The sequence below is a fragment of the Schistocerca cancellata genome, chromosome 7 (genome assembly GCF_023864275.1).
Source record: "Schistocerca cancellata isolate TAMUIC-IGC-003103 chromosome 7, iqSchCanc2.1, whole genome shotgun sequence".
Classification (NCBI taxonomy): domain Eukaryota; kingdom Metazoa; phylum Arthropoda; class Insecta; order Orthoptera; family Acrididae; genus Schistocerca; species Schistocerca cancellata.
Window position 1 is genome coordinate 45,320,122 of NC_064632.1, and position 72,089 is coordinate 45,392,210.

The following is a 72,089-nucleotide window of genomic DNA, read 5'->3' on the forward strand; positions in this document are numbered from 1 at the left end:
ATGTATCCATCCGCTCTGTTCATATCGTTGGGGTGATTCAGTATTTCGATATCTTCTCTGATCTTGCGTTTTACTAAAGACGGCTGCTTACCAAATAAGCTAGTTTCGATATTTTAAACATTTTGTGGCTGTGCCCTCGGCAACCATGTATGCAATTATATAAAATGTAACAGTCAGCCAACCGGTTGGGCACAAACTTAAAAAAAAAAAAAAAAAACACATTGACCAGGTTTCGATCTATCTACTCTACCGGCCATTAAAATTGCTACACCACGAAGATGACGTGCTACAGTCGCGAAATTTGACCGACACGAAGAAGATGATGTGGTATGCAAATGATTAGCTTTTCAGAGCATTCACACAAGGTTGGCGCCGGTGGCGACACCTACAACGTGCTGACATGAGGAAAGCTTCCCACCGATTTCTCATACACAAACAGCAGTTGACCGGCGTTGGCTGGTGAAACGTTGTTGTGATGCCTCGTCTAAGGAGGAGAAATGCGTACCATCACGTTTCCGACTTTGATAAAGGTCGGATTGTAGCCTATCGCGATTGCGGTTTATCGTATCGCGACATTGCTGCTCGCGTTGGTCGAGATCCAACGACTGTTAGCAGGATAGCCAGCCGGGGTGGCCGAGCGGTTCTAGGCGCTACAGTCTGGAACCGCGCGACCGCTACGGTCGCAGCTTCGAATCCTGCCTCGGGAATGGATGTGTGTGATGTCCTTAGGTTAGTTAGGTTTAAGTAGTTCTAAGTTCCAGGGGACTGATGACCTCAGAAGTTGAGTCCCATAGTGCTCAGAGCCATTTGAACCATTTGTTAGCAGGATATGGAATCGGTGGTTTCAGGAGGGTAATGCGGAACGCCGTGCTGGATCCCAACGGCCTCGTATCACTAGCAGTCGAGATGACAGGCATCTTATCCACATGGATGTAACGGATCGTGTAGCCACGTCTCGATCCCTCAGTCAACAGATGGGGACGTTAGCAAGACAATAACCATCTGCACGAGCACTTCGACGACGTTTGCGGCAGCATGGACTAACAGCTCGGAGACCATCGCTGCGGTTACCCTTGACGCTGCATCACAGACAGGAGCGCCTGCGATGGTGTACTCAACGATGAACCTGGGTGCACGAATGGCAAAACGTCACTTTTTCGGATGAATCCAGGTTATGTTTACAGCATCATGATGGTCGCATCCGTGTTTGGTGACATCGCGGTGAACACACATTGGAAGCGTGTATTCGTCATCGCCATACTGGCGTATCACCCGGCGTGATGGTATGGGATGCCATTGGTTACACGTCTCGGTCACCTCTTGCTCGCATTGACGGCACTGCGAAAAGTGGACGTTACATTTCAGATGTGTTACGACCCTCGGCTCTACCCTTCATTCGATCCCTGCGAAACCCTACATTTCAGCAGGATAATGCACGACCGCATGTTGCAGGTCCTGTACGGGCCTTTCTGGATACAGAAAATGTTCTACTGCTGCCCTGGCCCGCACACTCTCGAGATCTATCACCAATTGAAAACGTCTTGTCAATGGTGGCCGAGCAACTGGCTCGCCACAATACGCCAGTCTCTACTATTGATGAACTGTGGTATCGTGTTGAAGCTGCATAGGCAGCTGTACATGTACACGCCATCCAAGCTCTGTTTGACTCAATGCCCTGGCGTGTCAAGGCCATAATTACGGCCAGAGGTGGTTGCTCTGAGTACTGATCTCTCAGGATCTATACACCCAAATTGCGTGAAAATGTAATCACATGTCAGTTCTAGTATAATATATTTGTCTAATGAATACCCGTTTATCATCTGCATTTCTTCTTGGTGTAGCAATTTTAATGGCCAGTAGTGTAATAACAGAAATAATCGTTTTGGCGCGCAACTTCCGATCCCAGCAGCTAATCGCGGAGGAGGACCACAATTTAGGCGGTCTTTCTCATGATACCCGTACCGAAATGCTCTGTGAGCTTAGTGAGCAGTAATGACAAAATGTGAGTCTGCACAGCTAATACACAACACTAGACCAAGAAGAAAGACATTGTAACTGAGACCGAAACGTTGGTTTCTCCAGCACACTTTTTTACAGTATGACGCTTTACCACACTCAGAAAACTTTTATGTCAAGATCGTGATGTTTTATTTTAGACAGCAACTACAAAATTTTTGTACTGTTACCAGCCACGCAAGGATCTAAAATATTAAGAGACAAAAGCCGAGTGTGCACTGTGCTGATCCCACTCGCCCATCTATCCGGCAAGCGTTGACGCCATTGGCAGGAGACGAAGGGGTGGTTCGTCGGTACCGAAAGGCCCACCATAGACTACTTACCGAGTTTACGTTTAAGAGTTGTTTGCTGTGGCGCACAAAAGAAGCAACCGACACTATCTTGTAAAAGAAACGCTCTAGCTCCAGAGGCTTGCTCGGAAGTATTTTTTTTTTTTTTAACAGATCCTCACGTGGGTCAGATTTTCATTTACATAGACCACCATGTTTTCTACAAATAAGTAACTAACGTAACATATTTCAACCTGTGAGTTTTTACTTCCCTAAATCATAATAAATTATCGAGTTCGTTCACCTTGCAAACTTCCATTCGGAGGATTTTGTATGAACATGAGCGCGCAACGGCCTGATTGGCTAACTTCAATGATAATTAAGTCAGGAACGGCGTAATGTATCGACTTTTTACCGTAAGAATTATTTCTCAGCACAACCTATCCTGCAAAAAAAAAAAAAATTCTTGGCAGATTAAAACTGTGTGCCGGACCGAGACTCGAACTCGGGTCTTTTCCCTTTCGCATACAAGGGCTCTACCAACTTAGTTACCCAAGCACGACTCACGCCCCGTCATCAGAGCTTCAATTCCGCCAGTACCTCGTCTCCTACCTCCCAAACTTCACAGAAGCTCTTCTGCGAACCTGTGACTAAGCCATGTCTCTGCAATATCCTTTCTTCCAGGAATGGTAGTTCTGCAAAGTTCGCAGAAGAGCTTCTGTGAAGTCTGGGAGGTAGGAGACGAGATACTGGCGAAATTGAAGCTGTAAGGACGGGGCGTGAGTCGTGTTTGGGTAACTCAGCTGGTAGAGCACTTGCCCGCGAAAGGCAAAGTTCCCGAGTTCGAGTATCGGTCCGGCACACAGTTTTAATCTGCCAGGAAGTTTCATATCAGCCCACACTCCACTGCAGAGTGAAAAATCTCATTCTGGATACCCTGCAACATCCTTACGAGCTTTCCAGACTGTTTCTGACTATCCTGTATAAGCACTTATTAGCCAACGAAACATCCACAATCAAGTCTTGATTCATCTAGAAAGAACATCAAAATGAATGCTGGAAACACATACAGTCGAGGAGCCGCTCGTGCTTGGAAGGGAGCAACTTAATTTCAGGTTGAAGATATAGGAGGTAACAGAGATTGAACCGGCCTAGCAGTGTGACCTTTGTTCATAGTTACAGGATTCTGTTGTGTTGGCTGCTGGCGTATGGTCAGAGTGTGCTAGTGACGCTCCTACGCCGCGCGCGCCCGTAAACACTTGCCCGGATGTCACACAACGTAGAAGTGGTGGTACGTTCCTATGGGACCAAACTGCTGGGATGATCGGTCCCTGGGATTACACACTACTTAATCTAACTTAAACTAACTTACGCTAAGGACAACACACACACACACCCATGCCCGAGGGAGGACTCGAACCTCCACGGGGGGGAGCCGCGCGAACCGTGGCAAGGCGCCTCAGACCACGCGGCTACCCCACGTGGCCACAGGCGACGTAGTGGGCCACACTAACAGCAGACCGACACCACGGGAGCAGCACTAAGGCACTAAAGCAGCTCCCTCCTGATTCACGAGTGTGGGCCAATAAAATTCAGTCTTTAATTACAGTCAATTAGGAACCTCTTTTCCCTTCTCATCCACTTCCGACATACAACCATGTGACGGGTTTAATTAATGCTCCATTTTAGCATCTCTAGGGGCAATAGAGAAAACTGTACAAAAAAAAGTTACTTTACCCCAGTAGTACTGAGGAGCAGTATGAAGGTCACTTGCTGTAGAGTGCGAAACGTTGTTACGTTTTACATCATGATGTGGTCCACCGCCAACGATTGTATTGACATAAAAAAACAATGACGATACAAGTGTCACTTATTTTGTATAGTATATATTCGCAGCCTGCTATAGTATCTCAGGTAACGTCGATAAAAAAATGTTAAAAATTACTGACGAGGAAAAACGGAACAGGTTGAAACACTGTGCGGAGACATAACCTTATGCCGCCCGAAAAGCGTTAAAGAGTGCGAATACGTTAATGTTATCACCAAGACTTTCAGATGGTCAACCCCATGAGACACATCTGAGGGACCTATAACTAATCCGAGCAGAAAGATACATAATCTGGCTTTCAGGAACTGTGCAAAAAATGGTTCAAATGGCTCTGAGCTCTATGGGACTTAACATCTATGGTCATCAGTCCCCTAGAACTTAGAACTACTTAAACCTAACTAACCTAAGGACAGCACACAACACCCAGCCATCACGAGGCAGAGAAAATCCCTAACCCCGCCGGGAATCGAACCCGGGAACCCGGGCGTGGGAAGCGAGAACGCTACCGCACGACCACGAGATGCGGGCGGAACTGTGCACCACAGTAGCTCCATTCCTTATAGAGGCAACATAGATGATGAATTTTTTTTTCCGTATCAGGGATTCCAACAGCCATATTCCAAGCTACTACTGAGGTGACTTTTAACCCTAATGGTGAAAGCATCGTCAATTAAACTTTCGTATAATGGAAATACGACATTTTGAATCCAAATTTGCAGGTATCCTCAACTTGCAGACCCCAGGTGAACCTTTTTGTCAGTTACGTTGGTACAGTGTTCAAGACTGAAGAAATAATTCTGAATGTACTTCTCACTGAAAACAAATGTTTAGTGCACTTAAAGAGGCAATATCCTCTCAAGAAAAACGTGCAGACCAGAGACATTATAATATTGTATACACATGAGTTACTGACAAAAATTGTGAACGGTGCAACTAAATTGTTTGTTTTATATAATAGTGATTGTCTGTGATATGTTTTTGTCTATAACTGTTGCACATCTTGTAGCATGATTGTAAATGATAGTTGTGGTGTAAATTGGTGTAATTGTGGTGTCATAATCTAGCTTTGTAATTAAAATACATTTGTTCACTAATGGGGTGCATCAACAAAATGAGCTTTCGGCCTCGAATGATAGTATTACGTTACTACAATGGTTCATGGTAAATTCTGAAGCAAAAAGGTCTCTATTCTTTTTTCTGCTTAAGAAAGGAAGTACGTATAAAATATCGTGTGAAGAACTGCGATAGAGTGCATAGTGTTGTATTTGTATCATTATGGAAGCTTACATAAATGAAATTAACGGAGAGGGAGAAACTGTGTGTCAGCATGCAAGCCTACATTTCTCTAAGACTACAAACGATGCCATCAAAGTTTACGTCCTTACCGAAAGGATAAATGAAAAGAAAGGAAGGTTAACGTTTTATATCTGTTACATTAGAGATAATTTTCTGTGAGGATCCCCATTGCTTTGAATGCTACATCGCGGCCCTATAACGTTGTTAGCACTAGTTGCCACAAAAACTCCCTTTTATTCAGGTTGCAACAATTTTGCGGCAGTCAGACTTCGCTTTGGTAACGATATTGAGCTAGATTCAATAATATGACAGCTATGTGATCAAATTCAATACAAATACTATTGTCGACAGAAATGCGCACTCTATGTAGACAGTTTGCAGGCTCGGTTCCTCCTAAGCCAGGAGTCGTAGAAGCCCGTACAAAAAACGATTTGCCCTTGTCAACAGGCCGGGCTTTTGCCATCATTACTTTCATTCTGTTGTCCTCGTCCTCGTCCTCACTTTTGGCTGCAGTGGATAAAACACACTTGTAGCAAAGCAAAACTTGATACGTTCTTACCACTACTTCACATTAATCTGTACTCCGAAGACAATGCTATGACCAAGAATGCTGAAGGGCGAGTCTCAACTTCATGGACAAATCGAGATCAGCCTATCCGAGAGCGTGCTGAGAAGTAATGCCTCCGAATTTTTATGGGAAAACACTTAAGGCTTTTTAAATAAAACAAACATTATTAAGGTTCTACAACCTTATTCATCATGTCTGCATATTTGCAGGCATCTGCCGCCAGAGAGCACCGAACCGTACAGTATTACTTGACAGTCTGTAACGTAATTATGTCGGTGCGTGATAGCGTGCTACAGTCAAGTTTCGAATTCGAAGAGTTCGTACACTCATGGAGTACTCTCTCCTTCAGTAAGGCAATGCCATAAAACACACCAGCCCTGCGATATCTGGAACAATCAGACGCCTTGTGTACACTGTCATTGATCATCCTCCACAATTCCCAACTTGACTGTATCCGATTTTCATCTCTTAGCCTAAATGACTTCGAGGATTTCACTTTGACAGAGACGAAGTGGTGCAAACAGAGGTGAGGTTATGGCTTCGTCAACAAGGTCCTAACATTCTAGAGGGACGATATCAACCAGCTGGGCTCTTGTTTGGAGAGATGTGTTGGTCGCCAGGGTCACGATATTGAGGAATAAATACAGTATCTAGGTTAAAGAATAAAGAAACATAATGGTAATTATGAAGAAGGGTCTTCACATAAAAAATTCGGAGGCAATACTTTTCGCCACGCCCTCGTGCATGGGTAAAATAAAAAATAAAAGTTCCTTATTAATATTACTGCTTATATATACATTAGTATTAGTGTTCCAACGAAAAGACACAACAGCGACAGAATTAAGCAAAAAAAAAAAAAAAAACTAGCTGAGACAGTTAAAGATACTGTTTGATCTAGTCGCAGGTCTACATAGGCAAAAATTCCGCTTACTTGAGAATTCTTCGTAACACTGAGTTCGCAACATGATACAGACGTTAAAGTAACCTCTGGCGTGCCACAGGGGAGTGTTATGGGACCATTGCCTTTCACAATACATATAAATGACCTAGTAGATAGTGTCGGAAGTTCCATGCGGCATTTCGCGGATGATGCTGTAGTATACAGAGAAGTTGCAGCATTAGAAAATTGTAGCGAAATGCAGGAAGATCTGCAGCGGATAGGCACTTGGTGCAGGGAGTGGCAACTGACCCTTAACATAGACAAATATAATGTATTGTGAATACATAGAAAGAAGGATCCTTTATTGTATGATTATATGATAGCGGAACAAACACTGGTAGCAGTTACTTCTGTAAAATATCTGGGAGTATGCGTGCGGAACGATTTGAAGTGGAATGATTATATGAAATTAATTGTTGGTAAGTCGGGTACCAGGTTGAGATTCATTGGGAGAGTCCTTAGAAAATGTAGTCCATCAACAAAGGAGGTGGCTTACAAAACACTCGTTCGACCTATACTTGAGTATTGCTCATCAGTGTGGGATCCGTACCAGATCGGGTTGACGGAGGAGATAGAGAAGATCCAAAGAAGAGCGGCGCGTTTCTTCACAGGGTTATTTGGTAACCGTGATAGCGTTACGGAGATGTTTAACAAACTCAAGTGGCAGACTCTGCAAGAGAGGCGCTCTGCATCGCGGTGTAGCTTGCTCGTCAGATTTCGAGAGGGTGCGTTTCTGGATGAGGTATCGAATATATTGCTTCCCCCTACTTATACCTGCCGAGGAGATCACGAATGTAAAATTAGAGAGATTCGAGCGCGCACGGAGGCTTTCAGACAGTCGTTCTTCCCGCGAACCATACGCGACTGGAACAGGAAAGGGAGGTAATGACAGTGGCACGTAAAGTGCCCTCCGCCACACACCGTTGGGTGGCTTGCGGGGTATAAATGTAGCTGTAGATGTAGATACTAGGCACTTCCCTACCATCTACAGGAAGTGAATAAATTTCTCTGGTGCCTTTGGAAAAAAATTTCTGTCTTGAAACAAGAATGGTATCGTAGTCTACAAAATTTTCTATTCTTTACTTCACCGATCTGCTGCAGTGTATCTCGTAGCTGACATGTTGTGAAACTGTGAGATAGTGCACCCAGTATCAGTTTTACCCTGTAAACATTAGTAGTTTGACATCGATATTGAAACGACTGCGGCAGCCGTCCCTGAAGTTACGGGTTTCCTCACTAGGAGAACCTTCCCGAGACCCACAGGAAATACGGACCCCGCAGCGAACTTGTGACATCACACTAGTTCTCTACCCCGACAAACATCGCGAACACTGGGCTACGCCAGGAGCCAGGTGGGACATCAGTAAATGGCTCTGAGCACTATGGGACTTAACATCTATGATCATCAGTCCCCTAGAACTTAGAACGACTTCAACCTAACTAACCTAAGGACAGCACACAACACCCAGCCATCACGAGGCAGAGAAAGTCGCTGACCACGCCGGGAATCGAACCCGAGAACCCGGGCGTGGGAAGCGAGAACGCTACCGCACGACCACGAGATGCGGGCAGGACATCAGTATCTCAAGGGAAACATACTCACTGAAGTCCTTAAAGTTAGCAAGTATTAATCGAGCGCGTGTGATAAACGTGCAGCTACAACGTATTATACTTGAAAGTTGTCTTTTTAGATTTATTTAAGTGAAAGTGGATCTGTTATGTTGACTGTGTTTTTAATGCTAAATTGTGTGTTAGATGCTAAGCTTTTGGCTTCCTGTTTTGAATGTTCTGCATACCAGTCCTTAAAGACGATAGCTTGCTTAACGCTGTTGGTGACAAAATTCAGTTGCCAGAAAGCATAGAGAAATCAAACTGCGAGAATTCTAAAACTATCATGCCCTGTCTCAAACTTATTGGTATCACAAAATCTGACTATGAAATCTGACGGAAAACTGATTACTTTGAAACTAAAGTTGGTCCCTGCGAAATTTAATGAAAGAAAGAATCTTTTTTCTAGACTATTTGGCTTATCTGGGTTACACTGGATAACACCGTGCAAAGTGCTCTCGTAGCTACAGCGCATCACGATAACAAAGCTGCCAAATCTAACTTTTGATATACTCAAAGCTGCAATGCGTTGTCTAAAAACATTGCTAACATTCTTGGTTCATAATTTTGGACAATGGTTTAAATAAATTGAAAATTAATTGACTGGACAGTGACTCTGGGTTAAATGAACTGAACAGTAATCTCATACCATTTGTCTTAATAACATTTCATGAATCGTCCATATTAGTTAAGCTTTCTCTGAAATCACGTAATAATACACTCCTGGAAATGGAAAAAAGAACACATTGACACCGGTGTGTCAGACCCACCATACTTGCTCCGGACACTGCGAGAGGGCTGTACAAGCAATGATCACACGCACGGCACAGCGGACACACCAGGAAGCGCGGTGTTGGCCGTCAAATGGCGCTAGCTGCGCAGCATTTGTGCACCGCCGCCGTCAGTGTCAGCCAGTTTGCCGTGGCATACGGAGCTCCATCGCAGTCTTTAACACTGGTAGCATGCCGCGACAGCGTGGACGTGAACCGTATGTGCAGGTGACGGACTTTGAGCGAGGGCGTATAGTCGGCATGCGGGAGGCCGGGTGGACGTACCGCCGAATTGCTCAACACGTGGGGCGTGAGGTCTCCACAGTACATCGATGTTGTCGCCAGTGGTCGGCGGAAGGTGCACGTGCCCGTCGACCTGGGACCGGACCGCAGCGACGCACGGATGCACGCCAAGACCGTAGGATCCCACGCAGTGCCGTAGGGGACCGCACCGCCACTTCCCAGCAAATTAGGGACACTGTTGCTCCTGGGGTATCGGCGAGGACCATTCGCAACCGTCTCCATGAAGCTGGGCTACGGTCCCGCACACCGTTAGGCCGTCTTCCGCTCACGCCCCAACATCGTGCAGCCCGCCTCCAGTGGTGTCGCGACAGGCGTGAATGGAGGGTCGAATGGAGACGTGTCGTCTTCAGCGATGAGAGTCGCTTCTGCCTTAGTGCCAATGATGGTCGTATGCGTGTTTGGCGCCGTGCAGGTGAGCGCCACAATCAGGACTGCATACGACCGAGGCACACAGGGCCAACACCCGGCATCATGGTGTGGGGAGCGATCTCCTACACTGGCCGTACACCACTGGTGATCGTCGAGGGGACACTGAATAGTGCACGGTACATCCAAACCGTCATCGAACCCATCGTTCTACCATTCCTAGACCGGCAAGGGAACGTGCTGTTCCAACAGGACAATGCACGTCCGCATGTATCCCGTGCCACCCAACGTGCTCTAGAAGGTGTAAGTCAACTACCCTGGCCAGCAAGATCTCCGGATCTGTCCCTCATTGAGCATGTTTGGGACTGGATGAAGCGTCGTCTCATGCGGTCTGCACGTCCAGCACGAACGCTGGTCCAACTGAGGCGCCAGGTGGAAATGGCATGGCAAGCCGTTCCACAGGACTACATCCAGCATCTCTACGATCGTCTCCATGGGAGAATAGCAGCCTGCATTGCTGCGAAAGGTGGATATACACTGTACTAGTGCCGACATTGTGCATGCTCTGTTGCCTGTGTCTATGTGCCTGTGGTTCTGTCAGTGTGATCATGTGATGTATCTGACCCCAGGAATGTGTCAATAAAGATTCCCCTTCCTGGGACAATGAATTCACGGTGTTCTTATTTCAATTTCCAGGAGTGTATAATCCAACAATTAAAAAATAAACTTCACGGGTATGACATTTCCTTTAATCCAATTCTTAAATTCATTTATCTCACAGTGCTCGATAAATCCTAAAAAGAAAAAAAGAATGAGAAGGAAAAGATTCCTGGTGCGCATGTGTGAAGAACCAAGAATGGTGCATTATCGAACCGCTGCTGGCTACAAAGCAAACTTAATAATTGCCTGCAATCCATTCTTCTCGAAGAGTAAAAAGAGTGCAGTTATACCAATGCAAAAATTCTTTTTTCGCTCCACAATAGACCTTCCAGTAAAGTATAGTATAATTCCCAAAAACTCTAGTGTTCACATCCTACACGAAAGCTCAACTGACTGTCTCCTCTCCTCTATTGCGATCAACAGATATATCTGGCTCGCATCTTTGCAGAGCAAAGATCACATCTAATTCATTTCTGTGCGGCATAGATTCTCCGTCGGGGCTTCGCTCGCATATCTTAGCAATTCAGACCTTACGAGCGCGATTCCACACATCCAAAACAAGAAAAATTCTTACGAAAATTTACCCAAATACCCTTCAAACTCGCTTGAAATAGTTAACTCGGACTCCGCAAGGTATGGCCGTTGCAACTTGTAAGACCTGTAGTGCCACGTGCTGTTACGCAAGCCACAGGGCCTGCGTATCTCGCTGGCCCCGGCCTGCCGCAAAATGACGCACAGAATCGCCACACCGTGCAAACACTTGCTACTGCGACCAACCTGCGCCGCCATTCTTCTATGACTTTCAAGTCACAAGTCCAAGTGGTGAAGTCGACTTGCAACTGCAACACTGCATTCGCAACTGCATCCTACACGTACGCCAACTGCGTAAATATTCGAAGGCACAAATCTCGGCTTGGGTTAAGTTCCTGTACGGAACTGACACGGATGAAATGGAACGTGTCAGTGTTTCATTGTGTGAAGGGACAGCCTAGCTCAAACGCAATCAGACACCCTTGCGTAATGCGGAATTGAGAGCTTGTAAGTAGGCTGTTTAGGTTTTTATGTTGGTAACGCTACGCAGCGCTCTGTATGAAAATCACTGACTGTGCTGTGTGCAGTCTGTGGCTGGTTGGACTCATTGTTGGAATATTCGCTTGTGCAGTGTTGGGCAGTTGAACGTGAACAGCGCATAGCGTTGGGCACTTGGAGGTGAGCTGTCAACAGTGGTGGATGTGGAGAGAGAGATGCCAGAGTTTTCAGAAGTTGCTATAAGCGGACGATCTGTGTCCGCCAGAAAAAGGAAATTTGTAAAGATGGATGTCATGAATTGATAGATGATGACTTTTGAACATTATTAAGGTAAATACAGTGTTTGTTCTCTATCAAAATTTTTCATTTGGTAACCATGACTATCAGTAGTTAGTGTCTACAGTAGTTAGAATCTTTTATTTAGCTGGCAGTATTGGCGCTCGGTGTATTGCAGTAGATCGAGTAACGAAGATTTTTGGGAGTTAAGTGATTCATGAAAGGTATAGGTTATTGTTAGTCAGGGTCATTATTTTGTAGGGATTATTGAAAGTCAGGTTGCGTTGAGCTGAAATATTGTGTGTCAGTTTTGTGTTGATCAGAATAAGTAAAGAGAGAACTGTCTGAGTACGTTCAGTTTTACTCAGCTGTTTTTGTATCAAATAACGTAGAATCACAAGCTGCGACATCGTCGCGAAAAAACAGTGACCCGTATATGTAATAAGTTTACTTTAATTTACGTCTATGGTCACAAACTTTTTGTTAACAGATTACCGGTATTGGTCTTTAATGACCATCATCAGATCTGTTTCATAAAAACAAAGTCCTAATGTACTGCAGCCATTTGACGATGCCACTATGGCTGCAGTAAATCAGGACTTTGTTTCTATGAAACAGATCTGCTGATGGTCATTAAAGACCGAAACCGGTAATCTGTTAACAAAAAGTTTGTGACCATAGACGTAAATTAAAGGAAAATAACGTAGAAGTTTATCAGCACTGTCATTCATAATTTTTCTAGCGGGACGTTTCAAGCTAAATGTTAAGTGAGGTGGTCGTGCCAGTATAAAAGGAAGAGCGCAGTGTTGTGTTGTCAGTAGGGAAGCACTAACAGCCGACTGGTTCGGTCAGGACAGCTTGGTGATTTCGACAGTTGACTAATCATTGGATGTCACTTGAAGAACTAATCCACCAGACATTTCAAACCACCTAACGCCGGCCGGAGTGGCCGAGCGGTTCTAGGCGCTGCAGTCTGGAACCGCGCGACCAGTACGGTCGCAAGTTCGAATCCTGCCCCGGGCATAGATGTGTGTGATGTCCTTAGGTTAGTTAGGTTTAAGTAGTTGTAAATTCCAGGGGACTGATGACCTCAGAAGTTAAGTCCCATAGTGCTCAGAACCATTTGAACCAAACCTTCTAAAGCTGTCCAATTCGTCTGTTGGTGATGTGATTGTGGTGTGGAAACCCGAAAGAACAACCACGGCTGAACCAGGACCAGAAAAACGTCATGTACTGACGGATAGGGACCGTCGAGCATGGCGGAGGGAGGCCGTCAAAAATCACACGAAATCAGAAGGGAGAATCACCCGTGAGTTCCAAAGTGCCAACAGCAATCTATCTAGTCCAATTACCGTGCGTGGGGAGTGAAAAAAATGGGGTACATTACTCCAGTAACTTCGCGTAAGCCACAGCAACGCTCGAGCGACGCCACTGGGCAATGGATGATTGATAACGAGCTGTTTGAAGTGATGAGTCACACTGTACAGTGTGGCAGTCCGCTGGAAGCGTTTGGTCTTGGTGAATGCTGAAGCGCTGTTCACCTGCCGGCATGTGCCAACAGCTGGTAGAATTGGTGTTACTGTACGGGGGTGTTTTTCGAGGTTAGAATGTTGTCTCTTTATTGCGATTAAGAAAATGCTAAATACTAAAGCAAATGAACAGATTTTACAGCATTGTACGTTGCATCCAGTAGAGGATAATTTCGGAGAGGGAGATTGTATCTATCAGAATGACAATGCACTCCGTCACAAAGCAGCGTCTGTGACAGAATGGTTTGTGGACATTAAAATTCCTGAAATTGACTGGTCTACCTAGAGTCCGGATCTGAACCTAATGGAACACCTACGGGTCGAGCTAGAACGTCGACCTCGTTCCATTCCCCCAGCGTCAAACAACGCTACTTTATCTGGATTCGAGTCTTCAGGAAGAATTGGTCGCAATTCCTCCACAGACGTTCGGGCACCTTGTTAAAAGTGTCCCTAGCAGAGCTAAGGCCATTATAAAGGCGAAGGGTAGACACAAGACATATTAATATTCCGTAGCAGATGTTCGGATCCCTTTTTTGCGGAGAATGTAATTACTTTAAATGTCACGCGACATTGATCCTATCGTTTCTTTACCTTCACCAATAAGACACAACAAATTTACTGCAGATGGAATACGCTGTCACTATCCAGAAATAAGCAGCGTAGTTGGTACACTGGTGTTCTTTGTACCTGACTGAAAGAGACGGCATGTAGAGCTGTGTGTCTATATGAACTTGAGGGCAAATCTGCCTCCTTACTCCTATTATGGGAACTCAGTCCCCTTTTCTGTCCACATATTGATTTACAGAAATCAAGCGGAACTATGAGACTGGACTAGCAATAAGTACGCTACTATCAACAGAACTATCGTAAACATCAGGGAGAAGCCCCAGCCAGATTGGAGCCCTCATCCATCCTGTTAAAACAATGGCTACATATTAATCGGTAAGCAATTTATTTCTTATGGTAATACTACGGTTTAATTAAGTTAGCGGGTCTGCAATCAATACTTTATGTATAAGCACTATGAAATCAGTTATTTCACTAACAAATACACATAATTATTTTTTTCAATCAAAGATTACGTCATACTGAGGCCATGACTGAAGCAGTCTTGGGAAACCGAACTGCATCCCTTATTTTCCTTCGGAAATGAGTGTTATCTGGATTTCATTTACTTTAATTTTATCTTGTTTCTATACCCGTGTTTAGTTAGTGTGTAAAATAATATATTCAGCCAAGACTGCTAGAAGGATACGTCAATGGGTTACGACCGTTACGTGTATGGAGCAAGTAAATTTTTCTTGTGGAAAGCGTAATTGATAGACGCAGAATACCTTTCAGTTTAAGTGACAGATTTCGAACTCTAACTCAACACCGAGTAAAACAAATTTTTATTTACTCCACTGAGTGAACGGAGTTCACATCAAATTGACAAAGAGCAAAGTTCTCTGAAATCTCAATTGAAATTCCAGAAATTGACGCTAACACCTGTGGGGCGGGATACCATGGTATATGGATGACTGCGCTAGTAAACGCCGCGGGGTTGCCCCGTATGGGCAGCGCCCGAATACAAGATTAACGAGGAAAAAACCAAAAAAATTATAATCAATTTCGCAACACAACTTCTATGGCAGAACGAATAAGTTACGACTCTTTCAGAATATGGATTGAACTACCGGTATTGCGACACTTACATTTCCTCAAAACGCAGCTGCCGTGCACTGATCAGCCTCAGACGGAGTCCAGAAGACGAATGTCCCAGAATTAAAAAAAAAAAAAAAAAACTCAACGAAGAAGGGGTGACACAATGCTATTGGTAATGTGACGAACGAGAATACTGCTTACTTCACGTAAAAAATATGTGGACACAGCAGGACCTTCCCACTCTATGATGTGAATCATACATCGACGAACAAGAGGTTGGTATGATTGCTCAGCCTCTTTGCGCCATGCATGATGATGGGGGTGACTCATTAGATAGATGCACCAAAATTTTGCGGCGAAACCAACCGATTTTCTCACGCCAGTCATGCAGCGCCATGGCGGACTTTTCTTTGATGTCGGTACAAAAAAGGCAAAGCATCGTGCTAAAGAATTCTCTGGGGCAACAGTGGCGGCTTGGTGGTCATTCATCCTACCAAGTCAACAAAAAGAACAGAACGGGCTGCAGTTCCAATTCTGTGAAATCTGCTCAGCTCTCGAGGACGCTTGGCCCCCCTATTAAGATTCAACGACAACCTTCTGTCGGCAAACGCAATCTTAGAGCAACTCCGAAGTGCATCTCTCCAGCGAGAAACACCCTAAACTTCCCTCCCTAGCAAACATGACCAGGACTCCCAATAAAAGAACTACGAAATAGTGGCATAAAATGAAACAATAACAGTCGTGTCATAAATTTTTCGATTAAATCTGCATCTAATTGTACTAGATTTCACCAATGGTTTGCCTTATCAAGAAATACAGGACATCAGTACTTTTCATTTCACAACGTGCAGTACACTCGTTCACATTAACGCGGCTGTTCCACATGTCTTCCTCGCATCTGGATGCTATACTGCACTCCTCTGTGCAAACAAACTTCTCTTAAACATCCTCGAATTATATCGATAATCTTCAACAGTATGAACCGGAGTGTTGTGCACTTCAATTTTGAATTGGCCGAGACAGAGACTTGAGTTGTCGTGGTCTTGGAGGTAAAAGGTTAGGCCCTGCGCGATCTATCCATCTTGTTCAAAAAAATGGCTCTGAGCACTATGGGACTCAACTGCTGAGGTCATTAGTCCCCTAGAACTTAGAACTAGTTAAACCTAACTAACCTAAGGACATCACAAACATCCATGCCCGAGGCAGGATTCGAACCTGCGACCGTAGCGGTCTTGCGGTTCCAGACTGCAGCGCCTTTAACCGCACGGCCACTTAGGCCGGCTATCCATCTTGTTTGGACCATATTGGCGCTATAGCTGTCGTCTTGTACTCGTAGGTAACATTTAGGTCCAATTAAATGTGGACTTAAAAAGCTTACGTCTCACATAATTTTGTACTAATTGGGGAAATTTTCACATCGATGTATGTGGCGCCTCGAACCAAACGTTTGCAGTCTACATCTAGAGCTACATCGATACTCCGCAAGCCATCTTACAATGTGTGGCAGAGAGTATTGTATGTACCACTCTCTCTGCCCCTTTTCCTGTTCCAGTCGCAAATGGTGCGCGGTAACAATGATTGCCTGTAAACCACCATCTGGGCTCCTGTCTCTCTAATTTTATCGCATGGTCTCTTCGTGAGATATACGTACAAGGAAGCAATAAATTTCTTAACTCTTCTAGGAACGTAAGCTCTCGGAACTTCAACAGTAAACCACAATTTGATGCACAACGCAACTCCTGCAGCGTATGCTACTTGAGTTGGCTGATCATCCTCTTGACGCTTTCGTGATTGCTAAATGACCTGTAACGAAACGCAGCGCTCTTCTTTGGATTTGCTGTATTTCCTCCATCTGTCCTCTCCGGTACGGATACCATAATGACGAGTTATTTACAGAAAGAGTATTTTGCAGGCCAATTCCGTTAATAATGAACCACATTTTTTGAGGACTCTTCCAATGAATCTCAGTCTGACATCTGCCTTACTCTCGATTAATTTTATGTGGTCTCTCCATTTCAGATCGCTCCGTACGCATACTCCTAGCTATTTTATTGAAGTAACTGCTTCCAGTGATTGTTCTCTAATTGAGTAAGAATAGAATAAAGGGTATTTCTGCCCATGCATTCGCAATAAATTTAGTTTGTTTATGTTGAGCGTCAGTTGCCACTCCCTGCAGCAAGCATCGGCTTTTCGCTACAATTTTCTATCGTCGCGACTTTCCTATATACAACAGCATCATCTTCGAAAAGCCTCTTGGATTTCCGACATTATTTACTGTCATTTATATATACGCTGAGGTGATAAGTCATGGGATAGCGATATGTAGTTTTACAATAGGAGGTAGTATCGCCTACAGAAGGTATAAAAGGGTAGCGCACAGGCGGAGCAGTTGTTTATAACTGGCGATTTACGTGAAAAGGTGTCCGATGTCATTAAGGCGGCACGACGTAATTTAACAGACTTTGAACGCGGCATGGTAGTTGGGACTAGACGCATGAGACATTCCACTTCGCAAATCTTTAGGGAATTCAGTATTCCCAGATCCACAGGGTCAAGAGTGTGCCGAGAATAGCGCACTTCAGGCATTACGTCTCACGACGGACAATGCCGTGACCGACGGCCTTGACTTAGCGAATGAGAGCAGCGGCGTTTGCGTACAGATGCCAGTGCTAACAGACAACCAAAACTGCGTGAAAGAACTGTGACAATCAATGCGGGGCATACAATCAATGTATCCATTAGAACAATGAGGCGAAATCTGGCGTTAATGGGCTATGGCAGCTGACAACATATGCCAGTGCCCTTACTAAAACCACAACATCGCATGAAGCGCCTCTCCTGGGATCGTGCCTATATCGATTAGACTCTAGGCGACTGGAAACCATGGTCTGATCAGAAGAGTCCCGTTTTCAGTTGCCAAGAGCTGATGGTAGGGTTCGAGTGTGGCGCAAACCCCACGAAGCCACGGACCCAAATTGTCAGCAAGCCACTTAGCGAGCTGGTGTTGGCTCCATAGTTGTGCGGGCTGTGTTTACATGGAATGAACTGGGTCCTCTGGTCCAACCGAACCAATCATTCGAAGTGGTTACGTTCGGATATCTGGAGACCGTTCGCAGCCATTCAGTGACATTTCACGTGCCCAAAAAACTGTGCAATTTTTATGGATGACAATGCGCCGTGTCACCGGGCAACAATTATTCGCGATTGGCAATTGGAGCGAGTGATTTATCCACCCAGATTGAGCGACATGAATCCCATAGAACATTTATGGGACGTAATCTAGAGGTTACATCATGCATAAAAATCCTACACCGGCAATACTTCAGCAATAATGGATGGCTGTAGAGGCAGCGTTGCTCAATATTTGTTGAGTCCATGTCACTAAAACTGTTGCACTTCGCCGGGCAAAAGGAAGTCCGACACGATATTAATAGGAATTACATGACTTTTGTCACCTCAGTACAGGGTTATTACAAATGACTGAAGCGATTTCACAGCTCTACAATAACTTTATTATTTGAGATATTTTCACAATGCTTTGCACACACATACAAAAACTCAAAAAGGTTTTTTAGGCATTCACAAATGTTCGATATGTGCCTCTTTAGTGATTCGGCAGACATCAAGCCGATAATCAAGTTCCTCCCACACTCGGCGCAGCATGTCCCCATCAATGAGTTCGAAAGCATCGTTGATTCGAGCTCGCAGTTCTGGCACGTTTCTTGGTAGAGGAGGTTTAAACACTGAATCTTTCACATAACCCCACAGAAAGAAATCGCATGGGGTTAAGTCGGGAGAGCGTGGAGGCCATGACATGAATTGCTGATCATGATCTCCACCAAGACCGACCCATCGGTTTTCCAATCTACTGTTTAAGAAATGCTTCTGCTTTAGACTTTTCCGTAAGATTTTCCAAACCGTCGGCTGTGGTACGTTTAGCTCCCTCCTTGCTTTATTCGTCGACTTCCGCGGGCTACGCGTGAAACTTGCCCACACGCGTTCAACCGTTTCTTCGCTCACTGCAGGCCGACCCGTTGATTTCCCCTTACAGAGGCATCCAGAAGCTTTAAACTGCGCATACCATCGCCGAATGGAGTTAGCAGTTGGTGGATCTTTGTTGAACTTCGTCGTGAAGTGTCGTTGCACTGTTATGACTGACTGATGTGAGTGCATTTTAAGCACGACATACGCTTTCTCGGTTCCTGTCGCGATTTTGTCTCACTGCGCTCTCGAGCGCTAGGGCGGCAGAAACCTGAAGTGCGGCTTCAGCCGAACAAAACTTTATGAGTTTTTCTACGTATCTGTAGTGTGTCGTGACCATATGTCAATGAATGGAGCTACAGTGAATTTATGAAATCGCTTCAGTCATTTGTAATAGCCCTGTATATTTGCAGTCAGGTCCCGTTTGCCGATCCATATCTTCTGCAGTTTTCGTACTTGTACCCCATGTTAGTATTTGCTATTAATGTATTTTGGGAAACAGAAAAGAGCTTGTGACGAAGAAGACTGGAGCAAGTGGTTCGAATGATGAATATGTGTTACAGCTGTCGGGTGATGTCGCTACGCGAAGCGTAAAAAATTAATCGCCGCTACTCGGCCCGCGTGAGGACTCGCTGAGCGGAGCCGTTTGAGCGTGAGGGACGTGGCGCTTGTCCTCCCCTCCCCTCCGCCCCTCCCCTCCTGCTGGAGAGAGCGGCCACGGGACCATCTTGGCGGGGGCGGCGCCGGCGCCGGCGCTCATATTTCAGCGTGATGGATGGCGCCGCCCGCAGTTTAATTGAGATTAACGCGCCGCCTATCAGTCACGCGGCCTGGCCCCACTAACCCTGTCCTCGACGGCGCTCTCGTCGCCTACTCGGCGGTGCGGTGCGGTGCGGTGCGTGCCGCCGCCCGCAGCTATCCACACACTCGCCCCGTACTGCTGGAAAGGGAGGAGAGGAAGAGGGGGGGGGGGTACTGTCCTCGTGGAAGTGCACGGCTCCCAGCTGCTTCAAGTAGCAGCACCTCAACCTGACAGGTGTTCACCACTAATATTTGCTGAGACGGTGACAGTCATTAACTCTACAGTGCAGCGCTCAGAGGAAAAAGGATCGTGGTTGCTTGCGTCACTGAGGAGCTACACTACCGGTTATGAAACCTACAACACTAAGTCTAGAAATTAACGCAATTTTACTTTTTATGTCCTTTTCCCGTCTGGTCACCGAAGACCGAAGTTAAGTGGTTACGGGCTTGGCTAGCATTTGGATAGGTCTCCATCAGGATCTTCTAAGAGCTGTTGGCAACTGGGGTGCACTCAGTCCTTATGAGGCCAATAGGGCAGCTACTTGACTGAGAAGCACCTGCTCCAGTCACGAAAACTAACAATGGCCGGAAGAACTATGTGCCGATCACATGCCCAACCACATGCATATCCAGCGACGCCAATAGGCCGAGAATGGCACAGCGGTCGACCGGTACCGCTGGGTCTTTCAAGGCCCGTTTGGACAGAGAGAGACAGTATTTACTGTGGGTGTACTACGAAGAATACATAATTAAATTTTTTAGGTAAAAGGGGTGGTGAATTAGGTATACAGGAAGTGAAATTTGGTAGACCGAGTTGCCACCTCTGGCGGCAACAACGGATCTAACCTAACTGGTATAAATTCCAACTGTGCTTTGCTGTCAGATCATCGAAGATTATCGGTTTTGGGCTTAGTTTGCACTCAGATGGGTCGCTGTCTGCGTCTCCCAGCGGTGTGATGACCACATGCCTCTTCACATCCACATTCAGCAGTCCCTGTCGACCAAGGATAACAGTTGGTACCGTTGGGTCTATCGGGGCTTGTTTGGACAGAGAGAGACAGTACTCACTGTGGGTATACAGTATACTAGGAGGAATACGTAATTACACTTGTCTGTGGTAGGGAAGTGGATTTGGTACACAGGAAGTGAAATTCAGTACACCATACTGCCACCTCTCGCAGGAACAGCCGGTCTATCTCAGCTGGTATCAAGCCGAACTGTGCTTGCGTCCCAGGTGCAATTAAAGTGTGACGTTTCTGAAATAAAAATGCGAACTTACTGCTGACCTTCCCATATCTCATTCCTGGACGATAAAAGAACGTTTATCTATAAGGGGCTAATGCACAAAATCCCCAAATATGCGGAATGGATAATCGTCAAAACGTCTATTTTTGGTCCTTAATATACGGATTGTTCCAACAATACTTTTACAGACTATGAGGATAGGTTCTTTGCGTCAAAACATACGTCCGAAAATCCTTTGTTATTAATGAAAGTTTACAATTCCGGTGACTGGCATTCATCAATACGTAAGCTCATTACTGTTATAACTTGGTTTGCACACTTTGTGGATATTTAGTGTACATCGAAGTGAGGAACAGACACTGTTCATGAACAGAGGATTCAGATATTAATTTATTTTACGCCAGATATGAAATAGTAAAAATAATGCATAACTTTTTGTCTGCAGTTGCACCTTCAATCGCTGACAGTAGAGTGGATGTTGAAACAGAGACAGATACCGCCGATTTACATTAAGTACACTACTGGCCATTAAAATTACAACACCAAGAAGAAATGCAGATGATAAACGGGTATTCATTGGACAAATATATTATACTAGAACTGACATGTGTTTACATTTTCGCGCAATTTGGGTGCATAGATTCTGAGAAATCAGTACCCGGAACGACCACCTCTGGCCGTAATAACGGCCTTGATACGCCTGGGCATTGAGTCAAACAGAGCTTGGGTGGCGTGTACAGGTACAGCTGCGCATGCAGCTTCAACACGATACCACAGTTTATCAAGAGTAGTGACTGCCGTATTGTGACGAGCCAGTTTCTCGACCACCAGTGACCAGACTTTTTCAATTGGTGAGAGATCTGGAGACTTTGCTGGCCAGGGCAGCAGTCAAACATTTTCTGTATCCAGAAAGGCCCGTACAGGACCTGCAACATGCGATCGTGCATTAGCCTGCTGAAATGTAGGGTTTCGCAGGGATCGAATGAAGGGTAGAGCCACGGGTCGTAACACATCTGAAATGTAACGTCCACTGTTCAAAGTGCCGTCAATGCGAACAAGAGGTGACCGAGAACTGTAACCAATGGCACCCCATACCATCACGTTGGGTGATACGCCAGTATGGCGATGACGAATACACACTTCCAATGTGCGTTCACCGCGATGTCGCCAAACACGGATGCGACCATCATGATGCTGTGAACAGAACCTGGATTCATCCGAAAAAATGACGTTTTGCCATTCGTGCACCCAGGTTCGTCGTTGAGTACACCATCGCAGGCGCTCCTGTCAGTGATGCAGCGTGAATGCCGCGGTGGCGACCGTAGGAAACGGGACGACTTAACTGGCGGCGCGAGTGATTAAAAGTGCGGCCGACTGCATAGCGGCCGATATCACAATAATAAGTGCTCTAAATTTCCTTCTCTTTCGTCTAAAAATTTATGCACTCGTCGAATCACGGGTTGTCGTACCTTTTCAATTACTCCCCGACGGATTCGAATAGTTTTGTCGGCTTCCACGACACGTCGATGGAGAGTTACTGCATACAGGTGGTCTGCCGCCTAGAACAGTTTTCTAAGGTGGTCCCAGAGATAACAATCCAAAGGACTTAGGCCGGAGGAACGTGCAGACCACGGAGCTGGTCTTCTTCTTTCCTTCGTGGGGGGACCACAGTCATACAGAACTTTTTGGAAAGAAATTTCCGCCATTTGACTGTTAAATGTTTATTTATGTCACGCAATGATGATTTCGGATTTATAGCCATTTCCAAATGTATTCTGAAGTGTTAAAATATGTTTTTCATTGTAACATACACGTGAGAATGGCTATAAAGCCAAAATCATAATTGTGTAAAATAAATAAATCGTTGACAGTCAAATGTCGGAAGTTTCTCTCAAAAAAATCGTTTTCTTCTATCTACCCATCTGTCTTGGTGGATACCGGGCAGTGTATTTCGGACAGTGATCCAGAAATGTGCCCGGGAGCCAAATGTTTCTTATTATTTTCAAGGACCCATCTTGTAGTCTCGGAGTGTCTTCTGAATAAAATTCCTATAGACGGCACCTATAAGATATGGCCCATGCCAGATAGTCACCTACAGTTCCATCCCACACATTAATTTTGAACTGTTGCTGCTGTCTAGCCTGTACTGTAGCATAACGTTGGCGATCGGCCCATATGTGTTGGCTGCGGAAATCTATTATTCTACCTGTTCCAAACGTTGCCTCGTCTGTAAACAAAACTAAGGGAGAAAAAAGAGGCTGGGAGTTCGTGCAACAAACCATCATCAAAAATTCTCCTGTGGTGTGTGACCGGCAGGAGTGAGACCTTGCACTCTTTGAAGCTGATGGGGATACACGAGTTGTTCGTGAAGCACCCTCCATGCTCTACGTGGAGGTGTACCACATGCCGAGGCCACTTGTCTTGCGCTGATACCTGACTCTTCTTCGACAGCCCGCAGAACGTCATCTTCCCCGTTAGGTTAATGCGCAACACGTGGCCTTTCTCGATCCATAGTCTGTGATGCTTAAGGATACCGTCTTATCAACGCGACGGTACACAGCACCAAAGGTTGGATGGTTCGGCACCCTCCGATCTTGAAACGTCATCCGATACAGCTTTGTAGTTTCGTATTCATTACCATTCGTGCGGCCATACATAAAATTGTTTCCTCCAGCTCATGAAATGAATATCCTACCATGTTTGAACAGTAAACTTTCGGTAGTACACGTACACAATGTACACGGTGAAGACAGCCACAGTTATGATCAGCCGGCCGCGGTGGTCTAGCGGATCTAGGCGCTCAGTCCGGAACCGCGCGACTGCTACGGTCGCAGGTTCGAATCCTGCCTCGCGCATGGATGTGTGTGATGTCCTTAGGTTAGTTAGGTTTAAGTAGTTCTACGTTCTAGGGGACTGATGACCATAGATGTTAAGTCCCATAGTGCTCAGAGCTATTTGAACCATTTGAAGTTATGATCAACTCTCCCTTGAGTCAAACAGGTGCATAGATAAGTGAAGATGTCGGTCTGTACCTGGAAAGCTATCGAATGACAGCTTTCATTGTTGTTGTTGTTGTGGTCTTCAATCCTGAGACTGGTTTGATGCAGCTCTCCATGCTACTCTATCCTGTGCAAGCTTCTTCATCTCCCAGTACCTACTGCAACCTACATCCTTCTAACTCGAAAACTAAGGTTTTTTCGGGCATATATTTATATGAACTTCTTTATTATTTCGGTGAAACGAACCTGATCCCAAAGTTTGTAAGAATATTTTCGAAACACCCTGTGTATATGGTTGCATGCTAAAAAAATTTCTTCCTCAAGTAAATATATAAAGTTTAGGAATATACATAAGTTCCAAGGAATAAATATTCTGCATATTAAACAAAAGTTTGCCCTGAATATTAATTATCACATGAAGTTTAGGAATATACATAAGTTCCAAGGAATAAATATTCTGCATATTAAACAAAAGTTTGCCCTGAATATTAATTATCACATGAATGACCACCCTTCAAAATTACCACTCAAATATCAATAAACCATTAATGAGAACCAGGAAGTACTGGGAAAACTTTACGTTCTCAAACTTTTCACACACATGTAAGGCACCTCGTATTTCCTAAGCATCTTTTAACATTAAATTAAGTTTAATGTTCATTTCAATAAATAATTTGTCAGGGTGCAATATAAATAATTACGTCAGTCTGCCGTAACTGACGTGTGCCTAACGTATCAAAAACATTCATCAGATTTTTCTTGGGCACCGGACATTCCTTGGCGGCCGGATCTATTATAACACTGTCGTCGATCGCACGCAGGTGCATACTTGAATTACTGCCTGGCGCTGTCTCATTTTTCACGAACCATTTATCAGACAGATCAGCAAAAATTTATGCCCCTCATTTAGCTTACTTGTGCCACTTAGCAACATCTCTCCTCACATCCTCCTAACCTAGTAGAGGAAACTAAAAAACGTGCGCATAGGCAATGTACACTCTTGTTCAGAAGAATAAGAACACCCTGAACGACAGGAGATAGGACGTTCGTATTCACATGACATGTACATAAGTGTCTTCTGCAGAAATGATTAGCACTTCAGTCACCTCAGTTCATCGATTCAGTACGTGTGTTTTTGCCTGGCAGGGACAGGGTCTGTCCAAGGCTCTGGTAACTTGTTCCACGCGTGATGGCATCGCCGCGTATAAGGCGCTAATGGCGTCCTGTGTTATAGCCATCCATGCTGCATTCACGTAGTTCCAAAGCTCATCTGTGGTGGTTGGTGTTGAGTCGCAGCACTGCACCCGTCGTTTCACCACGTCTCACACACATTGAGTTGTCGGCAAGTCTGATGATCTCGCGGGGCAGGGCAAAAGGCTGACATCCTGTTGTAACCTCCCCCTCACTTATCGACCCTAATGACAGTGAAAAATGAAACCGCGTGTACCTAATGGGAATTTGGGAAAAGCAATCGTCACCGAAGTTAATTTGTCGGTAAAGAGGGAGGAAAGGGTTACATCTAAATGAAAGGAAAAATGCAAATGAAACTGGTGGAAATTAATTTTGAAAAGGGGTAAAGTTAATAAAAAAAGTAAATGTGCGGCCGTTACGTTAACAATTAACTAGCGGCAATTAGATATTTGAGATTTGGGGGAAATTACGGTCGCCAGTCCTAAGGACAATTACTATAGTAACTGAAAAAAAAGATTATTACACATATAATTAGCACTAGAAGCGTGGCAACTGAAGGTTGACAAGTGTAGTGTGAAAACTGAAAGTTTGTCAGAAGTAATAAATTTCGCTACACTCTGACTTAATTTAGCGAAAGAATTAATAAAACCGGAAAATCGAAAGTTAATTTAGTGACTAGAGTTAATAGTGAGCTTTCTTTCCGAAGCACATCGAAATTCAGTAAAATACAGTTAGTCTTGGACTACCTCAACAATCATTTCAAAAGCTACTTGAATCTACGCAATTTAGAAATAAGAGATTTAACTTTGAACTTGAATTAAATGATTCTGAACAATTAACAATAGTAAAATTTAGTACGTACCAAGCTGAGCTGCAGTCACAGGTAAGCTAAAATACGGTAACAAAACTCGCACTCTTAATTTGTGCTTGTGTAATCTGAATATTGTAGCCAGCTATGAATACTTTAACTGAACTTTGAAATTAAAGCAGGGAAATGCTATAATATTACTTTAATGCTGGCGGTTGAATTTCAACGACACTCGGGTTCATTCCGGAAAAGGAAGGGACCCTGCTTGGTAATGCAATTGGGACAATGAGCAACAAAGGTTCATGCTAAGTAGCTGCAATTTTGTGATGCAACAATTTTAAAAGTTGGAAAAGCTGAGGTCTGCCATACAGTTCTAAGACTTTACGTGCTTCCAGTCTTCCTTGTCGGTTGATTGAAGGTTTGAAGCCGTCGATCGAGGAGGTGGCAACAGTCACTCATTGTCGGCCGTCGCTGTTGCAGAAGCTGGATGTTGGCGCGCCTTCTTCTCGACACGGTCACCAGACGAAACGGGCTCTTGATGTGCGCCAGCTAATGCTTCTCGTCTGCGACACCATGTCAGAAACTATCATCGCAAGTCGAGCGCAATTACATGCTGCCAAACCCCGAAAGCGCGGCAACTCGCGGGAGCGTCACACAACACACCTGCTCCACTCGCTACTCCCGCCAGCCTCCCTCTGCTCAGCCCGCGCTCCACGCGGCAGAGTTAACACTACCAAAGATCCTACACACTTTGATTCTTCACACGACCTATCGATGTAATCGTTCGATAGCAGTTTTCCCTAGGCAAGACCCAGCGTAAAAATACAAATAACATTTACGAAACAAACCAATTATACATCGACATAAATGCATAAATATATATACAAACAGTAAAACAATTACAATATATAAAGAGACAGAAATGTCATATCTTGAGGTAACAAAACAAGGAAAAAAATCATAGTACAATAGATGGAAATAGGAGGATATGCATTTCCGGCGTTACACTGTGACACAAAGATGGCTCGTCCTCATGCAGCAACATGTGGTCGTGCGTTGTCCTGCTGAAAAATGGCGTCTGGGGTGTTGTGCAAAAAGTGTATGGCCACAGGTCACAGGATGTCATTCATGTATGTCACACTGCTCACAGTGACCTGTACATGCACCATCTGTGATTTGTGGTTGTACCCAATAGCACCCCGCACCATAAGGCCTTGAGCTGACACTATATGTCCTGTGCGAATGCACTCACTGTGATGCCGCTACCCCTGTCTACGGGCACCGTTTTCTCAAATATGCAGAACCTGGATTAGTTATAAAACAGTATACGATGCCACTCCTGTCCTCAGTGGCGTCGTTCCATGCACCATTGCTGTCTAGCATGTTTCGGCATATTCGTCAAATGTAGTGGGAGAAGTGGAAGGCGTGCACGTGTCTCACGCCATAAATAAACGGCGACGGAGTGCCACCCCTGATAGTGTTCCACTGTTCCACTGTTGCGTCAGAGCCAAGGAGGACGTAGATCTGTCCTGCAATGCCATTCTGGGAGGTGCAACCTGACCCACCTCCTCGTGTCCTACGACCTTCTGTGAACCGTTCTGCACACACCCGTTGCACTTCCGAAATACTTTATCCCACACGAGCAGAAATTTTCCGAATGGTAGCATGACATTAACATATACAAAGAAGAGGTGGCAATAGTGAGATGTGGGGAACATCAACAACAAGCAAAAATTAAACAGGGTGTGAGACAGGGATGTGCACTCTCCCCTGTCCTCTTTAATATGTACATACAGAAAGCAATGGACGAGGTCAGAGAAAAGTTAGGACAAGCTAATGGAATCAGGATCCAGGGAAAAATAGTTGATATGCTGCGTTTTGCGGATGACATTGCTGTCCTAGCGGAAAATGAGGAAGAATTACAAGTAGTGTTGGAGGAAATGGAAAACACTCTTGCTACACGGTACAACATGAAAATTAATAAGTCAAAAACAAAAATCTTCGTTGCAAGCAAACAAAATAATCAAGCAAATACGAATATAAGGCTGAATGGAGAGAAGCTGAAAGAAATACAAGACTTTGTCTACTTGGGAAGCAGAATAACATCAGATGGTCGTAGTAGGAAAGATGTAATAATTAGAATAAATCAGGCAAAGATTGCATTCTATAAAAGGAAAGGACTCCTCACATCAAATATGATAAGTCTGTCGTTAAGGAAGCGGTTAATAAAGACCTTTGTTGGGAGTGTGCTTCTCTACGGCAGCGAAACCTGGACACTTGGAGAGGACGAAAGAAGAAGGATTGAAGGATTCGAAATGTTATGTCTGCGAAGGATGTTAAAAATTCCATGGACGGCCAGGATGACAAATGAAGAAGTCCTGCAGAGAGCGGAGGAAGTTCCAGTTCTTTGGAAGACGGTCAAGAAGAGGAGAGATATATGGATGGGACACATTCTGAGACATGAAAGTCTTCTCCACACTATAACGGAAGGCCTTGTGGAGAGCGAAAAGGCAAGAGGCAGACCTAGAAGAAAGTACATAAGCCAGATAATGCGGGACCTAGGATGCGGAAGTTTCACGGAATTGAAGAGGCTGGCCGACAATCGCACTGAATGGAGAGCTGCTGCAAATCAATCTTAGGATTGGCAACTTAAGAAGAAGAAGCATGACATTATCTCATTCCATTAATGCGCCCTTCTTCAAACTCACTGATTTGCCAGGACAATTCGCGCATATGTTTGCAAGGCATCTTGCATGTCTGCTCAAGTCACACTGATCCATTACCTTAGGTTTATAGCGACAACGAGAGCCCCAGGCAAATTCTAACGGCAGGTGGTGTTGCGCCGCGATACCGTTGTTGACCTTGAATCTGCGGGCCGAAGTGATTAAAATGCTAATCAGTTCTTCAGAACACACTAATGTACATGCCCTGTGAATATGAACGTCGTATCTCTAATCGGTCAAGGTGTTTTTTTTTCTGAACATGAGCATAGGTGGACCGTCACAACATCATTCGACTTTGCTTCGCCTCTGTGTGAAAGTTCATGAATATTAGAGCATGGCGAGTACGGTTTTCCAGTCTGTCGACAGCCCATGACATGACTGTCAGTGGGTGATAGACCGTTATGGGCAGGGCAACAGTCGAACATCCTGTGTATCGATATCTGTCATCACAACATTAAAAACGTGGTGTTTCGAGCTATTTTGTTCAAAGATAACAGAATTATTACTACTATTTCGATAAATCACTTGTACGATCATATGGATTATTGCCCAATGTAGAGCTGTTTCTTGGGTCACCATACCTGTGGTCCAATTCGGCACGACACGCCGGGTAGTCGCTACCCGACGCTTGCAAGGATAAGGAAATTAATGAAAAAGATGCAGAAGAAGATAAAGTTACGGGGAGATCGGAGATGGGACACAGCTACCGGCCTCAACACGTCATGAATGTAGCCCCGTTGTGTATCCAGTGGCATCCCTTACCATCACACCAAGTGTTAGGGCCGTATGACGACGGTGAACGCAGTCTGGCAATGTTAGGTTTTCTAGTAGCTTCCACACACAGATACTTCCATAGTGATGATATGCGCAGAACTGCGACTCGTCAAAAAAGACTGTAACGCCGGAAATGCATATCCTCCTATTTCCATCTATTGTACTATTAATTTGTTTTCCTTATTTTTGTTACCTGAATATATGACATTTCTGTGTCTTTACATATTGTAATTGTTTTACTATTTGTATATATATATATATATATATATATATATATATATATATATATATATATATATATATTTATGCATTTATGTCGATGTATAATTGGTTTGTTTCGTAAATATTATTTGTATTTTTACGCTGGGTCTTGCCTAGGGAAAACTGCTATCGAACGATTACATCGATAGGTCGTGTGAAGAATCAAAGTGTGTAGGATCTTTGGTAGTGTTAACGCTGTCGCGTGGAGCGCGGGCAGAGAGAGTCTGGCTGGAGTAGCGAGTGGAGCAGGTGTGTTGTGTGAAGCTCCCGCGAGTTGCCGCGCTTTCGGGGTTTGGCAGCATGTAATTGCGCTCGACTTGCGATGATAGTTTCTGACATGGTGTCGCGGACGGGAACCATTAGCTGGCGCACATCAAGAGCCCGATTCGTCTGGTGACCGTGTCGAGAAGAAGGTGCGCCAACATCCAGCTTCTGCAACAGCGACAATGAGTGACTGTCGCCACCTCCTCGATCGACGGCTTCAAACCTTCAATCAACTAACCAGGAAGGCTGGAAGCACGTTAAGTTTTAGAACTGTATGGCAGACCTCAGCTTTTCAAACTTTTAAAATTGTTGCATCACAAAATTACGTTTGTTGCTCATTGTCCCAATTGCATTACCAAGCAGGGTCCCTTCCTTTTCCGGAATGAACCCGAGTGTCGTGGAAATTCAAACGCCAGCATCATTCTATTTCACTGCTTTAATTTCAAAGTTCAGTTAAGGTATTCATAGCTGGCTGCAATATTTAGTTTACACAAGCACAAATTAAGAGTGCGAGTTTTGTTACCATATTTTAGCTTACCTGTGACTGCAGCTCAGCTTGGTACGTACTAAATTTTACTATTGTTAATTGTTCAGAATCGTTTAATTCAAGTTCAATGTTAAATCTCTTATTTCTAAATTGCGTAGATTCAAGTAGCTTTTGAAATGATTGTTGAGGTAATCCAAGACTAACCGTATTTTATTGAATTTCGATGTGCTTCAGAAAGAAAGCTCACTATTAACTTCAGTCACTAAATTAACTTTCGATTTTCCTGTTTGATTAATTCTTTTGCTACATTAATTCAGAGTGTAGCGAAATTTATTACTTCTGACAAACTTTCAGTTTTCACAATACTCGTGTCAACCTTCAGTTGCCACGCTTCTAGTGCTAATTGTATGTGTAATATCCTTTCTTTTTCAGTTACTATACTAATTGTCCTTAGGACTGGCGACCATAATTTTCCCCAAATCTCAAATATCTAATTACCGCTAGTTAATTGTTAACGTAACGGCCGCACATTTACATTCTTTATTAACTTTACCCCTTTTCAAAATTAATTTCCACCAGTTGAATTAGCATTTTTCCTTTCATTTAGATGTAACCCTTTCCTCCCTCTTTACAGACAAATTAACTTCGGTGACGATTGCTTTTCCCAAATTCCCATTAGGTACACGCGGTTTAATTTTTCACTGTCATTAAGGTCGATAAGCGAGGGGGAGGTTACAAGACGACAAGAGGACATTCCCGTGTCCAGCGCCGTCGTTGGGCGCACCAGAGTCACGACTCTCTCTGCTGACTCGTCAGGTGAAGCCGCAACAACAGCCGCCGTGCCGGTGTCCGTGATGGTCCAGATGTCGTAAGACGTGAGAACCGGAAAGTTATTCACTTAGAATTTTAACTATATCTTCTAGGTTTTATGTTTTATTTTGTTATATTTTCAACGTCTAAATTAAAGGGGTTGTCCTAGAAGGAATGGTCAATATTCAGGGACATGACAGGAACGATGATTCTAAGCAAAAAGTCCCTTAGACAAAGGTTCTGAATTCATATCAAGTGTTTTGAGTATCTGTTTAGCAGAAGAGATGTGTTTCATAGTAGCTCTTAAGGTATGCACTTCAGCGCCCATGATTACTGGATGTTCTTTCCTTGTTTTCGTCCACACTACCACTTCTCAACCTATGGAAAGCAAAGAGCTTGCAGCAGATGCTTGTTTCATAGCATCTAACATGAAGATGTGCTCATATTTCTTAGGGTTTGTATTTTAGACGCATGCCTACTGATCTTTTTCGCTTCGAATGATCGTTCCGGTCATATTCCTGAACGTTGACTATTCCTTCTGGGACATCTTGCAGATTAACATTGGTTGCGGGTAACATACCTTATAACTACGAACGTTGGAACTTAAATAGTGGCAACTATTTATTCACAACCGATACAAAAGAGTTACACCTGTTACTGTCTTTCAAAGTAGTCACCAGCGTTGTGTAGAACCCGTTGACAGCGATGTGGAAGGCGTAGTATACTGTTAGCAGAACCCGTTCTGTTGATGGTGCGAATGGATTGGTCTACTGCCTGCCGAATCTTTGGAACAGTTCTGAAGCGAATGCCACAAAGCCAAAACTCAAACGCCAATCCAACGAATGGCGTCATTATGGGTCGCCGCGAAAGTCGAAAGTGCGTCAGAGCTCCAGTATGGTGAAAGTTATGGTGATTCTCTTGTACGACTGTGATGGTGTTATCCTAACGCATTACATTCCTCCACGGCAGACCGCCAATGCACAGTATTACTGTTCTTCTTTGGAGCATCTCCTGCGACCAGCTTTGCGAAAGAAGCGGCCACACTTTATGCGCAACGCATCCATCATTTTGCACGACAATACGCCGGCGCATACAGCGCAAGCTGTGGCTACTCTGTTCGGTCGATGAGACTGGGAAGTACTGCACCATCCACTATACTCCCCAGACTTAAGTCCTTGTGACTTTGATTTGATTGCCGGCCGGAGTGGTCGAGCGGTTATAGGCGCTACAGTCTGGAACCGCGCGACCGCTACGGTCGCAGGTTCGAATCCTGCCTCGGGCATGGATGTGTGTGATGTCCTTAGGTTAGTTAGGTTTAAGTAGTTCTAAGTTCTAGGGGACTGATGACCACAGCTGTTAAGTCCCATAGTGCTCAGAGCCATTTTTTTTTATTTGATTCCGAAGATGAAGAAGCCACTTCATGGCATTCGCTTCTGAACTGTTCCAGAGATTCGACTGGCAGTAGACCGCTCCATTCGCACTTTGAACAGAACAGGCTCTGCTAACTGTATACTATGCCTTCCACATCGCTGGCAACGGGTTCTACACAACGCTGGTGACTACTTAGAGGGACAGTAACAGGTGCAAATATGTAACACTTTTACATTGGCTGTGGATAAAAAGTTGCCACTCTTTAAGTTCCAACCCTCGTATATATAAAATACACATCCCAGATGTGATCGATCGGGTTCAGATATAGCGAGTTGGAGTGCCAACAAAAAAACTGTAACTCACCACTGTGTTTCTCGAACGGCTCCATCACACTCCTGTCCTTGTGACATGGCGCATTATCTTGTTAAAAACTGCCACTGCCGACGGGAAAGAACATCGTCATGAAGGTGTGTATGTACGTAATCTGCAAACGGTGTACGATACCCCTTGGCCGTCATGGCTCCACTGGACCCGTGGATGCCCACGTGAAAGTTCCCTAGAGTATAATGGAGCCTCCGCCAGTTTGGTTCTACACGCTGTGCAGTAGTTAAAGAGCTGTTCCCCTGGAAGACGACAGATTTGCACCCTACTATCGGTATAATAAAGAAGGTGTAGGGATTCATCAGACCAAGCAACGCTCTGCCACTGCGTAAACGTCGAGTGCCTATGGTCACGTGCCCATTTCAGTCGTAGTTACCAGTGTCGTGGTACTGACATTGGCACATGCATGGGTCGTCGGCACACGAGGCCCATCGGGAGGAGTATTCGGTGCACTGTGTGTTCACACTAGAGATGGGGGATCCGCTCTTGAACTGATTCATAGAGTTGAATCTTTCAAAGGAGTGAACAATCAGTGATTCAGAAAAAAGAACGGTAGCTCCAAACGTTTCCCAGGGCAGAGAGAGAGAGAGAGAGAGAGAGAGAGAGACGGAGCATATCAGCGGCGCCTCTGCTGGTCAGAGCACAGTGCACGTCACACAACACAGCCGGCGCCGGCCTCTGCCCTGCTTCTACCTTGGCTGCCTGCATTGTGCAGTGCCCCATTGGATTTTGTGTTTCACATATGCCGTGCCGTCTCTGTGCGTTGTCTGCCGCGTGCAGTGTCTGGCGCAGCTTAACTTCGCATCGCACTCTGTCGGCGATCATTTCAGTCGCATGTCCTGGCCTCTGGGCAGTTGATGCGAGCAACAGGACAGAGAGCCACCTAGCGGATAACATAGGAACTACTTGCAACAACCTGCTCGCAAGGGAACGGACCATTTGTCTCGGAGCGGGTGAGTTCACCGCTCCCCCCACCCTCGGAACTCGCCCGCTCAACGCTCACCCCACCATTCTCGACTCTAGCCAGAGCATTGAGCAAAGCAACTCAGGTGTCACTCTGGTCTCTGCGGTCTTAGCTCACGCAGTAATACAGCTCGCGGCTCGACCTGCTCGACTCAGTGCTTCTGCATCGGAGTTCGTCTCTACTGGATATTGTTCTTCGTAGTAATACCGCTACGTATATTACATTATTATGTTATGTATACATCATTTGTTTTTATTTTATTTTTATTTGTTTAAACTGATCAGATTAGGTTCCTGACGACTCCTCTTACTATAGGATTTTTATTATGGACACTCGAATTTACGCTTTAATTACGAGCGAACCGATAAACGTATCGCAAAATGTGATACACCAATATTTTCCTTGTTTTATTCTGCGTAAGGCTATATGCAGCACTTTCGTTTTACAGTCAAATTTATATATTTTTTTTCTTATTCTGGTACGGATTTTGCTATTTTAGGTGTCTTTGGAAGGAAACGTTCACTTTAAAAATATATGGCTTGTGATGTATTTGTATGAGGTAAATGAAATTTTAATACATTATAGCCAAATATATTGTTAATGTAAATCTCAAGTTACAACATTTTACGATCACCCAAAAAACCACGATAGTGCAAAATAAATCAATAATCAAAAACTTTGTCATATCGTGGAAATTTCAATAAACAATACAAAATTCTTACTCATTATCTATGTTACTTCAAAATAGGATCAAATAAGATCAAAATACAGGTATAGTACTGGAATAAACCAAGTTTAAAGGGCAATGTGCCATCCATTTATTTTCTATTGTAAATGAGTGGTGAGTCATGAAAAAGAGCTAATTCATTTCAGGGAGTGAACAGTTCTGATCCGATCTCTGAAAAGAACAGTTTTGTCCATCTCTAGTTCACACATGCTTGAACTCTGCCCAGCATTAACGTCTGATGTTTGTTCCGCCACACGTCCTGTGTGTCCTGTTTTACCGGTCTGCCCAGCCTACGATGTCCGACATCTGTAATGAGGGGTGACCGCCCAACCAAATGGTTCAAATGGGTCTGAGCACTATGAGACTTAACTTCTGAGGTCATCAGTCGCCTAGAACTTAGAACTAATTAAACCTAACTAACCTAAGGACCGTAGCGGTCGCTAGGTTCCAGACTGTAGCGCCCAGAACCGCACGGCCACTCCGGCCGGCACCGCCCAACCCCACGACGTCTGGACGTGGCTTCACCTTGGTTTCGCCACTCACCACAGCACTCATTCAACACCCAAAAAGTCCTGCAGTTTACGAAATGCTCGTACCGAACCTCCAGGCCACCATAATCTGTCACAGGTCACACTCAGATAACTCGCGCGCCTACCCCATTCTGCACACAGACACCACTCTCATCGATACTTCATGCACCTTGTGTGATGCTCCTATTATTGCCGGCCGCGGTGGTCTCGCGGTTCTAGGCGCGCAGTCCGGAACCGCGCGACTGCTACGGTCGCAGGTTCGAATCCTACCTCGGGCATGGATATGTGTGATGTCCTTAGGTTAGTTAGGTTTAAGTAGTTCTAAGTTCTAGGGGACTGATGACCACAGCTGTTAAGTCCCATAGTGCTCAGAGCCATTTTTTGCTCCTATCATCTGGACGGGTTTATATTGATACTTGGTCGATGGTATTAATGTTCTCGCTAGTCAGTGCATATGGTTTCGTATGTTATCGATGTTATTGGCTGTACAGGGTGGTCCATTGATCGTGACCGGGCCAAATATCTCACGAAATAAGCCTCAAACGAAAAAACTACAAAGAACGAAACTTGTCTAGCTTGAAGGGGGAAAGCAGATGGTGCTATGGTTGGCCCACTAGATGGTGCTGTCATAGGTCAAACGGATAACAACTGCGTTTTTTTAAAATAGGAACCCCCATTTTTATTACATATTCGTGTAGAACGTAAACAAATAAGAATGTTTTAGCTGGACCACTTTTTTCGCTTTGTGACAGATGGCGCTGTAACAGTCACAAAGTATAAGTACGTGGTATCACGTAACATTCCCCCAGTGCGGACGGTATTTGCTTCGTGATACCCGTGTTAAAATGGGCCGTTTGCAAATTGCGGGAAAGGTCGATATTGTGTATACGACCTGTCTAGAATTTCCGGATAATAGGTCTAAAATTCAAGTCAGTAAATTGAGTTGTCCGTGCGAATACTTGCGTTGCTGCAAACAGGGCCAGCTCTTGATTCAAGTTTCTGAACTCGTCGATTCCACATTAGTATGGTAGTCGTCAGATCTCGTTCAAAACGAGCAGCGATGTCGCCGACCTGTAAACTGCAGAGTTACCGGGTTTCTTACTCCTGCTGCATACTCAGTTTAGTGTGACTTATCAGTAAGAATCGGTATTGGGCTCTGTAAGGATGTAGCTGAAAATGTGGCTTGCGCGATTGAGCCGTACGCGTTTGCTTTACGCCAACACTTAAATAGTCTGTTGTAATGTGTTATATTATAGTCTGATAAATGAAATAATGGCAAGATATGCGAATTAATTGATAATATTAAATAGCATTTATATGCAGTGATCAGAAATGATAAAATGGGAAAATCTTTTGCATATTAATTGTAGCAATAGCTTATTCAGAAATAAAGTAATTTTGTCAGGAATGGTGGTCCTACAAAATAAACTTGAATAAAGTTGTAGAATAATAAATATTAAATAGCTGTTGAAACTGTGTCGAACGTGTCATGAACGGTAGTAGGGCCCTCAATAATTTAATTGTTCATTGCTAGTTCGAAAGTTACAAGCCTCACTCGTAGTTGAATTTTAGTGAGAATAAGACTGAATATACAGTGCAACAAAACAGAAGTGTTCGAAAACTTTCCTATCACGTGAGTAAATTACCAAATCCTATGTCTTCTCAAAGCACGGCATCAGACTGAAACTTTGCTACCGTCTCCTCCGATGGCACATACAGAAATGACCTTCTCGCTTCTCCCTTGCACCCAAGAGCCATTCCACTCCCATCATTCCTCAGCGTCCTACCGCTCCCGCCAACGAGGACTCGAGATACATCCGCCAAAAGCGTGACTGTCTTACAGTGTCATGAAATGCACAAAACGGACGTATATTTGAAACAAAAGCTTACTTACTAACTCTCCAACGATTCTAACCACAATATTTTTGAAATCAGCGCTTCCAGTAAAATAAATGCATGTTGTTGTGGTCTTCATTCCTGAGACTGGTCTGATGCAGCACTCCATGCTACTCTATCCAGTGCAAGCTTCTTCATCTCCCAGTACCTACTGCAACCTACATCCTTCTGAATCTGTTTAGTGTATTCATCTCTTGGTCTCCCTATACGATTTTTACCCTCCACGCTGCCCTCCAATACTAAATTGGTAATCCCTTGATGCCTCAGAACATGTCCTACCAACCGGTCCCTTCTTCTAGTCAAGTTGTGCCACAAACTTCTGTTCTCTCCAATCCTATTCAATACCACCTCATTAGTTATATGATCTACCCATCTAATCTTCAGCATTCTTCTGTAGCACCACATTTCTAAAACTTCTATTCTCTTCTTGTCCAAACTAGTTATCGTCCATGTTTCAGTTCCATACATCGCTACGCTCCATACAAATACTTTCAGAAACGACTTCCTGACACTTAAATCTATACTCGATGTTAACAAATTTCTCTTCTTCAGAAACGCTTTCCTTGCCATTGCCAGTCTACATTTTATATCCTCTCTACTTCGACCATCATCAGTTATTTTGCTCCTCAAATAGCAAAACTCCTTTACTACTTTAAGCGTCTCATTTCCTAATCTAATTCCCTCAGCATCACCCGATTTAATTCGACTACATTCCAGTATCCTCGTTTTGCTTTTGTTGATGTTCATCTTATACCCTCCTTTCATGACATAAATGCATATGCGCCAATAATAAAACAACAACAATTACTTTAGAATAAATGAAATAATCGAAAAAAAACAAGTTCACTGCTACATTTTGTTGGGTGAATGTGGAGAACTTTTCTGCTTCGACACGTTTACACAATAATATACTTAAAACTACCCACTGTGCTTGAACTGAAGAATGTAATTTTGCTTGTTGCCATAACAGCTATAGAGCGAAGCTATTATCCAATACCCAATTTATCATGCTTTACTACATCCTTTAATATTTTATATTTCAAATGTTTATAGCAATGTTGTTAGTTAGTTTGTACTTCATAATTTGTTTGTTTTTACTGATAAATTTGTGTTACGCGTTTTATTAGATGCATCGCTCTGCGGTGATTATGCTGATATGCTTCGATTTGCTGTACCATTTTTTGTTGAATAATTATGCGATCAACGCCTTAGTCTAACTCTGAAATATTTTCATCAGCCTGTGATTTATCCAGCTTATGGATTACGTTATACCATGGTCCTGCCGCCGTCGAGTTCTTAGACGTGCTGGAAGATGTTCTTACAGGCAAACGATATTCAAATTCCATATCTGAATAAAAGGTGTTGCATAATATTTCCTTACACACAGAATTTAGATGGCGCTAGTCCTCTCTTTTCTGTGAAGATGCTCTGAAATGCTAATCATTTGCATAAACAAGCACGGAGCGCACTTCGTTCCAATTTGACGTTTGTTGCAGGCCGACCTCTCGGTGTTACAACTTTAATGGACAGGAGAGTGGCAGCGCTGACGGAAACTATTACAGAACACGCAGAGTGGCTATAGAGCGAAAAGCAGTTTTTATAAAGAGAAATTTGTTAACATCTAACATAAATTTAGCTATTAGAATGTCTATTCAGAAGATATTTATCTGGAGTATAACTTTGTGTGGAAGCGATTCGTGTACGATAAGCAGCTGAGACAGTAGAAGAATAAGTGAGCTGGAAATGACGAGCTGCAGAAGAATGCTGAAGATCAGATGGGTAGATGGAGTAACTAAGGAGCAGGTACTGAAATAAATTGGAGAATATTATACTGCTAACAGAACGTGAATAAATGAAGGAGTAAGTTGACAAGATAAATCCTGAGCCACGAAGGTATCGAAGGGAAGGTGGAGGATAAAAAATGTAGAGGGAGACCAAGGGATGAGCACAGTAAGAAGGCTGGATGGAGGACGCAGTAGTTTTTCGGCTATAAAGATACTGAGGTAGGATGGAATAGCGTGGATATCTATATCATTCAAGTCTTCGGACTGAAGATCTCAAGAGTAGTAACAACAGCGTAGAACGGTATCCAAATTGTGTGTTTCTGTCAAATGAGTAAATCCGTCGTTTATTAACAAGATTCACCTGGCTGATCCCTCAGACACCATCTCTAGAAAACCTAAAACTTTTATTTCTAAATCCGAGCGGATCGAATATGGAAGTGGGACAAATTGTTTATCCAGTTTTACAAAACATGGTTGCACATAATAAAGTAATTGATGCCGTCGGATAAACGAAGCAAATAGACGTGTATATTCGTAAAGGTACTCATCTAGGATATGATACCTAAAGGAGGATCTTAAAGCAGTTAGGGAAGGGATAACAGTTTGTTGTGAAAGCACAAATGTGTTATGATATTCTCATGACATTGCTGCTGTCAAGTGTCAAGAAGGAACTCCATAGCAAAGCATTAAATACAAGGAGTTTCCATAGTCAATTAAAAGGAACTGTGTCCAGTGCCTCTTAACTTCCTCCCAGCGTTGATGATGGGGAACAATTTTTTGTGCTTACAGCCGGATTTCTGTATCCAACGGGTACAACATTTCGGCAAGCGAACCATGGACCTTGCCGTTGGTGGGGAGGCTTGCGTGCCTCAGCGATACAGATAGCCATACCGTAGGTACAACCACAACGGAGGGGGATCTGTTGAGAGGCCAGACAAACGTGTGGTTCCTGAAGAGGGGCAGCAGCCTTTTCAGTAGTTGCAGGGCCAACAGTCTGGATGATTGACTGATCTGGCCTTGTAACAACAACCAAAACGGCCTTGCTATGCTGGTACTGCGAACGGCTGAAAGCAAGGGGAAACTACAGCCGTACTTTTCCCGAGGGCATGCAGCTTTACTGTATGATTAAATGATGATGGCGTCCTCTTGGGTAAAATATTCCGGAGGTAAAATAGTCCACCATTCGGATCTCCGGGCGGGGACTGCTCAAGAGGATGTCGTTATCAGGAGAAAGAAAACTGGCGTTCTACGGATCGGAGCGTGGAATGTCAAATCCCTTAATCGGGCAGGTAGGTTAGAAAATTTAAAAAGGGAAATGGATAGGTTAAAGTTAGATATAGTGGGAATTAGTGAAGTTCGGTGGCAGGAGGAACAAAACTTCTGGTCAGGTGATTACAGGGTTATAAACACAAAATCAAATAGGGGTAATGCAGGAGTAGCTTTAATAATGAATAGGAAAATAGGAACGCGGGTAAGCTACTACAAACAGCACAGCGAACGCATTGTTGTGGCCAAGATGGATACGAAGCCCACACCTACTACAGTAGTACAAGTTTATATGCCAACCAGCTCTGCAGATGATGAAGAAATTGAAGAAATGTATGGTGAAATAAAAGAAATTATTCAGATAGTGAAGGGAGACGAAAATTGAATAGCCATGGGTGACTGGAATTCGAGTGTAGGAAAAGGGAGAGAAGGAAACGTAGTAGGTGAATATGCATTGGGGCTAAGAAATGAAAGAGGAAGCCGCCTGGTAGAATTTTGAACAGAGCACAACATAATCATAGCTAATACTTGGTTTAAGAGTCATGAAAGAAGGTTGTACACATGGAAGAACCCTAGAGATACTAAAAGGTATCAGATAGATTATATAATGGTAAGACAGAGATTTAGGAACCGGGTTTTAAATTGTAAGACATTTTCAGGGGCAGATGTGGAATCTGACCACAATCTATTGGTTATGACCTGTAGATTAAAACTGAAGAAACTGCTAAAAGGTGGTAATTTAAGGGGATGGGACCTGGATAAACTAAAAGAACCAGAGGTTGTACCGAGTTTCAGGGAGAGCATAAGGGAACAATTGACAGGAATGGGGGAAAGAAATACAGTAGAAGAAGAATGGGTAGCTTTGAGGGATGAAGTAGTGAAGGCAGCAGAGGATCAAGTAGGTAAAAAGACGAGGGCTAGTAGAAATCCTTGGGTAACAGAGGAAATATTGAATTTAATTGATGAAAGGAGAAAATATAAAAATGCAGTAAATGAAACAGGCAAAAAGGAATACAAACGTCTCAAAAATGAGATCGATAGGAAGTGCAAAATGGCTAAGCAGGGATGGCTAGAGGACAAATGTAAGGATGTAGAGGGTTATCTCACTAGGGGTAAGATAGATACTGCCTACAGGAAAATTAAAGAGACCTTTGGAGATAAGAGAACCACTTGTATGAATATCAAAAGCTCAGATGGAAACCCGGTTCTAAGCAAAGAAGGGAAAGCAGAAAGGTGGAAGGAGTATATAGAGGGTCTATACAAGGGCGATGTACTTGAGGACAATATTATGGAAATGGGAGAGGATGTAGATGAAGATGAAATGGGAGATATGATACTGCGTGAAGAGTTATACAGAGCACTGAAAGACCTGAGTCGGAACAAGGCCCCCGGAGTAGACAACATTCCATTGGAACTACTGACGGCCTTGGGAGAGCCAGTCCTGTAAAAACTCTACCATCTTGTGAGCAAGATGTATGAAACAGGCGAAATACCCTCAGAATTCAAGAAGAATATAATAATTCCAATCCCAAAGAAAGCAGGTGTTGACAGATGTGAAAATTACCGAACAGTCAGTTTAATAAGCCACACAAGCAAAATACTAACACAAATTCTTTAAAGACGAATGGAAAAACTGGTAGAAGCCGACCTCGGGGAAGATCAGTTTGGATTCCGTAGAAACACTGGAACACGTGAGGCAATACTGACCTTACGACTTACATTAGAAGAAAGATTAAGGGAAGGCAAACCTACGTTTCTAGCATTTGTAGGCTTAGAGAAATCTTTTGACAATGTTGACTGGAATAGTCTCTTTCAAATTCTAAAGGTGGCAGGGGTAAAATACAGGGAGCGAAAGGCTATTTACAATTTGTACAGAAACCAGATGGCAGTTATAAGAGTCGAGGGACATGAAAGGGAAGCAGTGGTTGGGAAGGGAGTAAGACAGGGTTGTAGCCTCTCCCAGACGTTATTCAATCTGTATATTAAGCAAGCAGTAAAGGAAACAAAAGAAAAATTCGGAGTAGGTGGTTCAAATGGCTCTGAGCACTATGGGACTTAACATCTTAGGTCATCAGTCCCCTAGAACTTAGAACTACTTAAACCTAACTAACCTAAGGACATCACACACATCCATGCCCGAGGCAGGATTCGAACCTGCGACCGTAGTCGGAGTAGGTATTAAAATCCATTGAGAAGAAATAAAAACTTTGAGGTTCGCCGATGACATTGTAATTCTGTCAGAGACAGCAAAGGACTTGGAAGAGCAGTTGAATGGAATGGACAGTGTCTTGAAAGGAGGATATAAGATGAACATCAACAAAAGCAAAACGAGGATAATGGAATGTAGTCGAATTAAGTCGGGTGATGCTGAGGGAATTAGATTAGGAAATGATACACTTAAAGTAGTAAAGGAGTTTTGCTATTCGGGGAGCAAAATAACTGATGATGGTCGAAGTAGAGAGGATATAAAATGTAGACTGGCAATGGCAAGGAAAACGTTTCTGAAGAAGAGAAATTTGTTAACATCGATTATAGATGTAAGTGTCTGGAAATCATTTCTGAAAGTATTTGTATGGAGTGGAGCCATGTATGGAAGTGAAACATGGACAGTAAATAGTTTGGACAAGAAGAGAATAGAAGCTTTCGAAATGTGGTGCTACAGAAGAATGCTAAAGATTAGATGGTTAGATCGCATAACTAATGAGGAAGTATTGAATAGGATTGGGGAGAAGAGAAGTTTGTGGCACAACTTGACCAGAAGAAGGGATCGGTTGATAGGACATGTTCTGAGGCATCAAGGGATCACCAATTTAGTATTGGAGGTCAGTGTGGAGGGTAAAAATCGTAGAGGGAGACCAAGAGATGAATACACTAAGCAGATTCAGAAGGATGTAGGTTGCAGTAGGTACTGGGAGATGAAGAAGCTTGCACAGGATAGAGTAACATGGAGAGCTGCATCAAACCAGTCTCAGGACTGAAGACCACAACTACAAAAACAACAATATTTCGGCAAGCGAACTTGTTACCATCAAGTGGAAAGTTCAGCAGAGCACTTTATGGTGGCTCAAACGGTTCAAGTGGCTCTAAGCACTATGGGACTTAACATCTGAGGTCATCAGTCCCCTAGACTTAGAACTACCTAAACCTAACTAACCTAAGGACATCAGACACACCCATGCCCGAGGCAGGATTCGAACGTGCGAGCGTGCCAGCAGCGCGGTTCCGGACTGAAACGGCTAGAACCGCTCGGCCACAGCGGCCAGCTTTATGTTGGCAACATAATTACTTGCAGAATACTGTGTCTATCTTACACAGAAATATGGTGGTACACACGTTCTCACGCATTGTCCTCTCCTTATAAAATCTGAGAGTGCCAATGATGGCCTTAACTTAGGTGGACAGCTGGAGATAATACTACGCAACCGTTTTCCCCAGAGTGTTCTGTAATTGATATAAAACCGGAATCAAAAACTGAAATAAATTAACCTGTACCGATAAAATATGAAACGGCACCTGTGATTCCCAGTATTTAACTACGTATATTACATTTTCCTATGCAGAAGTGAATGTACAGCTAAATAAGATGCCTCTATGAAAGCAGCATGTGATTGGCTGTAGTCGAGGAGACACGCAGTGCGTCATAAAACTTACAGCGGAAACAGCCCTGCAGAATTCGAGGACACGTGCAAGGTAATCTGCCAGGGAGCCAGACTCGTCAGTGCTCAAAGAAGCCGCCTTAGGCACTGGATGTAGCAGAGTCACTGTACAGATTGTATCTCCCAACCGTGCAGGGACAACAGAGACTGTTTTTAGTGAGCTGTGTGTGACCAGTGGCTGTGTGCCGCTTTAGCAGAGTTCCAGAAGGCAGAACTGTAGGCAGGCAAAATTCATCGAAATTCTTGGGACGTTAAGATAATATCTTAGAAAGTGGAATGGGAACAGAAAATCTTAGGGCTCCTTTGAAGATGGCGAGACACCAACACCGTACTCAGATGCCGGATGAGTGAATGTGTAACAAAATGTAAAAACATCTACCAGTAGTTAAACTAAATAAAACTAGTAGTAAGAAATATATCAGTGCTTACTAAGGTCGACACTGATTGGCTGGCACTCGAACATATACAGGGATAGGGATGGAATAAGAAGTTTTGGAGCCCCAAATATAATGAATTTTGGAACCAGTTAACCACATGAAACGAGAGGAAGGCAGGGAGACCAGCGTCTTTTAAGGCAACTTCTCTTGGTCGCCACTCTCAGTGTTTATCACTCAGCCAATGAAAGGTACGTGACGCCAGAAAAATACGGAGAATTGAGTGCTCCCACTTGGAAGAACACTGCAGAAAGTTACTTCTCTCAGACAGGTGCATTTCTTGACTGTCTTGTGATTCTAGTGTCTTGATGGGCAGATACCACTTCTAGACAACTTCTACAGACTCGCTTTGATGAGACGCTCTCATCTGGCTGAAATGAAATTACACGCAGATGCAAGTTGTTGGTACATAGCCAAAGACGATTCTGCAGCCAGTTCAGCCACCACCTGTTGATCATGAGTATGGAGAGATCCAGCCGCAACACAGAAGTAAACTGTAGAGAAAGTTGATTCATTTTTAACGATATTAAGTAATTTTAGTCTTCATTTTGAAGACTTGTTTTTAGTTATGGGTTCAACACGTTTTCAACTTCGGCCACAGATGCAAATGCATATCCATTTGGAGTGGTTTATGTAGTTTTGCAGTAACATTCGGCAATCACAGCGCAAATTTTGTGAATCTAAATGTGTTATCCAGATATACCTTCACCTGAATCACATCCCATATCCCTTGTCTAGATTTTCCAAGGCATTAGCTTATCATTATAAATAATTGTTAATCCATTTCTTTTGCATTCATGTGCAATTAACTAAGTTACGAGAGATTATTGTTTGATTTCGTAGTAAATCGAATTCTTTATCCATTGTTTTGGTGAGTAGTGATTTAAATATCTCCAACATTTCGCAGCCCTGTCAGCAACTGTGTAAATATTAATTTTAATTTTAATAACTAACAGCCTCAGTTGCACCGATTACCTAGAATTTACCTAGGTTTCAGTCGGGATAACGCAACCGTCTTCAGAATAACAGTATCTATCATTTGTCCACAGCGGACATTGTCAAGCTAAAACCACAAACCCATAAATTATCGTCAGAATGTAAAACTTATCTGGAACTGCCTCGGCCCCACTTCGCAACCGCGATGCGGCAGCCACGAGTGCTGTACTGGAACAGACCGTACGTAGCGTCATGAGGCCCGCTTAGGCGGACACAGTACCTTGCGCCTGCGCATAAACTGCATGCTAATTACTTGTTGGGACAAGACGTGAACTTAACTCGTGACCTTGAATTTACTAACAACGTGAAATAATAGGTATAGCTGAGGAAAGGGGCATATATGTTAGCCTATACAGAACGTACTTAGATCGATTGTCTTAACATTTATAAAGTATTCATTGGTCATGATATGAAGAAGACATCATATGATTACATGGGGTGGCCTATATAGGAAAATTTTTGTGCATAACCATGAAGTTTAATCACCTAAAAAGAACTAGGGAATGGGAAGGTTAATATAAAGCGGCACTCCCAAGTTCTTTTTAGGTGATTAAACTTCATGTTTATGCAGAAAAATTTTCCTGGATAGGCCATACCTTGTAATCACACGATGTCTTCCTCATATCATGACCAATGAATACTACATAAATGTTAAGACAATCGATCTAAGTACGTTGTGTACAGGCTGACATATATACCCTTTTCCTCAGCTATACCTTTTCTTTCACTTTACTAGTAAATTCAAGGTCACGAGTTAAGTTCACGTCTTGTCCCAACAAGTAATTATCATGCAGTTTATGCGCAGGCGCAAGGTACTCTGTCCGCCTAAGCGGGCCTCATGACGCTACGTACGGTCAGTTCCCGTACAGCACTCGTGGCTGCCGCATCGCGGTCGCGAAGTTGGGCTGAGGCAGTGCCAGGTAAGTTTTACACTCTGACGATAATTTATGGATTTGTAGTTTTAGCTTGACGATCCCCACTATGGACAAATGATAGATACTGTTATTCTGAAGAAGGTTGGGTTATCCCGACTGAAACCTAGGTAAATTCTAGGCAAACTGTAAATTGAGGCTGTTAATTATTAAAAATAAAAAAAGAATGGTGATTTAATTATGTTAGATATACAGGACCACATAAAGAAATTTAATTCTAGATCACATTTAAAAGCACCTCCCACATACCAACAACTTACAATAAGAGGCCAACATATTAACCACAAGACTGCTTCAGTGAGACTGTAGAAAAACTAATGTCCATGTGAACTAAAATGGGCCATATTACTGGAAGAAACTTAACGTTTTGGGCCCTTGCGAATCAACGACACCATGCACAGTGGCCCACATAGTGGCCATTCAATAGCTGTGTTTGTTCAGGTAGCCTCTGCAGGCAATGATTCCAGACAGAAGACGATGCGGCGACTCCTGGACGCGTACTTTGGCGATTGACGTCAGTATGGCTCTGAGCACTATAGGACTTAACATCTATGGTCATCAGTCCCCTAGAACTTGTTGTTGTTGTGGTCTTCAGTCCTGAGACTGGTTTGATGGAGCTCTCCATGCTACTCTATCCTGTGCAAGCTTCTTCATCCCCTAGTACCTACTGCAACCTACATCCTTCTGAATCTGCTTAGTGTATTCATCTCTTGGTCTCCCTCTACGATTTTTACCCTCCACGCTGCCCTCTCCCCGATGTTAATCAATCTGTACATTGAGCAAGCAGTAAAGGAAACAAAAGAAAAATTCGGAGTAGGTATTAAAATCCATGGAGAAGAAATAAAAACTTTGAGGTTCGCCGATGACATTGTAATTCTGTCAGAGGCAGCAAAGGACTTGGAAGAGCAGTTGAATGGAATGGACAGTGTCTTGAAAGGAGGATATAAGATGAACATCAACAAAAGCAAAACGGGGATAATGGAATGTAGTCGGATTAAGTCAGGTGTTGCTTAGCACTACTTAAACCTAACTAACCTAAGTACAGCACACAACACCCAGTCATCACGAGGCAGAGAATGACTTCAGTATGAAATACTGTAGTCTAGTTGGTCTCCTGTTTCCTGCGCTGCAGGTTACGTGGCATAATATGGTCCATGTATGTGCCACCACGCTCGCTTGCATACAGAGGCCTTTGCCACCTACTGTTGTGCACCCAGTCGACCGAGCAGTAGGGCTGGTTGTAAACTGCACTGCAGTAGTCACAGCTAATTCATCATGTGTGCACAAACAGCTGTGATACGGTGCGCATATCAGAAGGCTCCTGTAGCGTCGCAAGCTTGTTCCGAGCGAATGTTTGTTTTAGGATAGCTAGCTGCATGTAACTTCGTGAGCTAACATCCGCCGGCCTAACCGGGAGACATACACGCATGTGTCACTACCTGCTGTCGGAAAGCTACCCAATGTCTCTTACTGGACGCAACATTCATCACCTATAAGAACCTAAATAAATGATATTAAATACTATTCAATCATTTTCAAAATCGGTACTCTACCTTTTGACATTCAAGAGAAGATTGTATCCAAATTTCAGCATTATAACTATCATAGTTTCATAGATAAAAAAATTGTTGAAAAGTAAAAAACCGACACTTAGGAAATATAATAGTTTATATTTTGGTATTATCTAAAAACATAAACCGAACTCGCACGGTGCAGAATTAATTAATTGAGTTTTTCATATTAAAACTTTAATGATTTTTCCTTTTTCGTAACATAAAAATCAGACAAAATTATTATTGATGTCTAAGATTGTTGTGGGAGTGTATGTGAGTGAATGAGAGTGTGTACGTGGAACATTCGTCAAATTTTAAAGTTGCATTATATACCATCTTAAGTAACCTGCAAGAGTTCCGTCAGCCCGTCGTGGTAAAATGTTCATAGGAAATTTACGCACTTTGCTGATGGCGTATGTCTAGGTGTGATTGCTATTATGACAGAGCAGCCAGAAAGTCAGCTGCAGTATTATCTGTATCTAAAGGATATTATTGCCTTTTCGTTTTCGTTTATTAAATATTACTTTAATAGTTGTATATCAGATTGACGTAGATGCATCTGTATGCAAGGATTGCCGGCCGGTGTGGCCGAGCGGTTCTAGGCGCTTCAGTCTGGAACCGCACGACCGCTACGGTCACAGGTTCGAATCCTACATCGGGCATGGATGTGTGTGATGTCCTTAGCTTGGTTAGGTTTAAATAGTTCTAAGTCTAGGGGACTGATGACCTCAGAAGTTAAGTCCCATAGTGCTCAGAGCCATTTGAAACACTTTACGTAAGGATTAGTGCAGGCCAGTTTTGGTGTGAGTATGATCTTGAGCGAGCATTCTGATTGGCAGCAAGTGTGGTTAGCCAGTCAGAACTGAGACGGTTCCCGCTCGTTGTCTGATACTTATACTTGGAGTGAGGCCACAAGAAGGGAGTCGCTCGTTAGCTTTGAACGCGAACGGTCATGTTACTAGTGCCAGTCAAAATAATGTGTAAAAGGACGTAATATTGAGTTTCACATTTGATATGTGTCGTGACTAACGCTGATGTAGTTACACACAGTTTTGTGAAGTTTGAAAGTTTTAGAACTGTATTGTTGGAATAATATTTGCGTGTGAAAATTTGACCTTCGTAGTATCCGTGTGGCATGTTTCAGTATTCAGCCACTGAGCATTTTCGGCGAGCAATTTCTTCTTTGAAATCCACCAGAGGAACCGAATGTAATAACTCATGTTAGTGGTGGAATTAATGACTGTGAAAACATTGTTTAACTCGGGTCGGATTTGGACAGATTTCTGGCTGCAGTGCGTGCGAAATGAGTGTATGAATTGTGAACATGACGAAAATAACCAATAGTTTAAATGTGGACTGAGTTGTACCGTTTCTTTGATTATACGAACAAATAAACTTTTTTGTGTGGAAATTTTCGACATTATTTTCCAGAAGCCAATCCATTATCTTGCTGCCCGATAAATTTTTTTATTGACTGTTTTTCTATAGAACTTTATTTCGTTAGTAGGGTTGCGACGCCTCAGTAATTGTAGATATTAGATGGTGTTTTGCACCAACGCTGCTTTTACATAATCTTGTAAGGATTTACGTTACCAAGTGAAAGGACTACGAGCAGACGCCGTTCTGAGGTAGGTGAATTTTTTAAATTGCAGCCTACACATGAAAAGCAAACACCACACTGCTGCACTTCTCGTCAAGGTGCTGTTTGACACTAGGTATCGTGTCGCAAACAGATGTTACTTGAAGGTTGTTTGAAGGCAATGTTACAACACCAGGACATCGTTAGAATTACCACTATCGTTAATTTGTATGTTGAATTTGTTTTGTTCCTTTTTTCTTAACGACTTTGTTGGTTAAGCAGGCTCTTAAAAACGTTGGAGGTTGAGCAGTCTTCTTAGTGACATTGTGGTTCCAGCTGTTAAAAAATGTTATTTGCCAATGGTTGTTGTGTGGGTTGTTAGGTTGTGTGTTTGCCTCCTACAGTAAGGTAGAAAAACTAGCTAGCATTAGATCTTAATTTTACATTTCTGCATTTAAACATTTTTTTTCTAATCATGAACTGATAAGGTTCACAACTTACTTTACTCATACAATTTACATTTTTGGCTTTTTCTAAAATTAGTTGTTAAAAATCAGGAGATTACCTTACGTGTACTTTTAAAAAAAATATTTTAATCCCAGAGACTGGAGATATAGTCATTGTAAAGTGTAAGTTCTTGTCCATTAACTTATACTTTCTGGTTTAATAAATAATAAATGGTAACTGTTCTTTTATTATATAGCTTCTATTGCCACAGTCATTTTTTACTATACTTAATTAGCATGACATGTTTTGGCAACACACTTACATCATCAGGTGCACCACAGTTTCGTGTACGTTATATTAATTTGAAATGTGATGAATTTCATATGCTGGGTGTGCCAGTCAGGTTACGAGTCAAAATATAACCTTGTATGTAAATATACATTTATTTGAGTGTGTGCTATAAGTGGGCTGTACAATTTAAAGCGTTTCTTTAGTATATTTACTTGCATATTGGTTGGACATTAAGTAGTCTGCCACAGAGAGCACACTAACAAACACAACACAACTTAATACTTTCACACTGAAATGTTTGCATCATCCAGTGAATCTTAACTTCCAAGATAAACTACTTTCAGTTGCTGATATGATACATTCAATGGAGATGAAACATTTACAATATAGATATATTTGTGTAATGACACATATTAGAGGATATGATTATTTGTTTGTTTATTTTATTCTTGCTAAGGATATTACAACAGCACTGTGGAAATTTAGCTGGGAAGCCCTTAAACATCGTCCATACATTGAAGAAAGACATTCATGGGTGTCGATTTGATTTGGATGAAGAGGTGCATACCTGGGTACAATCATACATCCATAAACCACCACAAACATTTTTTCATGAAGGAATTGACTGCCTAATCTCAAAGTGAAATAAGCATACTTACAATAACTAATAAACTTCCATTTTTTCATGTATTTCGATTTCACTTGACTGCCCCTTAAAAGTGCACACTACAATAAATGTATATTTTTGTACAAGATTATGTTTCGATTTTTATATATATATATATATATATATATATATATATATATATATATATATATATATATATATATATACAGGGTGTTACAAAAAGGTACGGCCAAACTTTCAGGAAACGTTCCTCACAAACAAAGAAAGAAAATATGTTATGTGGTGGTCATGTGTCTGGAAACGCTTACTTTCCATGTTAGAGCTCATTTTATTACTTCTCTTTAAGTCACATTAATCATGGAATGGAAACACACAGCAACAGAACGTACCAGCGTGACTTCAAACACTTTGTTACAGGAAATGTTCAAAATGTCCTCTGTTAGCGAGGGTACATGCATCCACCCTCAGTCGCATGGAATCCCTGATGCACTGATGCAGCCCTGGAGAATGGCATATTGTATCACAGCAGTCCACAATACGAGCACGAAGAGTCTCTACATTTGGTACCGGGGTTGCATAGACAAGAGCTTTCAAATGCCCCCATAAATGAAAGTCAAGACGGTTGAGGTCAGGAGAGCGTGGAGGCCATGGAATTGGTCCACCTCTACCAATCCATCGGTCACCGAAGCTGTTGTTGAGAAGCGTACGAACACTTCGACTGAAATGTGCAGGAGCTCCATCGTGCATGAACCACATGTTATGTCGTACTTGTAAAGGCACATGTTCTAGCAGCACAGGTAGAGTATCCCGAATGAAATCATGATAACGTGCTCCATTGAGCGTAGGTGGAAGAACATGGGGCCAAATCTAGACATCACCAACAATGCCTGCCCAAACGTTCACAGAAAATCTGTGTTGATTGCGTGTGGATTCTCGTCAGCCCACACATGTTGATTGTGAAAATTTACAATTAGATCATGTTGGAAAGAAGCCTCATCCGTAAAGAGAACATTTACACTGAAATGAGGATTGACACATTGTTGGATGAACCATTCGCAGAAGTGTACCTGTGGAGGCCAATCAGCTGCTGATAGTGCCTGCACACGCTGTAAATGGTACAGAAACAACTGGTTCTCGCGTAGCACTCTCCATACAGTGACGTGTCAACATTACCTTGTACAGCCAGGGTGGCGAAGCGGTTAAAGGTGCTACAGTCTGGAACCGCGTGACCGCTACGGTCGTAGGATTGAATCCTACCTCGGACATGGATGTGTGTGATGTCCTTAGGTTAGTTAGGTTTAAATAGTTCTAAGTCTAGGGCACTGATGACCTCAGATTTTAAGTCCCATAGTGCTCAGAGCCATTTGAACCATTTTTCTGACGCTGACATTAGGGTTATCGTCAACTGCACGAAGAATTGCCTCGTCCATTGCAGGTGTCCTCGTCGTTCTAGGTCTTCCCCAGTCGCGAGTCATAGGCTGGAATGTTCCGTGCTCCCTAAGACGCCGATCAATTGCTTCGAACGTCTTCCTGTCGGGACACCTTCATTCTGGAAATCAGTCTCGATACAAACGTACTGCGCCACGGCTACTGCCCCGTGCTAATCCATACATCAAATGGGCATCTGCCAAGTCCGCATTTGTAAACATTGCACTGACTGCAAATTCACGTTCGTGATGAACACTAATCTGTTGATGCTAGGTACTGATGTGCTTGATGCTAGTACTGTAGAGCAATGAGTCGCATGTCAACACAAGCACCGAAGTCAACATTACCTTCCTTCAGTTGGGCCAACTGGCGGTGAATCGAGGAAGTACAGTACATACTGACGAAACTAAAATGAGGTCTAACATCTAAATTAAGCGTTTCCAGACACATGTCCACATAACATCTTTTCTTTACTTGTGTGAGGAATGTTTCCTGAAAGTTTGGCCATACCTTTTTGTGACACCTTGTATATATATGTACTTTCAGGAAACATTCCTCACACAAGTAAAGAAAAGATATATATATATATATATAACATCTTTTCTTTACTTGTGTGCAGAATGTTTCCTGAAAGTTTGGCTGTACCTTCTTGTGACACCCTGTATACACACACACACACACACACACACACACACACACACACACACACACACATATATATATATATATATATATATATATATATATATATATATATATATTCAGCATCACACCAAGCAAATGAATCTCATCAGAATTCAGATTAATGTAATTTACGTCAACTGCAATGTACCTGTTGGCAGCTTCCTGCTGCAAAGTGTCGTGCTAACTAAATATTAGTGAAATATAACTGAAAAAGAAGAAATTACCGATCAAACAGACTATTGAAGTAGTTCCTTGAATTGTGGCTAATGACTCTGAGCACTATGGGACTCAACATCTTAGGTCATAAGTCCCCTAGAACTTAGAACTACTTAAACCTAACTAACCTAAGGACATCACACACACCCATGCCCGAGGCAGGATTCGAACCTGCGACCGTAGCAGTCCCGCGGTCTTGAATTGTGGGTGCAAGAGGAAACATATGATAACCTGATGTAGACACAGAGGGAGATTATACAGAGGTTAAGACATGGGCTCAAATATGAGAGTAGTGGCATTTACATCTGGCTTTAGCTTTTTGTTATCCTGTCTTGAGTATTCTGAGGGTTCTCTCCAATCGCCAAATTTAAGTGCTGGTGACTGTACCACATCTTTGAAGTTTATATGACATTATCTTTTATATACACAAAGCAGAGGGTATGTGTGTACGTCTAGCTTTTTCTTCAAAATTCCTGGATCGATTTCAACCACATTTTCCACAGAAACAGCAGACCTCCTGAGGATTAGCACTGGGGCATTTGTAAATTCCTAGCTACAATAGGAGCGGAGATACTGGCCAAGACATGTTTTTCTTCCAGCCCCTGGCGTATAGGCTTTCCTACATAACAGACACATTGTGTGGGAAAAGTATCAGCCTGAAAAATCAGTCCGTTTAGCAGTGCAGCCTATATCTCAGTGGCAATAAACTGTTTTCCGGTTCCTTACGTGTTGGCTGCCTTCAATGACATGTGTATTGAGGGAGTAGCATTGACCTGAACTACACTGCAGCGACTAGACATAGCAATCAGCATCGCTGGAGGCTCTTTGGACTGGGTATTGGGGAGGATGGACAGAGCGAGGGTTGGCGGAAGTAGACAGAGAGGAGGAGGAGCAGATGCATGAAACTGGTGGAAGCCATAGAGGTTTAGTAGACATAGTGGACAAGTGGAACAAGAAAAGGGGGAGGTATAGAGATGGAAAGAGAGAGGGAGAGGAGGAGGAGGAAAGGCCTCTGGACCTGATGGGATACCAGTTCAATTTTACACAGAGTACGCGAAGGAACTTGCCCCCCTTCTTGCAGCGGTGTACCGTAGGTCTCTAGAAGAGCGTAGCGTTCCAAAGGATTGGAAAAGGGCACAGGTCATCCCCGTTTTCAAGAAGGGACGTCGAACAGATGTGCAGAACTATAGACCTATATCTCTAACGTCGATCAGTTGTAGAATTTTGGAACACGTATTGTGTTCGAGTATAATGACTTTTCTGGAGACTAGAAATCTACTCTGTAGGAATCAGCATGGGTTTCGAAAAAGACGGTCATGTGAAACCCAGCTCGCGCTATTCGTCCACGAGACTCAGAGGGCCATAGACACGGGTTCACAGGTAGATGCCGTGTTTCTTGACTTCCGCAAGGCGTTCGATACAGTTCCCCACAGTCGTTTATTGAACAAAGTAAGAGCATATGGACTATCAGACCAATTGTGTGATTGGATTGAGGAGTTCCTAGATAACAGGACGCAGCATGTTATTCTCAATGGAGAGAAGTCTTCCGAAGTAAGAGTAATTTCAGGTGTGCCGCAGGGGAGTGTCATAGGACCGTTGCTATTCACAATATACATAAATGACCTGGTGGATGACATCGGAAGTTCACTGAGGCTTTTTGCAGATGATGCTGTGGTGTATCGAGAGGTTGTAACAATGGAAAATTGTACTGAAATGCAGGAGGATCTGCAGCGAATTGACGCATGGTGCAGGGAATGGCAACTGAATCTCAGTGTAGACAAGTGTAATGTGCTGCGAATACACAGAAAGATAGATCCTTTATCATTTAGCTACAAAATAGCAGGTCAGCAACTGGAAGCAGTTAATACCATAAATTATCTGGGAGTACGCATTAGGAGTGATTTAAAATGGAATGATCATATAATGTTGATTGTCGGTAAAGCAGATGCCAGACTGAGATTCATTGGAAGAATCCTAAGGAAATGCAATCCGAAAACAAAGGAAGTAGGTTACAGTACGCTTGTTCGCCCACTGCTTGAATACTGCTCAGCAGTGTGGGATCCGTACCAGATAGGGTTGATACAAGACATAGAGAAGATCCAACGAAGAGCAGCGCGCTTCGTTACAGGATCATTTACTAATCGCGAAAGCGTTACGGAGATGATAGATAAGCTCCAGTGGAAGACTCTGCAGGAGAGACGCTCAGTAGCTCGGTATGGGCTTTTGTCAAAGTTTCGAGAACATACCTTCACCGAAGAGTCAAGCAGTATATTGCTCCCTCCTACGTATATCTCGCGAAGAGACCATGAGGATAAAATCAGAGAGATTAGAGCCCACACAGAGGCATACCGACAATCCTTCTTTCCACGAACAATACGAGACTGGAATAGAAGGGAGAACCGATAGAGGTACTGAAGGTACCCTCCGCCACACACCGTCAGGTGGCTTGCGGAGTATGGATGTAGATGTAGATGTAGATGTAGATATGGAGGGAGGAGAAAGAGACCACAGCTCCATATGTTGTGGTCTCCCTGCTGTGCTGGCCTACCTTGATACAGAGTATTCGACTGACAGGGGGGTAGTTTTCTAAATTTGCAGATACCCACTGAAAACATATAGTCGCCTATCGTGGAGAGACTGTCGCACCACAGCTCGCAAGTCACCACTATTTCCGAACAGCAATTTGGAATATTGTGTCCGTGTGTATCATCAAAGCTTAGAGTGTGAAATTTCCTTATTTCCATTCCTTTTGGTTTTGTAATTTTAATGGCCACCAGTGTAGTAAAAGAAGAAAGATGAGACAGCTGTGAGAAATGGAAGAGGAAACTGGAATAATAAAGTGGTGCTGACAAATCCGTGGATTGATCCGTAAAGATGAGGGCCAAGCCGTGCTCCCTCCTCCCGTGGTATTCTGCAGGACTGCTAGCAAACTGCCGAAGAGGGGCTGACGGTTCAATGCGGTTACCGTGAGCGACCAGCCTCAATGATTCATGAGCCGTGATTTCCTGCGGGACGGACTTAGGCAGTCGCTGCCCCTCCCTGGGACCGCGCTTTCACACAGCACAGCTTAATATCTCGTCACGAGTTTGAACAGCGTACCCATCATGTAGCGGCCTTCCCTCTTAGAAAATGCACTCAATAACCTGAGGGAAAGTACGCGGCACTACCTCTTAAACATGCAACGATATCCCGACTCCGGCCAGAAAACTAAATGAATAAACGTTTAATATTTCTGCCATTGCATATATCGTTTTTAGGAAATGACAATTAGGCACCGATAACAAATTTTGAAACTCTTGCAGAGCTTTTATTCAGATGTTAGCGAGGAAACCTCGCTATTCACTGTTACTGTTTTACGAAGAATTGACTTGGCACAATCAATTTTCAGTGCTTGGATTAATTTTTATGGGCCACACTTCTGTTAACGCCTATGTCACAGTCAAAGCCCGTTTTTAGTTAGATCGCATTCTTACTTGTTAAAACTAGTTTTTACTGACCCACTTCGTCAAAATGCGTTTTGCCTAGCTAAAAATAGTTTCAACTGACTTTCACTTTTGACCAGCAGTAAATTCTAGTTGTAACTAAGGCTATCAGTATCAACTAGTTTTTCAACTAGTAGGAACACGATCTAACCTGAACTAGACAGAACTCGTTTTCGCTAAATTTATTTAGGGCAAATATTAAAATTAAGAGAAACTACGTGTTGATTGAAATAAAAAAGAGCATTTTCGTATTGTGCAATGCAATATTTATTGAAAATATTGATCATACGTCTAAGTCATTAATATTAACTACAGCAATACAAAAATAACCATACACTGAAGAAACGCCGGCCGGAGTGGCCGAGCGGTTCTAGGCGCTACAGTCTGGAACCGCGCGACCGCTGCGGCCGGTGGTTCGAATCCTGCCCCGGGCATGGTTGTGTGTGATGTCCTTAGGTTAGTTAGGTTTAAGTAGTTCTAAGTTCTAGGGGACTGATGACCTCAGAAGTTGAGTCCCATAGCGCTCAGAGCCATTTGAACCATTTGAACTGAAGAAACATTTTAAGGAACATTACAGAGCCATATTAACAGTATTAGTTACGAAAGTGGAAACAAAATAATCATACAGTAAAATTATATTAATTGCTCATACATTTGTCAAAAGCTGGTACAGTCTTAATAAAACAAAAACGTACCAAAAAAATTTAACAATTTAATTTTGATTATCTGTTATTGCAAGGCAAACTGTCGTGACATTTTGAGTTATAAAGGTTTCCTTTTTTCCTACAAAAGCACCTTTCTGATATACATGCTTTCTCACACACACAGCGACCAAATCCTTGTACTGATCCTAAGGCTGCCATATTGGCAGCAATTCTTAATGATACCTTTGTCCCTGGCACGTCTTCCAGGAGCAAGAATTTCTCTTTGGACACGTCGAATTCGGATCTGGAAGAGAACTTTTAATTAGGTTGTTTGAAAGGTGATTAGGTATTTAATACATATTATAAAATATAATACAATGTAAGCATTAAAACTTAAAATATCAATTACTTGAATAGTTAGCAACATTTTCGGAGCATTAAATCAATGAAGTAATGAATATGTCTGACATTTGTCCTTAATTATTGAAATCAATTCAGAAATACATACCTGCAATACAATTTGGCTAGTATCCCATATTTCGTTACAGTCTTGTGCAAGCACCATTCATTTTTCTGAAGAACAACTCCAATAATGTTGGGGAGATCTGCTTTTGCTCTGTCGATAACAGGAATCAGTATAATTGTAATGTCACTGATTTCTACAGTGGCGTGTATTGAATCTGAAGCCATCTTCATTCTTTTTCTAGTTGAAACTAGTTGCTACTTATAGCCTTAGTTACAACTAGAATTTACTGCTGGTCAAAAGTGAAAGTCAGTTAAAACTAGTTTTAACAAGGCAAAACGCGTTTTGGCGAAGTGGCTCAGTAAAAACTAGTTTTAGCTAGAAAGAACGCGTTCTAACTAAAAACGGGTTTTGACTGTAACACTTATACTGATGGCTCTCGATATCAAGAGAATTCAGCAGAAGGCTGTGCATTTCTTGTCATCAAAGTGAAATATTCTAAGCCATCTCGTCTACCACCACATTGTTCAGTTTTTACCACTGAAGAGACAAAGCTTCAAGAGGCTTTCAGATCTGGTTGTCATGGGAGGCTCTAGCTAGTGTGAGACTCAAAAAGCTTGTTACCAAAATGGAGCAGTAAAATTAATATTCAAATACTCGGAATCATACGAGAATCATTACTAAATAAATGAAGAGGTTTGAGAATCTGTTTTCTCTGATGTAGGATTGAACTATAGTCACAAGTTTGATCAGTTTGCGAAGGAAGCCAGTATCTCTGGCCCTGTAATAAACGTCAGTTTACCATTCTTCGAAGTTTTGGATACAGAATGAGGCCGAGAATGGAGGAAAGGGGTTGGCACCTTTCGAGCTGCAGTAAAGATCAGTATTACACTGCCATCCAATGAGTTAATTAGAAGCACCCTTGGTTTTGGATATTTGAGGCACGGAGAATGCTGATGACTACTTTGGTTCTCATGTGTACCGACCATGGTTCAACTCAAAATAATAAAAAAAAATGTCGAGTCAGAACACCTTCAGCCGTCTGAATTTCCAGTTGTTAGTTTATTTGATCAACAAGTTTCAGCGCTACGTTAAATCATCTTTAGACGCCCTGACCAACGTGTCGGAAGAATCCCGCCTCTGGTCCAGCCAAATTAGGGGCCAGCTTTCAGCGACTGGTATCCGTAGATTTCCTCTTAACACAGCGATCCCTTGTCAGCAAGTAACGATCGAAGGGATCGTTGTGCTAAGGAGAAATCTACTGATGTCTGACGGTCTATCAATGATTCCACAAACATACTAACCTGCATGTGTATACTGCCAAATGTCTGTTGAGATTCCTCTTTAACACGTTGCTGTTAGCTCGCTTTCTTGTCTGTCATTGTGTTCGGTACAAGATTTGCAATTTACTTTAAACTAACTTCCCGATGAACTAGAGATCTGACCTTTTTAACCCTTTCGGTACTCGAGGCCCGTTTACGTGGCCCGACACGGCAGTCGCTATGGGACGCCAGGCCCTTATACGTGGCTCTATTGTCGCGTCAGAAGCCATCAATGATTTGTGGCCACACGGCAAATATGGGAGCCGTAGACAGAGCCGATCACTACTGCGCGTCGTACCATTTTGCCAGAAAATCCCCCAAACGGTGGAGGAAAATTTTCTTCTGGTTATTCAAGGGATGATATTCACATTTCTAACAGGCCTTGGCCTACATGGTAAATTTTTATTTTGACAAAAGGGGAATTGTTCTGGCTAATTACAGGTGGGGATCGTCAACGCTTACTTGCTATGTTCCATCATAACAAAGAAAAGAGAAGACACTAAAGAGTCATTTGCAGTTTCGGAAGTGTCTCGTCAAGGAGCTTGTGGGTGACGTCAGGGCTCAACCAACCCCCTCGAGGAAGAGGCCACGCTCTGAGCATGGTGACCGACACGGGTTGGACGACCTGTACCATGCTATCGCAAGAATGGACACCGGAAAACAGGATGACTGGGTCGTTTGCAGTGATCACTCCAAGCCAGAAGGGCAAAAACGCTCCCCCTTTTTTTGCGAGACTTGTCCGTCGAACCCTTCTCTTCATGTGCCTGAGTGCTTCAACAGGTATCACAAAGTACAAAAGTACCGAAAGGACTTGTAAAATATGGTTACCTATCGAAAAATCAGTATGCCAAAGTTTGTAAAGTTTGTTTTAAGCAAATTTTATGAAATTTTGTAGTTTATTGACATAAATCAAATTTTTCATCCCTCAAAATGGACTTTTTATTTTTCTTCCCACGGACGTCCCATAGCAGATAAAATTGTATTTTATATGTCGTTTTAAAGCTAAAACGTTAAAGATTAATTTTAACATGTCGAATTCAATGCATCACCTCTCAACTAAAAAAAAGTAAAAAAATAAAATTTTTCATTTTTTTTCTGTTTTAACACCACCGCCAAATAAAAAAGTGCGCGATATGCAATAATGAAAATAGTATGCCAGTAAAGAGCGTGTCTTAAGCTTCATTTCCAAAAAAAAAAAAAAAATACACCGATACGTCAAAAACTGTAGATTTTATAAGAGACGAAAGACAACTAAGGGATATGTAACCTGCGCAGCTCCACCGAATTGCTCCGTTTTGGGGAAACGCGCTCCATCCCTAAAGGGTTAAACAAAGCTTAGTACTGGATGAGAATGTAATGTTAAAAAGTTTTCTTATCCATCTGTTCGATAATGGTGGGGATGAAAACGATTGCTGACATCTGACATCTTTGTCACCCTGAAGAACGGCCATTTAGTGTGTATAGTATTGCCATGTATTGCAGGTGGTGTGCGAGATGATAGACATTTCCGAGCTTTTAGAGAGGGGGAAGGGTCGGAGAGGAACTGGACAGAGAGAGGGGGAGGAGGAGACATGTGCAGTACATGTGAAATTTGCAGGTAAAATGCTAGTATAAATGTGAATAATATTTAAGTAAAAAATATAATGTCTTCAAAATGTTTGAAGTCCATTGAGAAATTTCACACTCACGAGACTACAAAACAGAAAATAGTTATTTAAATAAAAATTAAATTTTAATGTAATAGGTTTTTAAATCGGAGTAAAAGGTATAAATTATTTTAAAGAAAAGAAAAACAAAGTAGCCAATTACACTTTTTATTTACTTGATGAACAGTTTCGGGTCGGGCGCCATTTTAAAATCCTCCAGATAGTGAAAATGGTTTTTCCGCGGTAGAATAACCATGTCAAGATAACAAACATACACGTATAGTAAAATGCAAATGTACAGTTACACAGCGTATTAATATCTGTTACCTGTACGCTCTGTAACCGCTCTCAGTACCGCAGGACGTGGCTGGAAGAGACAAAACCAAATAGCGCACCCGATCATCACTTATTCAGTGGACAGACACGTTCCTGCAGACAAACAGAAAATTGAGCCATTAAGTTGCGGGCGTCTGTTCCATGTACGAAAGGCCAAACTCGCAGGAGGTCTTTTTTACTGAAACCCTAAACCGCTGCTGTCTCGGGTAGAAAGAGCAAATTTTCTTTACATTTGTACTTGATGAGGATCCGATCTACGTTTGACGATATGTTTCCCAGATATGACAAGAAAATCTGAATTTAAAGCTCTCACCTCGTTCCTCGTATCCACCTTATGTTACGCCTTACGTACATGTTGTGGAGAATATCCATTCGCTCTACATTTCTCTTCCAGCGTAGGAGCTCATTCTTCAGACTGCTCTCGTCAACAATGTGTTTACTCCGTGAACCAAATTTCTGAGAACACTCATCATCCGAGAAGAATGGTTGCACCTATGTTCATCTGATGTAAGTCTGTATGACGCGGCTTCCGATAAACTGCGTCTTCCAAGGTGATATCATCTTTGCCACGGACCAAAATATCCAAAAGCCTTTATGATTTCCATTGTATATTGTATTTTTCCGTGGATGGAATTTAGTTGGTTTAAAAATTCACGTATCTTCACCATGGGACCACACTACAAACGTATTGTCATGTCATTGAGCTTGAAGCTACAAAACAAAATATTAATTAAGTAACTTTATTTTTTCATGGTGATAATTAAAACTTTGTAACTACACCTTGTATGCTTGAAAGACATAAATTACTCTTTGACTTATTTTGTTTATGTAACCGAAAAGAAAGGGAGGGATTTCTTGTTGCGATGTCTCGCGGACTTGGTTAGTACGTGTCATTATTACAGATGCCATTGTCCTATTGAATGAACCGACCGAGCATCCCATGGACTCAGAGGTTCCAAATCGCCTTTTATGCTGATTAAATGTCCACTATGTCATTTTGCCCCACGTCACCGAACAGATGCATTATTTTGATTAAAATGGTGCCATATGATTTGTCCACTATGGCTTAAAAGAAACTTTGGTAGTTGTCTGGTTGTAAGTAATGACTGCGTGAAATAGAAGATCTATATCTGGGTCGCTGAAATTAGGTTTCTTTGTCGTATGTGAGTTAATAGGGAACACAAGGAGGTAAAGGTTTCCATTATAAATATGGCACCTTTCGAAGAAAATAACGCTCCCACGTAGGTATGGGACAAAGGGAGAGCTGTGAAAAGACATTAATCATTAAAACTGATCTCCAGTGCATTCCAATGGTACCTTTTATTGTTATTTGTTTTTGTGATAATATTTGATATTCCTGGGATAATAGCGGCAATAGCCGAAGATGAAAAATCATTAAATTACGCCAACCGGCAAACACAGATCCTGGCGAGGTGTCAGTTATCAATTGCACACTGAGCTGTTTGCTGGTAGTGTAAAATGACATTAAAAGAGGAACAAGGCTATAGTGCCCACTGAGAAAAAAGTTAGACGCACTGCATAGGATGAATTGAGGAAAACAGCTGAATATTAATGCTGCCGAATTTGGTGTTGAACTTCAACGCTGTCAAATTACAAGAACAACTGGAAGGAAATTACTGATTTTGTGTTTAAAGGGATGATTTATGATGCTGAACATTATCACCAGTGGTCTAGGGGTAGCGTCTTTGATTCATAATCAAAACGTCTTCGGTCCCGGGTTCGATCCCCGCTACTGCCTAAATTTTGATAAACAATCAGCATTGGCGGCCGAAGACTTCCGGCATAAGAAGTCAGCCTCATTCTGCCAACGGCCTTGTCAAAGAGGGCGGAGGAGCGGATAGAGGTTCAGGGCACTCTCTTGTCCTAGGGGTGGGAAATTGCCCCTAAAGGCGGAAGAATCAGCAATGATCAACGACATGAGGATGCAGAAGGCATTGGAAACCACTGCATTAAAGAAACGTAACGTGTATCCACAGGACATGTGGCCTGTATTTGAAGAAGTGTCATGATGATCTCTCCATTGGCAAAAGATTCCGGAATAGTCCCCCATTCGCATCTCCGGGAGGGAACTGCCAAGGTGGAGGTTACCATGAGAAAAAGATTGAATAATCAACGAAAGGATAACGTTCTACGAGTCGGGGCGTGGAATGTCAGAAGCTTGAACGTGGTAGGGAAACTAGAAAATCTGAAAAGGGAAATGTAAAGGCTCAATCTAGATATAGTAGGGGTCAGTGAAGTGAAGTGGAAGGAAGACAAGGATTTCTGGTCAGATGCGTATCGGGTAATATCAACAGCAGCAGAAAATGGTATAACAGGTGTAGGATTCGTTATGAATAGGAAGGTAGGAAAGAGGGTGTGTTACTGTGAACAGTTCAGTGACCCGGTTGTTCGTATCAGAATCGACAGCAGACCAACACCGACAACGATAGTTCAGACGTCGCAAGCTGAAGATGAACAGATAGAGAAAGTGTATGAGGATATTGAAAGGGTAATGCAGTATGTAAAGGGGGACGAAAATCTAATAGTCATGGCCGACTGGAATGCAGTTGTAGGGGAAAGAGTAGAAGAAAAGGTTACAGGAGAATATGGGCTTGGGACAAGGAATGAAAGAGGAGAAAGACTAATTGAGTTCTGTAACACGTTTCAGCTAGTAATAGCGAATACGCTGTTCAAGAATCACAAGAGGAGGAGATATACTTGGAAAAGGCCGGGAGATACGGGAAGATTTCGATTAGATTACATCATGGTCAGACAGAGATTCCGAAATCAGATACTGGATTGTAAGGCGTACCCAGGAGCAGATAGAGACTCAGATCACAATATAGTAGTGATGAAGAGTAGGCTGAAGTTCAAGACATTAGTCGGGAAGAATCAATACGCAAAGAAGTGGGATACGGAAGTACTGAGGAATGACGAGATACGTTTGAAGTTTTCTAACGCTATAGATACAGCAATAAGGAATAGCGCAGTAGGCAGTACAGTTGAAGAGGAATGGACATCTCTAAAAGGGCCATCACAGAAGTTGGGAAGGAAAACATAGGTACAAAGAAGGTAGCTGCGAAGAAACCATGGGTAACAGAAGAAATACTTCAGTTGATTGATGAAAGCAGGAAGTACAAAATATGTTCCGGGAAAATCAGGAATACAGAAATACAAGTCGCTGAGGAATGAAATAAATAGGAAGTGCAGGGAAGCTAAGACGAAATGGCTGCAGGAAAAATGTGAAGACATCGAAAAAGATATGATTGTCGGAAGGACAGACTCAGCATACAGGAAAGTCAAAACAACCTTTAGTGACATTAAAAGCAACGGTGGTAACATTAAGAGTGCAACGAGAATTCCACTGTTAAATGCAGAGGAGAGAGCAGATAGGTGGAAAGAATACATTGAAAGTCTCTATGAGGGTGAAGATTTGTCTGATGTGATAGAAGAAGAAACAGGAGTCGATTTAGAAGAGATAGGGGATCCAGTATTAGAATCGGAATTTAAAAGACGTTTGGAGGACTTACGGTCAAATAAGGCAGAAGGGATAGATAACATTCCATCAGAATTTCTAAAATCATTGGGGGAAGTGGCAAGAAAACGACTATTCACGTTGGTGTGTAGAATATATGAGTCTGGCGATATACCATCTGACTTTCGGAAAAGCATCATCCACACAATTCCGAAGACGGCAAGAGCTAACAAGTGCGAGAATTATCGCACAATCAGCTTAACAGCTCATGAATCGAAGCTGCTTACAAGAATAATATACAGAAGAATGGAAAAGAAAATTGAGAATGCGCTAGGTGACGATCAGTTTGACTTTAGGAAAAGTAAAGGGACGAGAGAGGCAGTTCTGACGTTACGGCTAATAATGGAAGCAAAGCTAAAGAAAAATCAAGACAGTTTCATAGGATTTGTCGACCTGAAAAAAGCGTTCGATGATATAAAATGGTGCAAGCTGTTCGAGATTCTGAAAAAAGTAGGGGTAAGCTATAGGGAGAGACGGGTCATATACAATATGTACAACAACCAAGAGGGAATAATAAGAGTGGACGATAAAGAACGAAGTGCTCGTATTAAGAAGGGTGTAAGACAAGGCTGTAGCCTTTCGCCCCTACTCTTCAATCTGTACATCGAGGAAGCAATGATGGAAATAAAAGAAAGGTTCGGGGTGGAATTAAAATACAAGGTGAAAGGGTATCAATGATACGATTCGCTGATCACATTGCTATCCTCAGTGAAAGTGAAGAAGAATTAAATGATCTGCTGAACGGAATGAACAGTCTAATGAGTACACAGTATGGTTTGATAGTAAATCGGAGAAAGACGAAGGTAATGAGTAGTAGTAGAAATGAGAACAGCGAGAAACTTAACATCAGGATTGATGATCACGAAGTCAAAGAAGTTAAGGAATTCTGCTACCTAGGCAGTAAAATAACCAATGACGGACGGAGCAAGGAGGACATCAAAAGCAGACTCGCTATGGCAAAAAAGGCATTTCTGGCCAAGAGAAGTCTACTAATATCAAATACCGGCCTTAATTTGAGGAAGAAATTTCTGAGGATGTACGTCTGGAGTACAGCATTGTATGGTAGTGAAACATGAAATGTGGGAAAACCGGAACAGAAGAGAATCGAAGCATTTGAGATGTGGTGCTATAGACGAATGTTGAAAATTAGGTGGACTGATAAAGTAAGGAATGAGGAGGTTCTACGCAGAATCGGAGAGGAAAGGAATATGTGGAAAACACTGATAAGGGGAAGGGACAGGATGATAGGACATGTGCTAAGACATGAGGGAATGACGTCCATTGTACTAGAGGGAGCTGTAGAGGGCAAAAACTGTAGAGGAAGACAGAGATTGGAATACGTCAAGCAAATAATTGAGGACGTCGGTTGCAAGTGCTACTCTGAGATGAAGAGGTTAGCACAGGAAAGGAATTCGTGGCGGGCCGCATCAAACCAGTCAGTAGACTGATGACCAAAAAAAAAAAAGATGGATTACCTGGCGAATTTGATGCTCAATCTGAAGGCTGTGTGAGACACACAGAGGCGACAACGTATCTGACCAAAGTAATGGGCTACTTGTAACGCCAGGCCCAAACAACCAGGCCGGACTAGTGAAACACCTGCGTGTTAGTACTGAACGTATGTGACAAACGAATCCAGTTCAAAAGATGGTTATTGATTATTTCGTTTTTTTAAAAAAATGCAGTCATCATACGCTTGTTTGCTTACTAAGTTGACCACCAGATCGGAATTCTGTTCATTACTTCTTTCTGTAGCCTCTTCCATTGATCTCTGTCGGTAATTATGCACTCGCGGGCTTCCAGACTACCGAAGTCTATTTCGATTCCATCCATTCACCTTAATTTGTCTACCCATCTACACTATCTGCTCAACAGTAGCCTGACACACAATGTAATGCAGAATTGGCCAATAGGTGTGAAGAGAGGCGAATCGTCAGTACAAAATGAGGAAGGGAGTATTGTGTTGTCAGTAGGGCAGGAGTAACAGGACAACGGGTCGGTCAAGAGAGTTCAGTATCTTCGAAAGTCGACTAACCCCTGGATGTCACCTGAGTGACGAAGCCATAAGAACATTTTAATCCTTCTAAAACTGCCCAAGTCGTTTACGGGTGATGTGACTGTGAAGTGAGAGAGCGAAAGAACGACAACAGTTAAACCAAAATAAGGCGGACCTCATACACTGAGGGAGAGGGACCATCGAGCATAGCCGAGTGTGGTTGTAAGCAGTCACAAGAAATCGGCGAAAGGAATCTCTCATGAGCTGCACGCTGCTACCCGCTGTCCAGCTATCGCGGTGACTGTGATTCGGGTGTTAAGAGGACGGGGTACAAGGGTAGAGCGGCTCCTCATGAGCCACATATATCTAAGAGACGCTTCAGTTGGGATAAAGAGAGAGGCCACTGGACAGTAGATGATTGGAAGCGAAATATTTGGAGTGTTGAATCAAGCTATACCCTGTAGCAATCCGACGGAAGGCTTTGGGTTTGGCGAATACCTGGAGAACGTTACATCCCTCCACGAGTTGTGCTAACACTGAAGTATGTTGTAAGTAGGCTATGTAAGTAGGCTGTTTAGGTTCAGGACTACAGTGGGTCTACTCTGTGATGACCTACCTAGCAATATTCTTTAAAACGTCGAATGACTCTGCTGTGGGTTTGCTCTGTTGTGGCCCATTACCTGTCAGCATGTCAAGAGTCAGCACTGTCTTTCCATTGGAAGGACAACACTACTTCTTCAAGACTGCATGGACATCCACTACTTCCGTGTGCATTGTATTTTACTGCTCAGACTTTGATAAAAGAAACGGCAGTTTTACTGTGTTGAATGATCAGGACTGTCTTTATGGACTGTGAGAAAATTTTAGCTTTTGACCAACATTGTATTAATAAGTGTGTGCGTTGGATATCTTTGTTATTGTAATTATGAAACATTTTATCAAATCATTATTGGCCACTGCCCAAAACAATTTGTAAAATTTTTTGTGGGGGCATGGGGGCTATGTAAGTAGGCTATGTAAGTAGGCTGTTTAGGTTCTTATATTGGTAACGCCGCCGCCACGTAGCGCTCTCTGTATGAAAATCACTGGCTGTGCTGTGTGCAGTCTGTGGCTAGTTTGCATTGTTGGCTGCCATTGTAGTGTTGGGCAGCGGCAGCTGGATGTGAACAGCGCGTATCGTTGCGCAGTAGGAGGTGAGCCGCCATCAGTGGTGGATGTGGGGAGAGAAATGGCGGAGATTTGAAATTTGTAAGACTGGATGGCATATATATTATGATTATTAAGGTAAATACATTGTTTGTTTTCTATTAAAATCTTTCATTTGCTAACTATGCCTATCAGTAGTTAGTACCTTCAGTATTTTGAATCTTTTATTTAGCTGGCAGTAGTGGCGCTCGCTGTATTGCAGTAGTTCGAGTAACGGAGATTTTTGGTGAGGTAAGTGATTTGTGAAAGGTATAGTTTAATGTTAGTCAGGGCCATTCTTTTGTAGGGATTTCTGAAAGTCAGATTGCGTTGCGCTAAAAATATTGTGTGTCAGTTTAAGCACAGTCTTGTATAATTTTTCTAAGGGGACGTTTCAATGTATCAGCTGGTGTTAGGGCCTGGGGGTTGTTTTTACGTGGTTAGGGCGTGGTCCCCTTATTCCGCTTAAGAAAACACCAAATACGGATGGATGTGAAAAAATTTTACGGTATTCTGTAATGCGTACTGTGAAGGAACATTTCGCAGACGATTGTATCAGCACCTGTGAGTCAGAGGTTTGTGGACCGTTTCATGCCTGAAGTTTCGATCTGAACTCTATGGGAGTCCTTTGGGATAAGTTATGTTGTCGTGATCCGGACCCCAGCGTCGAAGATCTCTAAAAAATGTTCAAATGTATGTGAAATCTTATGGGACTTAACTGCTAAGCTCATCAGTCACTAAGCTTACACACTACTTAACCTAAATGATCCTAAGGACAGACACACACATCCATGCCCGAGGGAGGACTCGAACCTACGCCGGGACCAGCCGCACAGACCTCTGCTTTCTCTGATTTCTACTCTCGAGGAAAAATCGATGCCATTCCTCCACAGACACTCAGATACCTCAGTGAAAGTGTTCTCAGCGGAGTTCAGGCTGTCATAAAGACGGAGGGTGGACACATCCAAATTAATTTTCACTAACTGGTGTCGGATACCCTTGATCAGGTAGTGAATATGTGGAAAATAATCAACAATTTGTGTATATGCGTGATAGATAACGAGTGCGTCTGTGTAATTTAAATTTTGTCTCTCTAATTTGTTTCTTTATTTCCGGGTCATCCGGATTTTTGATAATCCGGATGTACACCAGTCCCACATAGTCCTGATAAACGAGGTTTCATCGGCTTTCGGTGTTCTGGAATGCGGTCATTGTTCGAAGGACGATGTCTAGTTGATCTTTCATCATTCAACCGATTACTTAAAAATTTTTCTTGCCTTAAAAAAAGTTTAAGTCGGAGAAGAAACAAAATAAACCAGCAGCCCTTTTGACAGAAATTAAAGAAAACTTAGAACTACGTGAGATGACAATGCAAGACCATAATAATCTAACGTTAACGAAGTTAAGATGAAAGAAATGACAATTCGTCTAAAGGAGTTCAATAACGAATGCTATTAACTACTTGTTCGCCTTATGCCGCTGATGACCTATGGCATCTGGAGATGGCCGATGCACGACCGCATCCGGTAATGATTATCATCATATTCTCTGAAAATGTCGAAGAAAACGAAAAGCAGTGTACAATAGCCAACTGCTCTTTTCAATAAACACTGTGTAGCCGTTCCATAAGCACGTGAAATAGGGAGTAGAATCAAAATATCAGAGGACAATCAACGACGTATGGTAGTGGCAAAGAGAAACTCGTGGTATAAAAGAACAGCCGTAGTTCTCTGCAGTACACTGGTAGGGCGGGGAGGGGGAGGGGTTAAATTTTATAAGGTCGTGTACACAATGGAAATGGGTATTCTATTCTAGAGGAGCCAGCTCTTCTACGTGTTATTCCAAAGATGTCACTAATATGGATGTCACTAATACCTTGTATGTTTACTGTAGGTGGTCTCTCTGTATTGATGTGACCTCACCGCCCAAAATATCGGGAGTAAAAATATGATCGTACCACGGCAGAGCACAGCTGCCATTTTTAGAATATGCCAGCACAAGGCATGACGTCTTGAGAATATCGACACAGCCACAGCAGAGGACGGGAGATCACAATTTCAGAAAAATTGGATGATCCATTCGAGATCGAGAGCAGATAGCTCGACAACCAACTCGTGAGGATAACGTCTTAGTCCTCCTGGCAACAAACAGACCTGAACTTATCGAATCAGTTAACGCAGAGGAAGGTATCAGTGATCATAAGGCTGTGACAGCATCTATGACGACGGGTGCTACAAGGAATGTTAAGAAAGGTAGGAGTATATATATTGACCAGCAAGGGTGACAGGATACAAAATTCAGGATATCTCAGCACTTCGTCTGGCCATCCTGATTTAGGTTTTCCGTGATTTCCCTAAATCGCTCCAGGCAAATGCCGGGATGGTTCCTTTGAAAGGGCACGGCCGACTTCCTTTCCCTAATCCGATGAGACCGATGACCTCACTGTCTGGTCTCCTTCCGCAAACAGCCCAACCCCCCTCTCAGCACTCAGCATCAAATATTCTGTGATGAGGACGAAGATGTGGAGAACAAATGGGAAAAATTCAAAGGCCCTAGACAAGTATGTTCTGAGTGAGCTTTTAAGGAATGGGAAAGATCCACCATGCTTTAATAGCCGCGTTAGAAAAGCGCATCGTAAACAAAGAGCAGTTCATCTCAGATTCAAGAGAAGTAAAAACCTAGTTGACAAACAAAAGCAGAATGAAGCGAAAATGAGCGTAAGGAGAGCAGTGAGAGAAGCGTTCAATGATTTTGAAAGTAAGACGTTGTCAACCGACCTGTGTAAAAACCCTAAGAGATTTTGGTCGTATGTAAAACCAGTCAGTGGGTCAAAATCATCGATTCATTCTCTCAGCGACTACACCGGCACCGAAACGGAAGATAACAGAGAGAAGGCCGAAATGCCGAATTCGGACTTCCGAAGCTGATTCACCACGGAAGATCGTAACACTGTCCCTACTTTGAATCGTCGTGCGAACGTCGAAATGGCAGATATTGAGATCACCGATCGGGGAATTAAAAAGCAGCTGCAGTCCCTTAGTAGACAAAAGGATTCAGGACCAGGTGGGATACCTATAAGATTCTATAAAGATTATGCGAAAGAACTTGCTCCCCCTTACAGCAGTAATTTATTGCAGATCGCTAGGACAACGAAAGGTACCTAACGACTGGAAAAAAAACGCTGGTCATATCCGTTTTTAAGAAAGACAGGTTCACACAATTATACACTCCTGGAAATGGAAAAAAGAACACATTGACACCGGTGTGTCAGACCCATCATACTTGCTCCGGACACTGCGAGAGGGCTGTACAAGCAATGATCACACGCACGGCACAGCGGACACACCAGGAACCGCGGTGTTGGCCGTCGAATGGCGCTAGCTGCGCAGCATTTGTGCACCGCCGCCGTCAGTGTCAGCCAGTTTGCCGTGGCATACGGAGCTCCATCGCAGTCTTTAACACTGGTAGCATGCCGCGACAGCGTGGACGTGAACCGTATGTGCAGTTGACGGACTTTGAGCGAGGGCGTATAGTGGGCATCCGGGAGGCCGGGTGGACGTACCGCCGAATTGCTCAACACGTGGGGCGTGAGGTCTCCACAGTACATCGATGTTGTCGCCAGTGGTCGGCGGAAGGTGCACGTGCCCGTCGACCTGGGACCGGACCGCAGCGACGCACGGATGCACGCCAAGACCGTAGGATCCTACGCAGTGCCGTAGGGGACCGCACCGCCACTTCCCAGCAAATTAGGGACACTGTTGCTCCTGGGGTATCGGCGAGGACCATTCGCAACCGTCTCCATGAAGCTGGGCTACGGTCCCGCACACCGTTAGGCCGTCTTCCGCTCACGCCCCAACATCGTGCAGCCCGCCTCCAGTGGTGTCGCGACAGGCGTGAATGGAGGGACGAATGGAGACGTGTCGTCTTCAGCGATGAGAGTCGCTTCTGCCTTGGTGCCAATGATGGTCGTATGCGTGTTTGGCGCCGTGCAGGTGAGCGCCACAATCAGGACTGCATACGACCGAGGCACACAGGGCCAACACCCGGCATCATGGTGTGGGGAGCGATCTCCTACACTGGCCGTACACCACTGGTGATCGTCGAGGGGACACTGCATAGTGCACGGTACATCCAAACCGTCATCGAACCCATCGTTCTACCATTCCTAGACCGGCAAGGGAACTTGCTGTTCCAACAGGACAATGCACGTCCGCATGTATCCCGTGCCACCCAACGTGCTCTAGAAGGTGTAAGTCAACTACCCTGGCCAG